Genomic DNA, 72,089 nt, shown 5'->3' with positions numbered 1-72,089 from the left:
AATTTGTATTTGGTAGCATTGCCTTCAAATTGTTTTACTTGGGTCAAATGTTTCGGGTAGCCTTCCACAATAATTTGGGTGAATTTTGGCCCATTCCTCCTGACAGAGCTGGTGTAACTGAGTCAGGTTTGTAGGCCTCCTTGCTCGCACATGCTTTTTCAGTTGTGCCCAAACATGTTCTATAAGATTGAGGTCAGGGCTTTGTAATGGCCACTCCAATACCTTGACTTTGTTGTCCTTAAGCCATTTTACCACAACTATGGAAGTATGCTTGGGGTTAATATCAATTTGGAAGACCCATTTGCGACCAAGCGTTAACTTCCTGATTGATGTCTTGAGGTGATACTTCAATATATCCACATAATTTTTCTTCCTCATGATGCCATCTATGTTGTGAAGTGTACAAGTCCCTCCTGCAGCAAAGCACCTCAACAACATGATGCTGCCACCCCCGTGCTTCACGGTTGGGATGGTGTTCTTTGGCTTGCAAGCATGCCCCTTTTTCCTCCAAACATAACGATGGTCATTATGGCCAAACAGTTCTATTTTTGTTTCATCAGACCAGAGGACATTTCTCCAAAAAGTACGATATTTCTCCCCATGTGCAGTTTCAAACCGTAGTCTGGCTTTTTTATGGTTGTTTTGGAGCGGTGGCTTCTTCCTTGCTGAGCGGCCTTTCAGGTTATGTCGATATAGGACTCGTTTTACTGTGGATATAGATACTTTTGTACCTGTTTCCTCCAGCATCTTCACAGGGTCCTTTGCTGTTGTTCTGAGATTGATTTGCATTTTTCGCACCAAAGTACGTTCATCTCTAGGAGACAGAACGTGTCTCCTTCCTAAGCGGTATGATGGCTGTGTGGTCCCATGGTGTTTATACTTGGGTACTATTGTTTGTACAGATGAACGTGGTACCTTTAGGCGTTTGGATATTGCTTCCAAGGATAAACCAGACTTGTGGAGGTCTACATTTTTTTCTCTGAGGTCTTGGCTGATTTATTTAGATTTTCCCATAATGTCAAGCAAAGAGGCGCTGAGTTTGAAGGTAGGCCTTGAAATACATCCACAGGTACACCTCTAATTGACTCAAATTATGTCAATTAGCCTATCAGAAGCTTCTAAAGCAATAAAGCCATTTTCTGGAATTTTCCAAGCTGTTTAAAGGCACAGTCAACTTAGTGTTTGTAAACTTCTGGAATTGTGATACAGTGAATTATTAGTGAAATAATCTGTCTGTAAACAATTCTTGGAAAAATTTACTTGTGTCATGCACAAAGTAGATGTTCTAACCGACTTGCCAAAACTATAGTTTGTACATGTCTTGGTTGCTCTGCCTCTCTTGAAGTTGGTTCCACATATGGCACAGGCAACCCGACATTAAACTTTTTTTAATGGCATACTTTCATGCTTTGCCACACATGCACTGAGGTTTGGCAAACTTTACGGGCCATATATTTCCGATGCAATTTGTTTTCAGAGCAAAAGCGACATCGCTATAATGTTTGCAGGTTGAAAGCCCATAAAGCGTTCGCCTTGCATTACTGCCCATATGTCCTGACTTGTGTGCCCCCGTGTCCAATTCCCATATATCCCCGCTGCTGGAAATACAATCATAATCATACACACATTGCACAAGTCCCAAAAGCTTGCATTTCCTTTTGGGGCTATGGAAAATGAGATGGGTGTTAACAACACCTGATCACCGGTGCACAGCCAGTCAGCGTTGGACAAAAGGGGCTGAGGAACAGATAAGGGTTTTATGATCTTTGACTGAAGAGACGAGAGGAAGAAAGCAGGCTATGATGACAGTTTTCACATTGGGTTTTGTTTACAAAAGGTTTACAACATTTTGACTGCAGATCACTTGGTTCAGGCTTGACTCAGTGGTATCGCTCACATGGGGGCTGTTCAGAGAACACATGACACAGGTTAAACTTACAAAGAACATGTACCATGCTCCAAAATACTTCTCAGAAACTCTACTACTGATTCAACAACGGAGCTCTGAAAAAAAGGTGTGGCTGGTTCTCTATTGAACATACATTTTTTTCTTACAACATTTTTATGACATTATACTTGAATTCTAACATTCTTATGAACAAACTCAATGCATTTACCCGTACCATTTTACCCAGTAAAGCAACTGATCCTCAACATTTATCTTCATTACAAAACGTAACACCATAAAACAGGCCATTAGCCTTCAACTACGACCCAGTTCCTGAAGTCACAAACATACAGCGCATTCAGAAAGTATTCAGACCCCTTGACTTTTTCCACATTTTGTTACGTTACAGCCTTATTTTAAAATTGATATTTAAAAAAATCCCTCATCGATCTACACACAATACCCCATAATGACAAAGCAAAAACAGGTTTTTAGAAATGTTTACAAATTTAAAAAACACGGAAATATCACATTTACAAGTATTCAGACTCTTTACTAAGTACTTTGTTGATGGACATTTGGCAGCGATTACAGCCTCGAGTCTTCTTGGGTAAGGCGCTACAAACTTGGCACACCTGTATTTGGGGAGTTTCTCCCATTCTTCTCTGCAGATCCTCTCAAGCTCTGTCAGGTTGGATAGGGAGCATCGCTGCACAGCTATTTTCAGGTCTCTCCAGAGATATTAGATCGGGTTCAAGTCCAGGCTCTGGCTGGGCCACTCAAGGACATTCAGAGACTTGTCCCAAAACCACTCCTGTGTTGTCTTGGCTGTATGCTTAGGGGTTGTTGTCCTGTTGGAAGGTGAACCTTCACCCCAGTCTGAGGTCCTGAGTGCTCTGGAGCAGGTTTTCATGAAGGATCTCTCTGTACTTTCCTCTCTTCATCTTTCCCTTGATCCTGACTAGTCTCCCAGGCCCTGCTGCTGAAAAACATCCCCACAGCCTGATGCTGCCACTACCATGCTTCACCGTAGGGAAAGTGCCAGGGTTCCTCCAGTGTGACGCTTGGCATTCAGGCCATCAGATCAGATAATCATGTTTATCACTGTCTGAGAGTCTTTAGGTGAATTTAGGCAAACTCCAAGGGGTCTGTCATGTGCCTTTTACTGAGGAGTGACTTCCATCTTGCCACTCTACCATAAAGGCCTGATTGGTGGAGTGCTGCAGAGATGGTTGTCCTTCTGAAAGGTTCTGCCATCTCACAGGGGAACGCAGGAGCTCTGTCAGTGACCATCGGTTCACCTCCCTGACCAAGGCCATTCCCCCCAATTGCTCAGTTTGGCCGGACGACCAGCTCTATGAAGAATCTTGTTGGTTGCAAACTTCTTCAATTAAAAAATTATGGAGGCCACTGTGTTCTTGGGGACCTTCAATACTGCAGACATTTTATGTTACCTTTCCCAAGATCTGTGCCTCGACACAATCCTGTCTCTGAGCTCTACGGACAATTCCTTAAACCTCAATGCTTGGTTTTTGCTATGACATGCACTGTCAACTGTGGGACATTATACAGACAGGTGGGTGCCTTTCCAAATCATGTCCAATCAATTGAATTTACACAGGTGGACTCCAATCAAATTGTAGAAACCTCTCAAGGATGCACCTGAGCTCAAATTCAAACAAAATAGCAAAAGGTCTGAATACTTGTGGAAATACGTTTTTTTATTATGGGGTATTGTGTGTAGATTGAGGACATTTTTTTCTTAATCCATTTTAGAATAAGGCTGTAACGTAACAAAATATGGAAAATTCAAGGGGTCTGAATACTTTCCAAATGCACTGTACACTTCACATACAAGTCAAATGTCCTCTTGGTTACATGGAAGACTGCAGGGAACAGAATAATCCAATGGGCTTTGCTCAGCCGCCAACTGAGATGGATCCATTAGCATTTGAAATAAGGTCTGACAAAGAGGGAATGATAGGTATGTTGGGATGAGTATAGAGGATATGGAGGGGGGGGGGGGGGGTAGAAGGAATGATAGGTATGTTGGGATGAGTATAGAGGATATGGAGGGGGGGGGTAGAATGAATGATAGGTATGTTGGGATGAGTATAGAGGATATGGAGGGGGGGGGGTAGAAGGAATGATAGGTATGTTGGGATGAGTATAGAGGATATGGAGGGGGGGGGGTAGAAGGAATGATAGGTATGTTGGGATGAGTATAGAGGATATGGAGGGGGGGTAGAAGGAATGATAGGTATGTTGGAATGAGTATAGACGATATGGAGGGGGGGGGTAGAAGGAATGATAGGTATGTTGGGATGAGTATAGAGGATATGGAGGGGGGGGGTATAAGGAATGATAGGTATGTTGGGATGAGTATAGAGGATATGGAGGGGGGGGTAGAAGGAATGATAGGTATGTTGGGATGAGTATAGAGGATATGGAGGGGGGGGGGGTAGAAGGAATGATAGGTATGTTGGAATGAGTACAGAGGATATGGAGGGGGGGTAGAAGGAATGATAGGTATGTTGGGATGAGTATAGAGGATATGGAGGGGGGGGTAGAAGGAATGATAGGTATGTTGGGTTGAGTATAGAGGATATGGAGGGGGAGGGTAGAAGGAATGATAGGTATGTTGGGATGAGTATAGAGGATATGGAGGGGGGGGGGTAGAAGGAATGATAGGTATGTTGGGATGAGTATAGAGGATATGGAGGGGGGGTATAAGGAATGATAGGTATGTTGGGATGAGTAAAGAGGATATGGAGGGGGGGGGTATAAGGAATGATAGGTATGTTGGGATGAGTATAGAGGATATGGAGGGGGGTTTATAAGGAATGTCAGTGGAGGAATTGGGCTGTCATCGTCAGGAAGTGGGAGTTGGTGGAGGAGGGCTGCTGTGGAGAATGCAGAGCGCTTCCTGCTTACCACCCTGGCCCTTCAGACATACCGCACATGCTGAGGTCGAGCTTTCCCAGATGTGCTTCCAAGAAGTGGCTGTCATGAACATGGGGTAACGCTTTTTTAACGCACCTATAGATGCTTGGCAAGCTGTTAACTGTGAACACATTTTCATCTTCAGGTGTGAATATCCAAGCGTTTCACCACCAACAAAACAATTCAGGTGTGAAGTGTATGAGAACTTTGACTCTGTACCAGAACCCCTTGTATATAGCCTCGCTATTGTTATTTACTGCTGCTCTTTAATTATTTGTTACTTCATTTATTTTATTTTTTTAGGTATTTGTCTTCAAATTGCATTGTTGGTTAAGGGCTTGTAAGTAAGCATTTCACTGTAAGATTTACACCAGTTGTATTTGGCGCATGTGACAAATACAATTATTAGGAATGGGAAAGGTTTTGTGTGCATTTGACAGATGGAGCATATGGAGCATCCAATATCTGTGGAGATAGCATGGCCAGGGTCCAAAATACACCCGTTCCTTTACCCACCATCTGGGGAACACGAGCAGAATACCTTCTCCCTTGTGTTTCAACTGGGAATAAAATAAAATACATTTTTGGTTGTAATTTTCTATAGGACAATATCTGATACTTTCGATGAAACTGAGCAATTAGAGATGGAAGTAGAAGAGATGAAAGGAGCAGAGAGAGTCCTAAGAATTCAAAGCTCTCCAGTACAGTCTTAGACAAAAAGTTGCTATCTTGAACCAAAAAGTGTTCTTCAGCTGTCCCCATAGAAGAGCCCTTTGAAGAACCCCTTTTGGTTCCATGTAGAACCTTTTTTCCACAGAATGTTCTACATGGATCCCAAAACAGTTCAACTTGGAACCAAGACGAGTTCTCCTATGGGGACAGCTGTAGAACCCTTTTGGAAATCTTTTTTTCCAAGAGTGTAGTGTTTTGGAATGGAGCCTTACTCGCGTTTAATAGGAACCATCTGGTTCATTTGAGAGGTTGATCTGGTTGTGTCTGATAGGGACTGTGGAGGAGGTGGTTGGGAACTGAAAGCACTTTGGGAGTCTTTCACTAGCTCTGTCAGGAGACCACATTCCGCATGCATGTCAATTTCTCCAATTATATTTCAGTCAAACACCAACATATCCACATTTACTAAAGAACAGTTTTATCATTTTTTTGTATCATCATAAATGCTTACCTTACTAGCTGCATACCTTACTAGCTCTGTGCCTGTTGCTAGGAACTCTTTTTTTCTTATTTTTTCTTTCTTGGCATGATTATGGCACTTATTGTAAGTCACTTCATATAAGAGGGTCTGCTAAATAACCAAAATGTTCAAAAATAAAATATATTATTTTAATTGGCTACAAATTGGTTTTATGAGAAACAGACATAAGACAGGTACTATCGCTATGTCCGTTCAAATTCTGGGAAATACAATTACACAAGGCCATGACCTCTGTGGACAAAAACAATGTTTTCAAATATCCTGCTTGGAGTGGCCTTGGGTCTGTGCAGCTAGTGAAAGATTGGTCTCTGTCTGGTTAGCAGCTGGTGGGGATCAGACGCTGGCAAGGATCAGACGCTGGCAAACTGTCTGTGCAGGGCCAAGCAAAGCACACGATGAGCCCCAGCAGTGTTGAGACAAAGGTGCTAGGGTCCTTTATAGCTTAGTTGGTAGAGCATGGTGCTTATAACACCAGGGTAGAGCGTTCGATTCCCGCGACCACCCATACGTGAAATGTATGCAAGTGTGACTAAGTCGCTTTGGATAAAAGTGTTTGCTAAATTACATGTATAATTATATTACAACACTTTCTCGCTCCGATCCCCATCATCAATTCCCATCCACAGTTCCGTCAGCCTGCCTGGAATGGCTGGGTGCTCTCTCACACTTGCCCTCTCTTTCTCTTCTCTCCCTCTTCTCTCCAGCCTGCATGGTTCATCTCCTGAGATTTATAGTCACAAACGTTTGGAGCAGGTGGCGCATAGTACGGGATCTCTTCCTCTTTCTCTCTCGTTCTTTCCCTCTATCCGCTTCCTCTCTGCTGATCGAGCTGGACCCGGCTGGGCTAATTAGAAAAAAAAAGAGAGGTAGGAGTCTACTGAGACGTGAATGCTGGGCGCAGCTGCAGAATGGCATTTCATTGGGATCTGTCAGCTAGGCTCTGATTGGCCTGACACTGCTAATCCTGCCAGATGTTCCGCATTAACTGATGAGTGCGTGACTGTGTCGTGTGAGGGGAAGCGGGGGACAGCCACGGCCGGGAACTCTGGGTAAACAAGGCCTCTCAGGGACCACTGTTCATGGGATTTGGGGGGATTTGAGGGATAGGATCATCCGGCATCCGGGAATTAGATGGCACAGAGCATGGATTGTGTCAATAGTTTGGGAAAAGAGGCTTTGCTTGCTACATTTTTGCTCGTAGGACATGTTGTGGCCATCAAAGAATTGCAATACGCTATGGAGGTATGTAGCTAAGAAGGTATTGTCATTGACACAATTTTAGCGTTAACTCGTTTTAGGCGCCTGCATGCATTACTTGTCCCCATTATGTGGCATATAGGCTGTAAGTCAACCAGGGTATTTTCCCTGTGCTGGGGAAACAGGTTTCATATGGCCCTCCCCACTGAACACATTTCTTTCTCTAAAATGGACGAGCAGAGCGAGAGCAGCTGCAGACGAGACCTCTGAGACCCCTGCCGAAGCCAAACTATCAAATGCCTTCAGACCGAAGATGGATTTGTTTAATGTGTGAAAGCCGCACTGTATTCACAGAGTTGTTTTGTCTCTATGGCCGGACATGTTACTACATCTTTTTAGATATTTTTTTCTCCACACTGGTCAGAGTTATTGAGGGGAAATGCCAGGTTAGAATAAATCCACAAGTCCTTGGCACTGCTAATGAGTAGGGGGGGGGGTACACATTTCCAAAAGAGTACCCTAGTGTGCTTCCGCCCTGGCCTGAGATCCCGCCACAGTTATTCTATTAGCATGCGCAGCTGTGTCTCTGTTCTTCTTTATCCGAGCAACTTATCACAACTGACAAGGCAGATGAGGCCGTCAGAAAGGGCCTGTCAGAGCCCCATTGTGTCCTGCAGAACATGGGGATACTTACCAGCTCCCTCTCTCCCCCCTTTGACACTCAGCCGTGGACTGGAGCCAGGGAAAGCCAGAGGCAGCTAGGGAGCAGAGGGTTTACTTGTCGCACCTATTCTGATTGACAAGGGCACTGGCAAAGAGGTTAAGGCCGCATCCCAAAAGGCACCCTATACCGTATGTAGTGCACTAAGTAGTGCAGTATGTAGGGAATAGGGTGTCATTTGAGACACAGCCTAAATGTGGGTGAACACAACAGAAAGCTGTACAGCAGTGGCAGAATTATGTGGCCATAGGAAGGACTGTACAACAATCACCATTTCCTTGTGTTCTGCCTGCCTTCTCACCAAAAAGCCCTAATATGTGTTCAACAATGTGTTCGAGGTTCATGTTAAAAGTGTGATTTTGGACATTGCATGTACAGCAACCATTTTAGGTCACATGACATGGGCATTCAAACACTTCAACACGGTCAATTTGCATTTGTACCAGGGAAATCGAAACGAGAACAGGACGCCTTCTACATTGTTTGTGTTCACTTGAACATTTCATGCTGGTACCTGGCATTCTGTTCTTCGTATAACCACTCCCTTTTCACAGCTCACTAAGGCTTAGACAGTGGATGTTGTTTGTTGATGTGTCATGAATTATATGCATTCTACCTACTTTCTACCTACTTTCGTCACCAGATATTCTTCATGAAACGCAAGTCGAACATTGTCACAGCAATACGTGTTGTTCTAGTGGTTGAACTTGTACTGAGTTGACGGTGTAGCAAGCCATTATGCCAACGCAGTCTAGTGAGTTCAAATGCTATTTTACTACGCATGTGGACAACACTGTACTGTATATCAATGTTCACAGGATTTCCAGCACGTATATTCACACAGCTATCTGCTCTACATACAACCAACCCCTCAACCTATCACGTGCAGAGCCTAATAAGAACACATGCGCTCTCTGTGGCTTGATTCAATAACCCACAAAACAAACAGAATCCTGTCTTAAAGACAAGACGAACATATTCCCCCGCCACATATTATTGTTTCAAGCAGTTTTATCTGACTTGTTGCCCAAGACCTTGTCTCAACACAGTAGGAAATACCACTGACAACATGAAAGCCCTGAGGAAGAAACCATACACCAAGACGCACCACTGAGACTACCCCAGTAAGCTTCTTTACCTCGAGGAATAATGGAGCAGTGCATGATACAACTTGAACATGTTCAGGCCTCGGAGACACCAGGCTGCCAGGCAACTATAGGCTCTGCTGCTTTCAATGAGACATTAATTCCTTATGGCAAGAGTGTGACTGGATTTTTGTGATGTAATTTCCCAAATGAGTAGGTCATAATCAAGGTTTTGAAATGAGATGCCCCCGTTTGCTTCTATATTTATGTTTACCATGTCGAGAAATACAAATAGGACACAGTAGCGAGTGCGCAGTACCTCCTGTCTGTTTTACCAGTGTTTGCGTTTTCGTTCATGATCAAAATAACATGTGTTTTAATTGAACCAACAATTGAAACACCTGGCACCCTATGAGTTCTAACAGAGCTGTGGACAGATTATTCGTACAAGATCTATCATTGATGTTTGTGTTTTCAATCCAGTGGTGGCCTTTGAATGACTTCAATGCTCCATTTAACTGCTTACATCATTTGTTGAGGCTAGGTAAAGTTTAAAAGTTGAGCTGGAATTTGAGCAATCCTAACATGCACAATATTTCATTAATGTGACAAGATGATAAAACACCAAGGGCGCGCACTAAGCTGACAAGTAACACTCGTTCCATCGGCATAAATTACGCTGTGGACTAGAGACTGTTTGGACTGCATTGCAGTTCAGCCGGTTTCTCTCAAGCCACAATATGGCATGTGAAGCGCTATCATCACCTAGCTAAGTACAACCTCTAGACTCTAGCTCAAAAATAAATAACATGGTTGTCTTTCCTCATTGCAGGGCCAAACACGCTGGTTTTGGAAATGGTACAAATCGGCTTTGATTCCCGATAAAAATGGACAAGTGAAACAAAATCACAATTTACAGCTCTGACAGCCGGCAGTTTTTTTTCCACTCTTAAAAAAAAAGAAAAAAACGTTTACGCTCCCCAAGCTAGTAAAAAGTTCTCATTGGGGTTTCAAGATCCTCAAAGTATGGCAAGTGTCAGGTACGTCAAACTGGCTCCTACCGGTTACATTTGTTACCTGAAGCGATGTAACAAGTTTACTAATGGAAGCAGAGGTCTGAAAAAAGGAGTTGTGCAGCTGTCCCTAACCTCTAACACACACACACACACACACACACACACACACACACACACACACACACACACACACACACACACACACACACACACACACACACACACACACACACACACACACACACACACACACACACACATTGAGGTTAACTGGTTGACCTCAGTGTTGCAGCTCTACCACCAGGATAGTGTATTTATGTAAGCCAATGTTGTACACTTGTGTTCTCAAACAGGCTTAATGATAAAGAGGGAAATGTGGAGCCAAACCGATAAGTACAGCTTGCTGGCAGCTCATAGAGATGGGCAGGAATACCCTTTATTTACCTGTCATTACTCTCTGAATATCATGCTGTTGATCATGGCCTCAGTGACACTACATGAAAAAAAGGCAACAGACAACGTTCAATGGGTATCGCATATCGTATATTTCAGCATGCTTAGAGATGACATTTTATATCACCGTGTAGGTCACGTGCTCCAATTTCAAACAATATCAGACACGTGCTCCAATCTAGCCACTCGCTCTGATCTCTAACAAGACCAGACATGTGCTCCAATCTCTAACAAGACAAGACACTCGCTCTAATCTCTAACAAGACCAGACATGTGCTCCAATCTCTAACAAGACCAGACACGTGCTCCAATCTCTAACAAGACCAGACACGTGCTCCAATCTCTAACAAGACCAGACACGTGCTCCAATCTCTAACAAGACCAGACACGTGCTCCAATCTCTAACAAGACCAGACACGTGCTCTAATCTCTAACAAGACCAGACACGTGCTCCAATCTCTAACAAGACCAGACATTTGCTCCAATCTCTAACCAGACCAGGTCTACAGCACACTGCCAGTGGATTGACAGAAGTGTTCTATTGCATTAGCCAGTGGCTATTGTTCCGAAACTCATATTGCAAGACTATAAAAAGGCCTAGGGGGCAGACACGCACAAAAGCTATACTGGAGGTAGAACCCCTGCAGGCAGCTCTGGATGAAAGCAGAGTTTGGTTTAGGTCACAAGAGAACTGCCGATCTGTAAGTGATGGCACATTCTGGAAGGGATCAGCTGTCACACCCAGCATCCCAGCTGCTCTCTCGGCACTAAATATCCCATATTATACCAGGAAAGAAACATACAGATTAGAGACGAAATGGGTACTGCCATACCTATGTGTTGGTTCTAGACTTGTGTAATAAGCCATTTTGGGGTAACAGAGTTCTATGGCAATAACGGTACCCTCATCATGCAGGGTAGAATAGGAGATGGACCAGTCCTCATCATGCAGGATAAAGTTGTGGAAGGACCAGCCCCTCATCATGCAGGGTAGAGTAGGAGAAGGACCAGTCCTTCCCTCAACATTGCATGCTCCCTCGATGTGAGACATCTGTGGCATTGTGTCGTGACACCATTTTAGAGTGTCCTTTTATTGTCCCCAGCAGAAGGTGCACCTGTGTAATGATCATGCTGTTTAATCAGCTTATTGATATGCCACACCTCACTAATAGGGATGTAAATACATTTTTGCCAATTGTTTTTGAGAAATAAGCTTTTTGTGCGAATGGAACATTTCTGGGATCTTTTATTTCAACTCATGAAACATGGGACCAACAATTTACCAGTTGCGTTTTAAATGTTTGGTTCAGTGTATAACAGGAAACACATTACATACAACATTGAAAAAAGTGACATTGAAAGTTGAACCATAAATCCCAATGTACAGTGTAAGAAGTCATGAGATTTACCGTATGAACAAAAACACTTCAGTAATGATTTGATCTGACTAGGGTCCCACATCAGTGGGTGACGTCTTTCCAGACGGAAAGCTCGGGGGCACCTGTGGGTTTTCCCCTTGTTTCCACTGTCAGTTGGAAGGCATCAAATAAACATGCTGGACTGTTATCTCCATCCCACCAAGGAGCAGTCTGAGAAAGGAGGATGTGGTTAAAGTGGTGTAAATATGCCTCTGACTGACTGAATTCCTAGACACACACATATACGCACACACGCACACACACACACACACACACACACACACACACACACACACACACACACACACACACACACACACACACACACACAGAGAGATTTGCGGCTGCCCCATCCATAGAGGATAGGGGCTCACACAGTGATAGGGAACAATATGCTGATTTGTAACCCTGTTTCCTGTGCGTGCACAGAACACTACCCTCCGTCTTATCTTACACAGAAGCCACCTGCCTCCAACCTGTCTGCAACCAGGTAAGCACGGTGCATTGTGACATGGGAGTATTCATTATCTTTTTGCACATCGCATGGACTACCTCCAATTCCTGAATGGATTGTGTCCCCCGGGGGGAAGCGATAGAGTGGGCGATAATGAGAGCATAGAAAAAACAAATGGAGAAGCCATAATCTGGAGTTCTCCTCTGCAGACTCAAGTTCAACATCAATCAACGTAACTGTATATCAACTTTCACTGCCATGTTTTATCTCTTTTGTAAAGGAGTGAAATTTAGTTTTTTGTGTTAGTTTCCTGTTGGCAGTCAACACCAAATACTCTATCAAATCGCCAACTGTGCTATTTAGAGTGACCAAGTGACACAGGTGTCTGTTATAAGGCCTCCAATGTACCTTATACCCATTTGATCCCCCAGAAGAGACTAACTTGGCATTGTTGTATATAATATTTTTATGGAAACTTTGTTTAACCTCTCACGGATTGGTGGTTCCCCTGCAGGCTGTTGAGCTAACGTAGGCTAATGCGATTAGCAAAAGGTTGTAAGTAACAAGAACATTTCCCAGGACATAGACATATCTGTGGTTGGCAGAAAGAGTCAATTATTGTTAATCTAACTGCACTGTCCAATTTACAGTAGCTATTACAGTGAAATAATACCATGCTATTGTTTGAGGAGAGTGGACAGTTATGAACTTGAAAAGTTAATAAAACAATTAGGCACATATGGGCAGTCTTGATACAACATTTTGAACAGAAATGCAATGGTTCATTGGATCAGCATAAAACGGTGCACATACATTGCTGCCATCTAGTGGCCAAAATCTAAATTGAGCCTGTGCTGGAAAAATACATAATGGCCTAATACACATTTTTTTTTGTATTATCTTTTACTAGATCTAATGTGTTATATTCTCCTACATTCATTTCACATTTCCACAAACATCAAAGTGTTTCCTTTCAAATGGTATCAAGAATATGCACATCCTTGCTTCAGGTCCGGAGCTACAGGCAGTTAGATTTGGGCAATTTTTTTTTTTTAAAAGGTCAGATCCTTAAGAGGTTTAAACTCCGTTGTCTGTATTCTGCCTCTAAATGTTTATCATGTTTAGCACCATCTCACTGAGTATGTGTAAATGTGCTTGGTGAATAAAGGTGTTTCTGATTGTAAGGTACTGACTGCCAATAGCATCAGCGGAGATGATGTGTAAGGGGATTGTCCACAGACACTAATTGTTCCTAACTTTTATCATTCACACAAAGAGTCCGGAATGTGTAAAGAGCCAAGGACACAAAAGCGTTTTGCTGATCAAAAGAATCACTAGGGGTGACTTGTTCCGCTGAGCCTTTGTCCACATGTTTCATGAAGTATCTCTCTTGCTGGGGGAAAAAAAGGGATCTGGATTTCTCAAATTATAGCGTTCTCCGATTTCCTTACCACATTCCACTTGTCCTGTTTTTTCGATTCCATGAGAAGTTAGTGTGCCGAAGATATTTCCAAAGTCAACTTAAAAAACAGGGCCAAAGCCACGAGGATAATGACCATGACAGTTGTCTGACAGTTTCCCCCATCCCTGCGCCCCCGCCCCTCCAACCCCCTTTTTAAGCTGTTGTTTAAGGTTCGGCTTCAGGAACCCACTTTGAACCCTCAGATTGTTCCCTAGGAGCTCAGCTCCACAGTCCTTTATCTGTGCCCTGATGCACCAGAGCAGATTGTCCCTGTAGCCAGCCAGAGCCACAGCTGTGTGACTTGGTCATTGTCTGCTTTATACACCCTTCCCTAGGCCCCAGCCATTCTATCCTTAAGGTTCTCCACATGATGTAATCGATAGCAGGCCTGAAAATATTGTCTCCCAGGACCCAGACCTTTTCCTACTGTGATAATCCTCATTTGGTTTCAGGCTAGGGATCAAAGTTGTGGGCACTGGTGCTAAGAAATACACCAGATGTATGGGTATTTCCATTCATTTTGAGAAAACTTCCAGACTACATTGCCATAAAAACTCATATGTCTGCAAAGATGTCGTGAACACCTCTTCCCTTTCAGGAGGCAGAACATTTTTGGCATGGGCCCTCAGCTCCTCAACATTCTACAGCTGCATCATCGAGAGCATCTTGACTCGCTGCATCAACGCTTGGTATGGCAAATGCATTCCCCTCAACCGCAAAGTGCTACAGAGGGTGGTGCGGACAGCCCAGTACATCACTAGGGCAGAGCTCCCTCTCATCCAGGGCCTCTATATCAGGCGGTGTCAGTGGAAGGCCTGAGAAATTGCTAAGACTTCAGCCACCCAAGCCATAGACTGTTCACTCTGCTACCGTCCGGTAAATGGAACCGGAGCATCGGCACTCGGACCAACAGGCTCCGAGACAGCTTCTACCCCCAAACCATAGATGCTAAATACTTCATTAAGGGTACCCAAACTATCTCTACTTGCACTGACTCTATACAAACTCACAAGACTATCTATACACAAACACTCACTCACACTCCCCCCCCCCTCAAATCAAGTTTAATTGTTCACATGTGTGAGATGCTTACTTACAAGCCCTTAACAAACAATGCAGTTCAAGAAATAGAGTTAAGAAAATATTTACTACTTAAACTAGTAAATAATACATAAATTAGAATCAAAAAGTAACACATAAAAGTACATAAAAATAACGAGGGTATGTACAGGGGGTACCGGTACCGAGTCAATGTGCGGGGGTACAGGTTAGTTGAGGTAATTTGTGAAGTGACTATGCAAACATAATAGACAGCGATTAGCAGCAGTGTAAAAACAAAGGGGGGGGGGGGGGGGGGGGGGGGTCAATGTAAATAGTCAGGGTGGCCATTTGATTAATTGTTCAGCAGTCTTATGGCTTGGGGGTAGAAGCTGTTAAGGAGCCATTTGGTCCTAGAAGTGACACTTCGGTACTGCTTGCCGTGCGGTAGCAGAGAGAACAGTCTATGACTAGGGAGTCTGACTGGAGTCTTTGACCATTTTTTGGGCCTTCCTCTGACAGAATAGAATATAGGTCTTGGATGTCAGAAAGCTTGGCCCCAGTGATGTACCTCTGTAGCGCCTTTACGGTTAGATGCCGAGCAGTTTCCATACCAGGCGGTGATGCTCTCGATGGTGCAGCAGTATAACTTTTTGAGGATCTGGGGACCCATGCTAAATCTTTTCAGTCTCCTGAGGGGAGAAAAGGTGTTATCATGCCCTCTCCACAACTGTCTTGGTGTGTTTTGACCATGATAGTTCGTTGGTGATGTGGACACCAATGAACTTGAAACTCTCGACCCGATCCACTTCAACGCCGTCAATGTTAATGGGGGCCTGTTCAGCCCTCCTTTTCCTATAGTCCACGATCAGCTCCTTTCTCTTTCTCACATTGAGAGAGAGGTTGTTGTTCTGCCACCACAATGACAGGTCTCTGACCTCTCTATAGGCCGTCTCATCATTGTCAGTGATCAGGCCTACCACTATTTTGTCAAATCAAATCAAAGTTTATTTGTCACATGTGCCGAATACAACAGGTGTAGACTGTACAGTGAAATGCTTACTTACAGGCTCTAACCAATAGTGCAAAAAAGGTATTAGGTGAACAGTAGGTAAGTAAAGAAATAAAACAACAGTAAAAAGACAGGCTATATAAGTAGCGAGGCTATAAAAGTAGCGAGGCTACATACAGACACCGGTTAGTCAGGCTGATTGAGGTAGTATGAACATGTAGATATGGTTAAAGTGACTCTGCATTTATGATGAACAGAGAGTAGCAGTAGCGTAAAAGAGGGGTTGGCGGGTGGTGGGTGGCAGATAGCCTGGTTAGCCAATGTGCGGGAGCACTGTTTGGTCAGCCCAATTGAGGTAGTATGTACATGAATGTATAGTTAAAGTGACTATGCATATATGATAAACAGAGAGTAGCAGTGGCGTAAAAGAGGGGTTGGGGGGGGCACACAATGCAAATAGTCTTGGTAGCCATTTGATTACCTGTTCAGAAGTCTTATGGCTTGGGGGTAAAAGCTGTTGAGAAGCCTTTTTGTCCTAGACTTGGCACTCCGGATTTGATTGCCATGCGGTAGCAGAGAGAACAGTCTATGACTGGCTGGGGTCTTTAACAATTTTTACGGCCTTCCTCTGACACCGCCTGGTGTAGAGGTCCTGGATGGCAGGCAGCTTAGTCCCAGTGATGTACTGGGCCGTAAGCACTACCCTTTGTAGTGCCTTGCGATCAGAGGCTGAGCAATTGCCGTACCAGGCAGTGATGCAACCATGCTCTTGATGTTGCAGCTGTAGAACCTTTTGAGGATCTCAGGACCCATGCCAAATCTTTTTCATTTCCTGAGGGGGAATAGGCTTTGTCGTGCCCTCTTCACGACTGTCTTGGTGTGTTGGACCATTCTAGTTTGTTGTTGATGTGGACACCAAGGAACTTGAAGCTCTCAACCTGCTCCACTACAGCCCTGTCGACGAGAATGGGGGCGTGCTCGGTCCTCATTATCCTGTAGTCCACAATCATCTCCTTAGTCTTGGTTACGTTGCGGGATAGGTTGTTATTCTGGCACCACCCAGCCAGGTCTCTGGCCTCCTCCCTATAGGCTGTCTAGTCGTTGTCGGTGATCAGGCTTACCACTTTTGTGTCGTCTGCAAACTTAATGATGGTTTTGGAGTCGTGCCTGGCCATGCAGTCGTGGGTGAACAGGGAGTACAGGAGGGGACTGAGCAGGCAGTCCAGGATCCAGTTGCAGAGGGAGGTGTTTAGTCCCAGGGTCCTTAACTTAGTGATGAGCTTTGAGGGTACTATGGTGTTGAACGCTGAGCTGTAGTAAATGAATAGCATTCTCACATTAGTGTTTCTTTGGTCCAGGTGGGAAATGGCAGTGTGGAGTGCAATAGAGATTGCATCATCTGTGCATCTGTTTTGGCGGTATGCAAATTGGAGTGGGTCTAGGGTTTCTAGGATGATGGTGTTGATGTGAGCCATTACCAGCCTGTCAAAGCACTTCATGGCTACCGACGTGAGTGCTACGGGGCGGTAATCATTTAGAAAGGTTACCTTCGCTGTCTTGGGCACAGGGACTATGGTGGTCTGTTTGAAACGTAGGTATTACAGACTCGGTCAGGGAGAGATTGAAAATGTCAGTGAAGACACTTGCCAGTTGGTCCGTGCATGCTCTGAGCACACATCCTGGAAATCTTCCTGGTCCCGTGGCTTTGTGAAAGTTGACCTGTTCAAAGGTCTTGCTCACATTGGCTACAGAGAGAGTGATCATACAGTTGTCCGGAAAAGCTGGTGCTCTCATGCATGCTTCAGTGTTGCTTGACTCGAAGCGAGCATAAAAGGCATTTAGGTCATCTGGTAGGCTTGCGTCACTGGGCAGCTCGAAGCTGGGTTTCCCTTTGTAGTGCGTAGTAGTTTTCAAGCCCTGCCACATCTGACGATTGTCAGAGCCGGTGTAGTAGGATTCAAACTTTGTCTTGGAATTCTTAGAAGCATCTGGATTTGCGTCCCACTCCTTGAAAGCGGCAGCTCTAGCTTTTAGCTCGGTGCGGATGTTGCCTGTAATCCATGGCTTCTGGTTGGGAAATGTACAGTATGTACGGTCACTGTGGGGACGACGTCGTCGATGCACTTATTGATGAAGCCGGTGACTGATGTGGTATACTCCTGAATGTTTTTGGAATAATCCCAGAACATATTCCAGTCTGTGCTACAGAACAGTCCTGCAGCGTAGCATCCACATCATCTGACCACTTCCTTATTGCACGTGTCACTGGTACTTCCTGCTTTAGTTCCTGCTTGTAAGCAGGAATCAGGAGGATAGCATTATGGTCAGATTTGGCAAATGGTGGGCGAGGGAATGCTTTGTACGCATCTCTGTGTGTGGAGTAAGAGTGGTCTAGAGTTTGTTTTTTGTTTTTTTCCTCTGGCTGCTCATGTGACATGCTGGTAGAAATGAGGTAAAACGGATTTAAGTTTGTGTGCATTAAAGTCCCCGGCCACTAGGTGCGCCGCTTCTGGATGAGCAATTCCCTGTATGCTTATGGCCTTATACAGCTCTTTGAGTGCAGTCTTAGTGACATTATCAGTTTGTGGTGGTAAAAAGACGGCTAGGAGTAATACAGATGAGAACTCTCTTGGTAGATTGTGTGCTCAACAGCTTTTCATTAGGTATTCTACCTCAGGTGACCAATACCTCAAGACTTCTTTAATATTAGACATTGCGCACCAGCAGTTATTGACAAATAGACACATGCACCCGCCCCTCGTCTTACCAGACGTAGCTGCTCTGTCCTGCCGATGCACGGAGAAGCCAGCCAGCTCTATAGTATCCGTGTGTTCGTTCAGCCACGTCTGGGTGAAACATGAGTTATTACAGTTTTTAATGTCCTGTTGGTAGGATACATTAAATCCTAGATCGTTTGTTTTCCATCTACCTCAAATACCTCGTACCTCTGCACATTGATCTGGTACTGGTACTCCCTGTATATAGCTCCACATTGATCTGGTACTGGTACTCGCTGTATATAGCTCCACATTGATCTGGTACTGGTACTCGCTGTATATAGCTCCACATTGATCTGGTACTGGTACTCGCTGTATATAGCTCCACATTGATCTGGTACTGGTACTCGCTGTATATAGCTCCACATTGATCTGGTACTGGTACTCGCTGTATATAGCTCCACATTGATCTGGTACTGGTACTCCCTGTATATAGCTCCACATTGATCTGGTACTGGTACTCGCTGTATATAGCTCCACATTGATCTGGTACTGGTACTCGCTGTATGTAGCTCCACATTGATCTGGTACTGGTACTCCCTGTATATAGCTCCACATTGATCTGGTACTGGTACTCGCTGTATATAGCTCCACATTGATCTGGTACTGGTACTCCCTGTATATAGCTCCACATTGATCTGGTACTGGAACTCCCTGTATATAGCTCCACATTGATCTGGTACTGGTACTCGCTGTATATAGCTCCACATTGATCTGGTACTGGAACTCCCTGTATATAGCTCCACATTGATCTGGTACTGGTACTCCCTGTATATAGCTCCACATTGATCTGGTACTGGAACTCCCTGTATATAGCTCCACATTGATCTGGTACTGGTACTCCCTGTATATAGCTCCACATTGATCTGGTACTGGAACTCCCTGTAAATACAGTAGCTCCATTATTGTGTATTGTATTCCTCTGTGTTCCAATTTTATCGATTTAAGATAATGTTTATCACCACATTGTTGGCAAGGGGTCGTAAGCAAGCATTTTAGGGTAAAGTCTACACCCGTTGTATTAGTCGGATGTGAAGTAACATTTTGATTTAGATGGCATTTATAAAAGTTGTTATAAGCAGCCATGGGTTGTTATGAATGTTTATAACACGTCTCACCATGCATTATGGGCGTGATAGAAACCACCATAACCCAAACAGGTAGGGTCATAGTGTTACAGACATCTTATAGGCCTAGGTCATTGTAAGGATAAGATTGCGACTTGGCAGAACAATCAACTCTCAGCCTTCTTAGAATTCCGAGCAGTCTATCTGAAGTCAATCTACAACAGCGCGCAGTACAAATACAACACTGACTCATCCTGTAATTATTGTAGAACATAGGAGAAAGGAAATCCCCTGCATAGCTGCATCTACTCATGTAACAATTTGCTATAATTGTGATTGTGGTTGAATGAAAATTGTGGTTAGGGCAAACAAGATGTTTTTATGACTCTGCCATGCATTGCCTTTGAGAGACAAGGAACTTTCTGTGGCAGGTTTCTTTGATGGTAGGAGTAAACAGGAATTAAATTGCTTCCGTGATTGATTGAGTTGTGTGTAGGAGTTCTGCACTTTTATGTATTTTGTCCATTTATTTCAATGCCCTGATTGTCTTAAAATGGGTTACTCCATTTGAGGTATATAGCCCATGGGAGCTGTTCTGTCTACACTTGGAGTAGTGGATCTAGGCAGAATTAACATGAGGCCATGCCACACACACACTGTCAGTAGTTATACATTCATTGCATGTCCCACTGCTGTGACATTCCCGGCATTACATAATCATTCCTGAGTAATCAACACACTCCTTCCTGATTTTGCAGTTTGGAGGGGAACACAGAACTCCAAAGGAATTTACTCAGTGGCACTTTATGAAAAGGGCTGCGAATCACATTTTCCCGGGACTTCCTGTCTGTATCCAAGACATTTCCCGCCTGTTATGCATACAGACGTGTAAATACAATCGGGCTGAAAGAGAGTGCAGAGAAGCGGGGCAGCCGCAGCGCATTCAGAATGGGACTGCTGGGATCTGAGTGGATTAGAGCTGTCACTATCAATCAAAGCCGGTCAAAGGGTAGCTTTTCAGGTGGCACAAACAGACTCTGTTTGGCTGGGCAGGGTTTTTCTGGGAGGGAGCTTTGTATCTTTTCAACGGAGGGGACCAAGAAAGACGTGCTGTAAACAGGGCCCTCTCAGCTAATGCTGAATTCGGAGGAGTGTGAAGTGATGTGTTTTTGTGGTTTAATGCATATTCTGTTGGCTACTTTTTTGTTGTTGTTGTTGTGTATTCTACTTTATTTTATTTTTTTAAATGGCATTAAAAGCATCTTGCGCCACAACAAATTGTCATAGCAGGCAAAAGGTGCGTTGCGATAGTGTCTACACAGGGTTTACAGAGACTAGATGTCACGCTTGTTTTAGAGATAGTAAACATTTATCGTAGTCATGACGACTTGCTGAAAGGGTTGAGCAGCCCCTAAAATTCAAAAACATCTGCAGTTCCTGGAATGTCCATTAGATTATGCTAGTCTTTTTTTCCTTCACCGAGTCATTTCCTGTCTTCAGGAAAATCTGAGATACAGTAAGAATGTACTCCCTCAATCAAGTAATTCTAGACACAAAGCTAGCATAATTTCACTTCCATGTCCACAAAAGTACACAGTGACTGATAGCAGCTCACAAATAAACAATTGCTATCCTAGCGATGGTTGAGATTCATGAGTCTCAAGATGTCACGTGAATTCTGAGGGAACTTTGTGACCCGCCACAATGCGAGGTTGAAATGAACAAACCAATAGAATTTGAATGATCCTTTATATAAAACATGACACTCTATTGCAACTTCAATAAAAAAAGATACCTGAAGATATCTTAGGGAAATCATTTTCTTGTCTTTTTCTAGATGGACTGTAGATGTGATAAACAGAAGGTAACGTTTTGAAGGGAAATGTTTTTGGAGAGCGTTATCCCTGACGTCAGAACCTATGGTCAGGTTGTGGTCATTTTCAATTACATGGAAGTCAGTTCATGCAGGTTCATACCCAGATTGTCATCATACCTATTCCTGGAGTGACATATAACTCACCTCAATCATTCCTTTTTAAATGTATTTATTTATTTATTTTCAAATTTATTTAACCAGGATGGCAAGTTGAGAAGAAGTTCTCATTTAGAACTGCGACCTGGCCAAGATAAAGCAAAGCAGTTCGACACATATAACAACACAGAGTTACACATGGAGTAAAACAAACATACAGTCAATAATACAGTAGAAAAACAAGTCTATATACAATGTGAGCAAATGAGGTGAGATAAGGGAGGTAAAGGCAATAAATAGGCCATGGTGGTGAAGTAAATACAATATAGCAATTAAAACACTGGAATGGTAGATTTCACAGTAGATGAGTGTGCAAAGTAGAAATACTGGGGTGCAAAGGAGAAAAATAAATAAATACAGTAGGGGAAGAGGTACGTAGTTGTTTGGGCTATTTATAGATGGGCTACGTATAGGTGAAGTGATCTGTGAGTTGCTCTAACAGATGGTGCTTAAAGCTAGTGAGGGAGATAAGGGTTTCCAGTTTCAGAGATTTTTGTAGTTCGTTCCAGTCATTGGCAGCAGAGAACTGGAAGGAGAGGCAGCTAAAGGAGTAATTGGCTTTAGGGGTGACAAGTGAGATATACCTGCTGGAACACGTGCTACGGGTTGGTGCAGCTATGGTGACCAGTGAGCAGAGATAAGGTGGGACTTTACCTAGCAGGGTCTTGTAGATGACCTGGAGCCAGTGGGTTTGGCGACGAGTATGAAGTGAGGGCCAGCCAACGAGAGTGTACAGGTCGCAGTGGTGGGTAGTATATGGGTCTTTGGTGACAAAACGGATGGGACTGTGATAGACTGCATCCAATTTGTTGAGTAGGGTGTTGGAGGCTATTTTGTAAATGACATCGTCGAGGATCGGTAAGATGGTCAGATTTACAAGGGTATGTTTGGCAGCATGAGTAAAGGATGCTTTGTTGCGAAAAAGGAAGCCAATTCTAGATTTAACTTTGGATTGGAGATGTTTTATGTGAGTCTGGAAGGAGAGTTTACAGTCTAACCAGACACCTAGGTATTTGTAGCTGTCCACATATTCTAAGTCAGAACCGTCCAGAGTAGTGATGCTGGATGGGCGGGCAGGTGCAGGCAGCGATCGGTTGAAGAGCATGCATTTAGTTTTACTTGTATTTAAGAGCAGTTGGAGGCCACGGAAGGAGAGTTGTATGGCATTGAAGCTCGTCTGGAGGGTTGTTAACAAAGTGTCCAAAGAAGGGCCAGAAGTATACAGAATGGTGTCATCTGCATAGAGGTGGATCAGAGACTCACGAGCAGCAAGAACGACATCATTGATATATACAGAGAAGAGAGTCAGCCCAAGAATTGAACCCTGTGGCACACCCATAGAGACTGCCAGAGGTCCGGACAACAGGCCCTCTGATTTGACACACTGAACTCTGTCGGAGAAGTAGTTGGTGAACCAGGAGAGGCAATCATTTGAGAAACCAAGGCTGTTGAGTCTGCCGATTTGGATGTAGTGATTGACAGAGTCGAAAGCCTTGGCCAGGTCAATGAATACAGCTGCACAGTATTGTTTCTTATCAATGGCGGTTAAGATATTGTTTAGAACCTTGAGCGTGGCTGAGGTGCACCCTTGACCAGCTCTGAAACCAGATTGCATAGCGGAGAAGGTACAGTGGCAATCGAAATGGTCTTTGATCTGTTTGTTAACTTGGCTTTCGAAGACCTTAGAAAGGCAGGGTAGGATAAATATAGGTTTATAGCAGTTTGGGTCAAGAGTTCCCCCCCCCCCCCCCTTTGAAGAGGGGGATGACCGCAGCTGCTTTCCAATCTTTGGGAATCTCAGACGACATGAAAGAGAGATTGAACAGGCTAGCAATAGGGGTTGCAACAATTTCGGCAGATAATTTTAGAAAGAAGGGGTCCAGATTGTCTAGCCCGGCTGATTTGTGGGGGTCCAGATTTTGCAGCTCTTTCAGAACATCAGCTGACTGGATTTGGGAGAAGGAGAAATGGGGAAGGCTTGGGTTGCTGTGGGGGGTGCAGTGCTGTTGACCAGGGTAGGGGTGGCCAGGTGGAAAGCATGGCCAGCCGTAGAAAAATGCTTATTGAAATTCTCAATTCTAGTGGATTTATCAGTGGTGACAGTTTCCTATCCTCAGTGCAGTGGGCAGCTGAGAGGAGGTGCTCTTATTCTCCATGGACTTTACAATATCCTAGAACTTTTTTGAGTTTGTGTTGCAGGAAGCAAATTTCTGCTTTTCTAACTGCCTGTGTATATTGGTTTCTAACTTCCCTAAAAAGTTGCATTTCACGATGGCTGTTCGATGCTAATGCAGTACGCCACAGGATGTTTTGTGTTGGTTAAGGGCAGTCAGGTCTGGAGAGAACCAAGGGCTATATCTGCCCCTTGAATCGAAATTTCTGCCCCTTGAATGGGGCATGCTTATTTAAGATGGTGAGGAAGGCATTTAAAAAAAACAGGCATCCTCTACTGACGGGATGAGGTCGATATCCTTCCAGGATACCAGGACCAGGTCGATTAGAAAGGCCTGCTCGCTGAAGTGTTTCAGGGAGCGTTTGATAGTGATGAGTGGAGGTCGCTTGACCGCTGACCCATTACGGATGCAGGCAATGAGGCAGTGATCGCTGAGATCTTGGTAGAAAACAGCAGAGGTGTATTTAGAGGGCAAGTTGGTTAGGATGATACAGTGCCTTGCGAAAGTATTCGGCCCCCTTGAACTTTGCGACCTTTTGCCACATTTCAGGCTTCAAACATAAAGATATAAAACTGTATTTTTTTGTGAAGAATCAACAACAAGTGGGACACAATCATGAAGTGGAACGACATTTATTGGATATTTCAAACTTTTTTAACAAATCAAAAACTGAAAAATTGGGCGTGCAAAATTATTCAGCCCCCTTAAGTTAATACTTTGTAGCGCCACCTTTTGCTGCGATTACAGCTGTAAGTCGCTTGGGGTATGTCTCTATCAGTTTTGCACATCGAGAGACTGACATTTTTTCCCATTCCTCCTTGCAAAACAGCTCGAGCTCAGTGAGGTTGGATGGAGAGCATTTGTGAACAGCAGTTTTCAGTTCTTTCCACAGATTCTCGATTGGATTCAGGTCTGGAATTTGACTTGGCCATTCTAACACCTGGATATGTTTATTTTTGAACCATTCCATTGTAGATTTTGCTTTATGTTTTGGATCATTGTCTTGTTGGAAGACAAATCTCCATCCCAGTCTCAGGTCTTTTGCAGACTCCATCAGGTTTTCTTCCAGAATGGTCCTGTATTTGGCTCCATCCATCTTCCCATCCATTTTAACCATCTTCCCTGTCCCTGCTGAAGAAAAGCAGGCCCAAACCATGATGCTGCCACCACCATGTTTGACAGTGGGGATGGTGTGTTCAGGGTGATGAGCTGTGTTGCTTTTACCCCAAACATAACGTTTTGCATTGTTGCCAAAAAGTTCAATTTTGGTTTCATCTGACCAGAGCACCTTCTTCCACATGTTTGGTGTGTCTCCCAGGTGGCTTGTGGCAAACTTTAAACAACACTTTTTATGGATATCTTTAAGAAATGGCTTTCTTCTTGCCACTCTTCCATAAAGGCCAGATTTGTGCAATATACGACTGACTGATTGTTGTCCTATGGACAGAGTCTCCCACCTCAGCTGTAGATCTCTGCAGTTCATCCAGAGTGATCATGGGCCTCTTGGCTGCATCTCTGATCAGTCTTCTCCTTGTATGAGCTGAAAGTTTAGAGGGACGGCCAGGTCTTGGTAGATTTGCAGTGGTCTGATACTCCTTCCATTTCAATATTATCGCTTGCACAGTGCTCCTTGGGATGTTTAAAGCTTGGGAAATCTTTTTGTATCCAAATCCGGCTTTAAACTTCTTCACAACAGTATCTCGGACCTGCCTGGTGTGTTCCTTGTTTTTCATGATGCTCTCTGCGCTTTTAACGGACCTCTGAGACTATCACAGTGCAGGTGCATTTATACGGAGACTTGATTACACACAGGTGGATTGTATTTATCATCATTAGTCATTTAGGTCAACATTGGATCATTCAGAGATCCTCACTGATCTTCTGGAGAGAGTTTGCTGCACTGAAAGTAAAGGGGCTGAATCATTTTGCACGCCCAATTTTTCAGTTTTTGATTTGTTAAAAAAGTTTGAAATATCCAATAAATGTCGTTCCACTTCATGATTGTGTCCCACTTGTTGTTGATTCTTCACAAAAAAATACAGTTTTATATCTTTATGTTTGAAGCCTGAAATGTGGCAAAAGGTCGCAAAGTTCAAGGGGGCCGAATACTTTCGCAAGGCACTGTATCTATGAGGGTGCCCGTGTTTACGGCTTTGGGGTTGTACCTGGTAGGTTCATCGATAATTTGTGTGAGATTGGGGGCATCAAGCTTAGATTGTAGGATAGTCGGGGTGTTAAACATGTCACAGTTTAGGTCACCTAGCAGAATGAGCTCTGAAGATAGATGGGGGGCAATAAGTTCACATATGGTATCCAGAGCACAGCTGGGGGCAGAGGGTGGTCTGTAGCAGGCGGCAACGGTGAGAGACTTGTTTTTAGAGAGGTGGATTTTTAAAAGTAGAAGTTCAAATTGTTTGGGTACAGACCTGGATAGTAGGACAGAACTCTGCAGGCTATCTCTGCAGTAGATTGCAACACCGCCCCCTTTGGCCGTTCTATCTTGTCTGAAAATGTAGTTAGGGATGGAGATTTCAGAGTTATTTGTGGTCTTCCTATGCCAGGATTCAGACACAGCTAAGACATCTGGGTTGGCAGTGTGCTAAAGCAGTGAATAAAACAAACTTAGGGAGGAGGCTTCTAATGTTAACATGCATGAATCCAAGGCTTTTACAGTTACAGAAGTCAACAAAAGAGAGCGCCTGGGGAATAGGAGTGGAGCTAGGCACTGCAGGGCCTGGATTCACCTCTACATCGCCAGAGGAACAGAGGAGGAGAAGGATAAGGGTACGGCTAAAAGCCATGGGAATTGGACGTCTAGGACGTCCGGAACAGAGAGTAAAAGGAGCAGGATTCTAGGGGGAGTTAAAATAGATTCAAGGTATAATGTACAGACAAAGGTATGGAAGGATGTGAATACAGTGGAGGTAAACCTAGGCATTGAGTGAAGATGAAAGAGACATTGTCTCTAGAAACATCATTGAAACCAGGTCATGTCATCGCATGTGTGGGTGGTGGTACTGAAGGGTTGGATAAGGTATAATGAGCAGGGCTAGAGGCTCTACAGTGAAATAAGCCAATAAACACTAACCAGAACAGCAATGGACAAGGCATATTGACATTAAGGAGAGGCATGCTTAGCCGAGTGATCATAAGGATCCAGTGAGTAGCGAGGTTGGTTGGGGTCACGGCGATTCAGACAGCTAGCCGAGCAATGGGTAGCAAGCAAGCAGAAGATGGAGGTCTGTTTTTACCCACCCCGTAGTTTCCTTCAGCAGATTAGTAGGTTCCGTGTGGTAGAAGGGACCAATCCAACTGTCAAAATAGTTATAGTTATAGTGGCCCAAGAAGATTGTTCGATAGACCTGTTCAGAGGGCAGCTGATATGCTCAAGACAGCTAACGTTAGCAGATGGGCGTTCAGATGGAGGGGCCAGTTGAATAACTCCCTCGGGCAGATAACGTCGGTATTCCAGTCGTGAAGGCCCCGTGGGGCTCCACATCGGCAGTAAAACGTGTCCGGATAGGTGATTGTAGCCCAGGAGTGGCTGATGGAACTCTTCAGCTGGCTAGCTCCGGGATAATTGGTGTTTGCTCCAGAATCGAAGTTAGCCAATAGTCACTCGAATAGCTAGTTAGCTAGCTGCAAGATCCAGGTGTATATGTCCAGAGCTTGCGGTAGAAATCCGGGCATATGGAGAGAAAATAGGTCCGGTATGCTCTGGTCTAAGCCGCGTTGTACAAAACTGCCAATAGCTTTCCGAGCTAAAGGATAGCTCATGACCGCTAGCCGTGGTTAGCTGAATACTAACGTTAGCAAGTGAGCTGGCTAACTTCTGGCTAGTTTCTGTTGTGGATTTCAGATACGAGGTGAATAATACTTTTGAAAAGGAAAAAAAAAAGATCCGCACCACATTTGGTGAGGCGGGTTGCAGGAGAGTGTTTTGAAGTTGAGTTTTTAGAAAAAATATAGAAAAAGATATGCGAAGAAAAAGACAAAAAGACCAAACATATATACACGGGACAAGATGAGGACAAAGGACGTCTGACTGCTACGCCATCTTGGAAACCTTGAAGAAGCTATAGAAATAGAATATAAACGCAATAGAAGCGTTGTTTCGTGTACTATTGTCTCTTGTGTATTTAGAGGACTGTTTCACTTTGATGTCCTTTTTCTTCTGTCCTTATTGTGTCTTTCTTTTCTTCTGTTAACTAGATATTCTTTGTTAGCTAGCTAGCTACTTCCAGGAGAGTCCCTAGCAACTGCTTAGCAACTGGTAAACAATTCAGCTAGCTGAGATAACTGTACAATTTTATGAAAAATAGTTACTTTTTCCAAAATCTTTCTTCTTTGTTTGTTGCTTGTTTTGTCTCCAATTAAGTATTGCAGTTTTCTTTTGCTTTTTTCCAATGTACTTCACTCTAAAAATGATGTAAATTTCAATATTTGTAGGAGCTCATTTGTTTTTTCAGCAGCTGCTGCTCAATCTGGAATCCGGAATATATTATGAGGTAGTGTCTCTTGCTTGCCTTTATTTTTTCTATTGCATGTAATTATAAATCAAACCTCCAGTAGGCATTTAACAGTAACCCTTTGAAGTAATCAGGAATCCTATTTGTCCAATTTAAGAGTAGGACTATCATGGAACCTGTTGTCTATTAGTGTGGCTGTAGGTATGAAAATGTGCATGCATGCATACTCTTGCGTGTGGCTGTGAGCTTTATGTGTACTTTGATCTATTTATAGAGTTGGTGTGTTTGCGTAGTACTTCCAGATTCCCACCTCTCGGCATGAAGACTGACAGTTACAGTTGTGTGTTATTCTAAAGTGGCGGAGATTGTTGGTACTTGAAAGAGCTTGTGGACGCTTGAATTTGATTTATGTTCTGTGTGTTTGATATCAATCATAAAAACGACAACACAGCTGTAGGAAGGAAAACTCATCTCCTGTTTAGAACGTCCTTTGATGTCGAAGTTGAAAGGAACAATGGAATAAGGTGCCATGTCTTTTTTTCTTCTCATGGTCGGTTCATCTTTTTCTAATTTATTATCCATATTTCCCATTAAATAAACTGTAAATCAAGATACTTCTGACAAGTGAAGAGAAAAAAACACAGCGATTTGTGATTGTATCACGTTATTTTTCTCCCCAGCCATATAGCAGTGCAGTGATGAAATATGTCAAATGAAAAGTCCTTTGGATTTGTTTTTATCTGCTCTTGGCTGCTGTTGGCCTTTAATGTTGTACATTTCTCGCCAAATGCAGATTAAACATTGTATGAGAGAAGTGTGGAACGGTTGCATAAAGTTAAGGGCCTCAACATAAGTTCTCACTTGACATTTTTTGGACAATGAGTGTAATGTGGTAACAACTTTGATCACGTGTGACTGAACACATACATAGTATTTATGTGTGAACAACAATGACTCCACTGACACTCTACTGCCCTCTACTGGCTCTCGCTTACACTTCTCTGGGATTGGATGAAAAAAAAAAGTTGAAGTTTTAAACACTGATCTAGAATCAGATCACTCTACCCCAACCATAACCTTGACTAATATCTGACCCCATAGCAGTAATGGTTACAGTAGTAGAAGTAATTTACACTCAGAATTGTTTTAAATAATATAAACTGGAAAATGTAATTTGCCATTGCAGAGTGAATTTTTATGCTTTGGCAATACATCAATAATGAAAAAAGGTGAAATATGACATGCGCCAAAAAATACCAGAACTCATACATAGTGCTTCTAAAATGCTTAACAGTGTTTATTCATGTGGGGACCAACTGGTATCATCGACATGTGCCCAGTGTCACAAATCCTTCTCTGCCTCTACACACTCTCTCTCTCTGCATCTCCGCAATCTCTCTCTCTCTCTCTGTCTCTCCGCACTCTCTCCCTTTATGCTTCTCCGCACTCTCTCTCTCTCTCTCTGGCTATCCACATGCTCTCTCTCTCTGCCTATCCGCACTCTCTCTCTCTGCCTCTCCGCAATCTCTCTCTCTCTCTGCTTCTCCGCACTCTCACTCTGCCTATCCACACGCTCTCTCTGCCTCTCCGCACACTCGCTCTCTCTGCTTCTCCGCACTCTCTCTCTCTGCCTATCCACACGCTCTCTCTCTGCCTATCCACACACTCTCTATCTGCTTCTCAGCACTCTCTCTCTCTCTGCCTCTCCGCATTCTCTCTCTCTGCCTCTCCACATGATCTCTCTCTTCCTCTCCACACGATCTCTCGCTGCCTCTCCACACGCTCTCTCTCTGCCTCTCCACATGCTATTTCTCTGCTCTTTCTCTGCCTATCCACACGCTCTCTATCTCTGCCTCTCCACATACTCTCTCTCTGCCTCTCCACATGCTCTCTCTCTGCCTCTCCACATGCTCTCTCTCTGCCTATCCACACTCTCTCCCGCTGCCTCTCTTCATTCTCTCTCACTGCTTCTCCGCATTCTCTCTCTGTCTCTCCACACGCTCTCTCTCTCTGCCTCTCCACACGTTCCGTCTCTGACTCTCCAGACGCTATCTCTCTCTCTCTCCACACGCTCTCTCTCTTCCTCTCCACACGCTCCCTCTCTTCCTCTCCACACGCTCCCTGCCTCTCCACACGTTCCCTTTCTGCCTCTCCACACGCTCTCTCTCTACCTCTCCACATTCTTTCTATCTCTGCCTCTCCACACGCTCCCTCTCTACCTCTCCACAATCTTTCTCTCTCTGCCTCTCCACACGCTCTCTCACTACCTCTCCATGCACTCTCTCTCTGCCTCTCAACACTCACTCTCAAACTCTCAACACCCTCTCTCTCTGCCTCTCCACACGCTCTCTCTCTGCCTCTCCACAATCTCTCTCTCTCCATATGCTCTCTCTCTGCCTCTCCACACGCTCTCTCTGCCTCTCCACACGCTCTCTCTCTGCCTCTCAACACTCTCTCTCAACCTCTCAACACACACTCTCTCTGCCTCTCCATCAGTAGTTACCGCTCTCTAAAATCCCAACAAAAATCGGAGGAATTTTTCTTCCTCTCCTTCCAGGGAACCTGCCCAGTGAGAGCTTTGACTCAGGGATTTTGCAGCTTTCATCTTGTCTCACTGTGTACTACTATCTTTGCTCATTCTGCAGAAATGGCAATTAACACCCTCCATAAATCTGGCAGTAAGGGGAGGGAGCAGTCAGCTTCGATTTCCCATCTACCGTGGCAGGGCCTTGTGAGCCCAACTGTGTGTGTTGCCAAGATCTATTTGTGTGCAGGTGTTGCACCACGACTGTAATAAAACAGTCCATAGACAAGTATCAACAACATACAATGATGTTAACAACCAGTTATAATACTGTAGCATGATAACACATACTTGCCTCAAATATTCAATGTTGAAATTCACACTTATCCTCCCCAGTCACTTAATGGCATATATCTGTTAGATAGGAAGTCTCTCTTTCTACAGGGCAGATTTACAGTTGGAGACAGACCAGCTAAAGCTCCTGTGGTTATGGGCATATTCTTCACATGTAGATGACTAGTCACACAGTCCTAGTTCCACTCTTGAATTGAGTTGGTTGATATGGTGTCCATAACTAACCATCTAGAACCCCCTTGGGTTTTTACTTTCCTTGGCTTGTAACTGAGGTGCCCTTGGTCATTTCCATGAAAAATGACCTATGAGTACCAACGTGAAGTTCTTAGGAGCATATTCATTTTAAAATACTTGAGGCATCAGAAATGCATCAGAAATATTGCCTTGTGCCTTGTATTTCTGTTACCAAACACCCACATACAGTGGGGAGAACAAGTATTTGATACACTGACGATTTTGCAGGTTTTCCTACTTACAAAGCATGTAGAGGTCTGTCATTTTTTTATCATAGGTACACTTCAACTGTGAGAGACGGAATCTAAAACCAAAATCCAGATAATCACATTGTATGATGATCAGAACTTAATATTTGATACAGAAACCTTTGTTTGCAATTACAGAGATCATACGTTTCCTGTAGTTCTTGACCAGGTTTACACACACTGCAGCAGGGATTTTGGCCCACTCCTCCATACAGACCTTCTCCAGATCCTTCAGGTTTCGGGGCTGTCGCTGGGCAATATGGACTTTCAGCTCCCTCCAAAGATTTTCTATTGGGTTCAGGTCTGGAGACTGGCTAGGCCACTCCAGGACCTTGAGATGCTTCTTACGGAGCCACTCCTTAGTAGCCCTGGCTGTGTGTTTCGGGTCGTTGTCATGCTGGAAGACCCAGCCACAACTCATCTTCAATGCTCTTACTGAGGGAAGGAGGTTGTTGGCCGAGATCTCGCGATACATGACCCCATCCATCCGCCCCTCAATACGGTGCAGTCGTCCTGTCCCCTTTGCAGAAAAGCATCCCCAAAGAATGATGATCCCACCTCCATGCTTCACGGTTGGGATGGTGTTCTTGGGGTTGTACTCATCCTTCTTCTTCCTCCAAACACGGCGAGTGGAGTTTAGACCAAAAAGCTCTATTTTTGTCTCATCAGACCACATGACCTTCTCCAATTCCTCCTCTGGATCATCCAGATGGTCATCGGCAAACTTCAGACGGGCCTGGACATGCGCTGGCTTGAGCAGGGGGACCTTGCGTGCGCTGCAGGATTTTAATCCATGACGGCGTAGTGTGTTACTAATGGTTTTCTTTGAGACTGTGGTCCCAGCTCTCTTCAGGTCATTGACCAGGTCCTGCCGTGTAGTTCTGGGCTGATCCCTCAGCCCAATGATGCCCCACGAGGTGAGATCTTGCATGGAGCCCCAGACTGAGGGTGATTGACCGTCATCTTGAACTTCTTCCATTTTCTAATAATTGCACCAACAGTTGTTGCCATCTCACCAAGCTGCTTGCCTATTGTCCTGTAGCCCATCCCAGCCTTGTGCACATCTACAACTTTATCCCTGATGTCCTTACACAGCTCTCTGGTCTTGGCCATTGTGGAGAGGCTGGAGTCTGTTTGATTGAGTGTGTGGACAGGTGTCTTTTATACAGGTAACGAGTTCAAACAGGTGCAGTTAATACAGGTAATGAGTGGAGAACAGCAGGGCTTCTTAAAGAAAAACTAACAAGTCTGTGAGAGCCGGAATTCTTACTGGTTGGTAGGTGATCAAATACTTATGTCATGCAATAAAATGCTAATTAATTACTTAAAAATCATACAATGTGATTTTCTGGATTTTTGTTTTAGATTACGTCTCTCACAGTTGAAGTGTACCTATGATAAAAATTACAGACCTCTACATGCTTTGTAAGTAGGAAAATCTGCAAAATCGGCAGTGTATGAAATACTTGTTCTCCCCACTGTATCTCCTTTATGAGGACAGAGGGTAATACAAGTTCAGAAGTAATAAGTAATGGTAGACCAACCAATTAGTTAGAGTGATTTTACTGATATCAAATTAGTTCATGCATTATTAAGTGATTTAAAACTCGTTATTCTGTCACCAAATTGGTAACGGAGATACCATAAAAATCAGTAACGGAATTGCCTAGAGTGGGAAATTCAAATCCTAATTCTTTATCTTCGTTTTCAGGCAGTCAAGCAGACTGTTAAATCTCTCTCTCTCTCTCTCTCTCTCTCTCTCTCTCTCTCTCTCTCTCTCTCGCTCTCTCTCTCGCTCTCTCTCGCTCTCTTGCTCGCTCTCTCGCTCTCGCGCTCTCTCTCTCGCTCTCTCTCACGCTCTCTCGCTCGCTCTCGCTCTCTCGCTCTCTCTCGCGCTCTCTCTCTGCCTCTCTCTCTGCCTCTCTCTCTGCCTCTCTCTCCTACTCAGGAGTTAAAGTCACCTCTCCCAGCTCTACAATGACACACTTAGTTATCTACCCACCTCGTTCCTTTCTTTAAGCAGGTGCACATAATAAGTACACCATCATGCTTTCGGAATACATTTCTTTTCAGATTTCACAATGATTCTTCAGTTGTGGACAATGCATCACCACACGCACTCTCTTGGTCCTCGTCATTGTAAATCACATTGATTTGGAACCTGTGTGTTTTATCAGGTTCTTTATGAAAGTATTTAGCGTACTCCATGACAGGAGCTATAGCAAGGGGCTATAGACGAACACAAGTAGATTACAGCAAGGGGCTATAGCAGAACACATGTAGATTATAGCAAGAGGCTATAGACGAACACAAGTAGATTACAGCAAGGGGCTATAGACGAACACAAGTAGATTATAGCAAGGGGCTATAGACGAACACAAGTAGATTACAGCAAGGGGCTATAGACGAACACAAGTAGATTACAGCAAGGGGCTATAGACGAACACAAGTAGATTACAGCAAGGGGCTATAGCAGAACACATGTAGATTATAGCAAGGGGCTATAGACGAACACAAGTAGATTACAGCAAGGGGCTATAGACGAACACAAGTAGATTACAGTAAGGGGCTATAGACGAACACAAGTAGATTACAGCAAGGGGCTGTAGACGAACACAAGTAGATTACAGCAAGGGGCTATAGACGAACACAAGTAGATTACAGCAAGGGGCTATAGACGAACACAAGTAGATTACAGCAAGGGGCTATAGACGAACACAAGTAGATTACAGCAAGGGGCTATAGCAGAACACAAGTAGATTATAGCAAGGGGCTATAGACGAACACAAGTAGATTACAGCAAGGGGCTATAGACGAACACAAGTAGATTACAGTAAGGGGCTATAGACGAACACAAGTAGATTACAGCAAGGGGCTCTAGACGAACACAAGTAGATTACAGCAAGGGGCTATAGACGAACACAAGTAGATTACAGCAAGGGGCTATAGACGAACACAAATAGATTATATCAAGGGACTATAGACGAACACAAGTAGATTAAAGCAAGGTGCTATAGCAGAACACATGTAGATTACAGCAAGGGGCTATAGACGAACACAAGTAGATTACAGCAAGGGGCTATAGACGAACACAAGTAGATTACAGCAAGGGGCTATAGCAGAACACAAGTAGATTACAGCAAGGGGCTATAGACGAACACAAGTAGATTACAGCAAGGGACTATAGACGAACACAAGTAGATTACAGCAAGGGGCTATAGACGAACACAAATAGATTATAGCAAGGGGCTATAGACGAACACAAGTAGATTACAGCAAGGTGCTATAGCAGAACACAAGTAGATTATAGCAAGGGACTATAGCAGAACACAAGTAGATTACAGCAAGGGGCTATAGCAGCACACAAGTAGACTACAGCAAGGGAATATAGACGAACACAAGTAGACTACAGCAAGGGACTATAGACGAACACAAGTAGATTACAGCGAGGGACTATAGACGAACACAAGTAGATTACAGCAAGGGGCTATAGATGAACACAAGTAGATTACAGCAAGGGGCTATAGCAGAACACAAGTAGACTACAGCAAGGAGCTATAGACTGTAGACTACAGCAATGGGTTATAGCAGAACACAAGTAGACTACAGCAAGGGGCTATAGCAGAACACAAGTAGACTACAGCAAGGTACTATAGCAGAACACAAGTAGACTACATCAAGGGACTATAGCAGAACACAAGTAGACTAAAGCAAGGGATTATAGCAGAACACAAGTAGATTACAGCAAGACCCTATAGCAGACCACAAGTAGATTATAGCAAGGGACTATATCAGAACACAAGTAGACTACAGCAAGGGGCTATAGCAGAACACAAGTAGACTACAGCAAGGGGCTATAGCAGAACACAAGTAGACTACAGCAAGGGGCTATAGCAGAACACAAGTAGACTACAGCAAGGGGCTATAGACAAACACAAGTAGATTACAGCAAGGGACTATAGACAAACACAAGTAGATTACAGCAAGGGGCTATAGACGAACACAAGTAGATTACAGCAAGGGACTATAGCAGAACACAAGTAGATTACAGCAAGGGGCTATAGCAGCACACAAGTAGACTACAGCAAGGGAATATAGACGAACACAAGTAGACTAAAGCAAGGGATTATAGCAGAACACAAGTAGATTACAGCAAGACCCTATAGCAGACCACAAGTAGATTATAGCAAGGGACTATATCAGAACACAAGTAGACTACAGCAAGGGGCTATAGCATAACACAAGTAGACTACAGCAAGGGGCTATAGCAGAACACAAGTAGACTACAGCAAGGGGCTGTAGCAGAACACAAGTAGACTACAGCAAGGGGCTATAGACAAACACAAGTAGATTACAGCAAGGGACTATAGACAAACACAAGTAGATTACAGCAAGGGGCTATAGACGAACACAAGGAGATTACAGCAAGGGACTATAGCAGAACACAAGTAGATTACAGCAAGGGGCTATAGCAGCACACAAGTAGACTACAGCAAGGGAATATAGACGAACACAAGTAGACTACAGCAAGGGGCTATAGACGAACACAAGTAGATTACAGCAAGGGACTATAGACGAACACAAGTAGACTACAGCAAGGGGCTATAGATGAACACAAGTAGATTACAGCAAGGGGCTATAGCAGAACACAAGTAGACTACAGCAAGGGGCTATAGACGAACACAAGTAGATTCCAGCAAGGGGCTATAGACAAACACAAGTAGATTACAGCAAGGGACTATAGACGAACACAAGTAGATTACAGCAAGGGGCTATAGACGAACACAAGTAGATTACAGCAAGGGGCTATAGCAGAACACAAGTAGACTACAGCAAGGGGCTATAGACGAACACAAGTAGATTACAGCAAGGGGCTATAGACGAACACAAGTAGACTACAGCAAGGGGCTATAGATGAACACAAGTAGATTACAGCAAGGGGCTATAGCAGAACACAAGTAGACTACAGCAAGGGGCTATAGACGAACACAAGTAGATTCCAGCAAGGGACTATAGACGAACACAAGTAGATTACAGCAAGGGGCTATAGCAGAACACAAGTAGACTACAGCAAGGGGCTATAGACGAACACAAGTAGATTACAGCAAGGGGCTATAGACGAACACAAGTAGATTACAGCAAGGGACTATAGACGAACACAAGTAGATTACAGCAAGGGGCTATAGATGAACACAAGTAGAATACAGCAAGGGACTATAGCAGAACACAAGTAGACTACAGCAAGGAGCTATAGACTGTAGACTACAGCAATGGGTTATAGCAGAACACAAGTAGACTACAGCAAGGGGCTATAGCAGAACACAAGTAGACTACAGCAAGGGACTATAGCAGAACACAAGTAGACTACATCAAGGAGCTATAGACTGTAGACTACAGCAATGGGTTATAGCAGAACACAAGTAGACTACAGCAAGGGGCTATAGCAGAACACAAGTAGACTACAGCAAGGGACTATAGCAGAACACAAGTAGACTACATCAAGGGACTATAGCAGAACACAAGTAGACTACAGCAAGGGACTATAGCAGAACACAAGTAGATTACAGCAAGACCCTATAGCAGACCACAAGTAGATTATAGCAAGGGACTATATCAGAACACAAGTAGACTACAGCAAGGGGCTATAGCAGAACACAAGTAGATTACAGCAAGGGGCTATAGACGAACACAAGTAGATTACAGCAAGGGACTATAGACGAACACAAGTAGATTACAGCAAGGGGCTATAGACGAACACAAATAGATTATAGCAAGGGGCTATAGACGAACACAAGTAGATTACAGCAAGGTGCTATAGCAGAACACAAGTAGATTATAGCAAGGGACTATAGCAGAACACAAGTAGATTACAGCAAGGGGCTATAGCAGCACACAAGTAGACTACAGTAAGGGAATATAGACGAACACAAGTAGACTACAGCAAGGGGCTATAGACGAATACAAGTAGATTACAGCGAGGGACTATAGACGAACACAAGTAGATTACAGCAAGGGGCTATAGATGAACACAAGTAGATTACAGCAAGGGGCTATAGCAGAACACAAGTAGACTACAGCAAGGAGCTATAGACTGTAGACTACAGCAATGGGTTATAGCAGAACACAAGTAGACTACAGCAAGGGGCTATAGCAGAACACAAGTAGACTACAGCAAGGTACTATAGCAGAACACAAGTAGACTACATCAAGGGACTATAGCAGAACACAAGTAGACTAAAGCAAGGGATTATAGCAGAACACAAGTAGATTACAGCAAGACCCTATAGCAGACCACAAGTAGATTATAGCAAGGGACTATATCAGAACACAAGTAGACTACAGCAAGGGGCTATAGCAGAACACAAGTAGACTACAGCAAGGGGCTATAGCAGAACACAAGTAGACTACAGCAAGGGGCTATAGCAGAACACAAGTAGACTACAGCAAGGGGCTATAGACAAACACAAGTAGATTACAGCAAGGGACTATAGACAAACACAAGTAGATTACAGCAAGGGGCTATAGACGAACACAAGTAGATTACAGCAAGGGACTATAGCAGAACACAAGTAGATTACAGCAAGGGGCTATAGCAGCACACAAGTAGACTACAGCAAGGGAATATAGACGAACACAAGTAGACTAAAGCAAGGGATTATAGCAGAACACAAGTAGATTACAGCAAGACCCTATAGCAGACCACAAGTAGATTATAGCAAGGGACTATATCAGAACACAAGTAGACTACAGCAAGGGGCTATAGCATAACACAAGTAGACTACAGCAAGGGGCTATAGCAGAACACAAGTAGACTACAGCAAGGGGCTATAGCAGAACACAAGTAGACTACAGCAAGGGGCTATAGACAAACACAAGTAGATTACAGCAAGGGACTATAGACAAACACAAGTAGATTACAGCAAGGGGCTAAAGACGAACACAAGTAGATTACAGCAAGGGACTATAGCAGAACACAAGTAGATTACAGCAAGGGGCTATAGCAGCACACAAGTAGACTACAGCAAGGGAATATAGACGAACACAAGTAGACTACAGCAAGGGGCTATAGACGAACACAAGTAGATTACAGCAAGGGACTATAGACGAACACAAGTAGACTACAGCAAGGGGCTATAGATGAACACAAGTAGATTACAGCAAGGGGCTATAGCAGAACACAAGTAGACTACAGCAAGGGGCTATAGACGAACACAAGTAGATTCCAGCAAGGGGCTATAGACAAACACAAGTAGATTACAGCAAGGGACTATAGACGAACACAAGTAGATTACAGCAAGGGGCTATAGACGAACACAAGTAGATTACAGCAAGGGGTCATAGCAGAACACAAGTAGACTACAGCAAGGGGCTATAGACGAACACAAGTAGATTACAGCAAGGGGCTATAGACGAACACAAGTAGACTACAGCAAGGGGCTATAGATGAACACAAGTAGATTACAGCAAGGGGCTATAGCAGAACACAAGTAGACTACAGCAAGGGGCTATAGACGAACACAAGTAGATTCCAGCAAGGGACTATAGACGAACACAAGTAGATTACAGCAAGGGGCTATAGCAGAACACAAGTAGACTACAGCAAGGGGCTATAGACGAACACAAGTAGATTACAGCAAGGGGCTATAGACGAACACAAGTAGATTACAGCAAGGGACTATAGACGAACACAAGTAGATTACAGCAAGGGGCTATAGATGAACACAAGTAGATTACAGCAAGGGACTATAGCAGAACACAAGTAGACTACAGCAAGGAGCTATAGACTGTAGACTACAGCAATGGGTTATAGCAGAACACAAGTAGACTACAGCAAGGGGCTATAGCAGAACACAAGTAGACTACAGCAAGGGACTATAGCAGAACACAAGTAGACTACATCAAGGAGCTATAGACTGTAGACTACAGCAATGGGTTATAGCAGAACACAAGTAGACTACAGCAAGGGGCTATAGCAGAACACAAGTAGACTACAGCAAGGGACTATAGCAGAACACAAGTAGACTACATCAAGGGACTATAGCAGAACACAAGTAGACTACAGCAAGGGACTATAGCAGAACACAAGTAGATTACAGCAAGACCCTATAGCAGACCACAAGTAGATTATAGCAAGGGACTATATCAGAACACAAGTAGACTACAGCAAGGGGCTATAGCAGAACACAAGTAGACTACAGCAAGGGGCTATAGACAAACACAAGTAGATTACAGCAAGGGGCTATAGACGAACACAAGTAGATTACAGCAACGGACTATAGACGAACACAAGTAGACTACAGCAAGGGACTATAGCAGAACACAAGTAGATTACAGCAAGACCCTATAGCAGACCACAAGTAGATTATAGCAAGGGACTATATCAGAACACAAGTAGACTACAGCAAGGGGCTATAGCAGAACACAAGTAGATTACAGCAAGGGGCTATAGACGAACACAAGTAGATTACAGCAAGGGACTATAGACGAACACAAGTAGATTACAGCAAGGGGCTATAGACGAACACAAATAGATTATAGCAAGGGGCTATAGACGAACACAAGTAGATTACAGCAAGGTGCTATAGCAGAACACAAGTAGATTATAGCAAGGGACTATAGCAGAACACAAGTAGATTACAGCAAGGGGCTATAGCAGCACACAAGTAGACTACAGTAAGGGAATATAGACGAACACAAGTAGACTACAGCAAGGGGCTATAGACGAATACAAGTAGATTACAGCGAGGGACTATAGACGAACACAAGTAGATTACAGCAAGGGGCTATAGATGAACACAAGTAGATTACAGCAAGGGGCTATAGCAGAACACAAGTAGACTACAGCAAGGAGCTATAGACTGTAGACTACAGCAATGGGTTATAGCAGAACACAAGTAGACTACAGCAAGGGGCTATAGCAGAACACAAGTAGACTACAGCAAGGTACTATAGCAGAACACAAGTAGACTACATCAAGGGACTATAGCAGAACACAAGTAGACTAAAGCAAGGGATTATAGCAGAACACAAGTAGATTACAGCAAGACCCTATAGCAGACCACAAGTAGATTATAGCAAGGGACTATATCAGAACACAAGTAGACTACAGCAAGGGGCTATAGCAGAACACAAGTAGACTACAGCAAGGGGCTATAGCAGAACACAAGTAGACTACAGCAAGGGGCTATAGCAGAACACAAGTAGACTACAGCAAGGGGCTATAGACAAACACAAGTAGATTACAGCAAGGGACTATAGACAAACACAAGTAGATTACAGCAAGGGGCTATAGACGAACACAAGTAGATTACAGCAAGGGACTATAGCAGAACACAAGTAGATTACAGCAAGGGGCTATAGCAGCACACAAGTAGACTACAGCAAGGGAATATAGACGAACACAAGTAGACTAAAGCAAGGGATTATAGCAGAACACAAGTAGATTACAGCAAGACCCTATAGCAGACCACAAGTAGATTATAGCAAGGGACTATATCAGAACACAAGTAGACTACAGCAAGGGGCTATAGCATAACACAAGTAGACTACAGCAAGGGGCTATAGCAGAACACAAGTAGACTACAGCAAGGGGCTATAGCAGAACACAAGTAGACTACAGCAAGGGGCTATAGACAAACACAAGTAGATTACAGCAAGGGACTATAGACAAACACAAGTAGATTACAGCAAGGGGCTATAGACGAACACAAGTAGATTACAGCAAGGGACTATAGCAGAACACAAGTAGATTACAGCAAGGGGCTATAGCAGCACACAAGTAGACTACAGCAAGGGAATATAGACGAACACAAGTAGACTACAGCAAGGGGCTATAGACGAACACAAGTAGATTACAGCAAGGGACTATAGACGAACACAAGTAGACTACAGCAAGGGGCTATAGATGAACACAAGTAGATTACAGCAAGGGGCTATAGCAGAACACAAGTAGACTACAGCAAGGGGCTATAGACGAACACAAGTAGATTCCAGCAAGGGGCTATAGACAAACACAAGTAGATTACAGCAAGGGACTATAGACGAACACAAGTAGATTACAGCAAGGGGCTATAGACGAACACAAGTAAATTACAGCAAGGGGTCATAGCAGAACACAAGTAGACTACAGCAAGGGGCTATAGACGAACACAAGTAGATTACAGCAAGGGGCTATAGACGAACACAAGTAGACTACAGCAAGGGGCTATAGATGAACACAAGTAGATTACAGCAAGGGGCTATAGCAGAACACAAGTAGACTACAGCAAGGGGCTATAGACGAACACAAGTAGATTCCAGCAAGGGACTATAGACGAACACAAGTAGATTACAGCAAGGGGCTATAGCAGAACACAAGTAGACTACAGCAAGGGGCTATAGACGAACACAAGTAGATTACAGCAAGGGGCTATAGACGAACACAAGTAGATTACAGCAAGGGACTATAGACGAACACAAGTAGATTACAGCAAGGGGCTATAGATGAACACAAGTAGATTACAGCAAGGGACTATAGCAGAACACAAGTAGACTACAGCAAGGAGCTATAGACTGTAGACTACAGCAATGGGTTATAGCAGAACACAAGTAGACTACAGCAAGGGGCTATAGCAGAACACAAGTAGACTACAGCAAGGGACTATAGCAGAACACAAGTAGACTACATCAAGGGACTATAGCAGAACACAAGTAGACTACAGCAAGGGACTATAGCAGAACACAAGTAGATTACAGCAAGACCCTATAGCAGACCACAAGTAGATTATAGCAAGGGACTATATCAGAACACAAGTAGACTACAGCAAGGGGCTATAGCAGAACACAAGTAGACTACAGCAAGGGGCTATAGCAGAACACAAGTAGACTACAGCAAGGGGCTATAGCAGAACACAAGTAGACTACAGCAAGGGGCTATAGACAAACACAAGTAAATTACAGCAAGGGACTATAGACGAACACAAGTAGATTACAGCAAGGGGCTATAGACGAACACAAGTAGATTACAGCAAGGGACTATAGCAGCACACAAGTAGACTACTGCAAGGGAATATAGACGAACACAAGTAGATTACAGCAAGGGGCTATAGACGAACACAAGTAGATTACAGCAACGGACTATAGACGAACACAAGTAGATTACAGCAAGGGGCTATAGATGAACACAAGTAGATTACAGCAAGGGGCTATAGCAGAACACAAGTAGACTACAGCAAGGAGCTATAGACTGTAGACTACAGCAATGGGTTATAGCAGAACACAAGTAGACTACAGCAAGGGGCTATAGCAGAACACAAGTAGACTACAGCAAGGGACTATAGCAGAACACAAGTAGACTACATCAAGGGACTATAGCAGAACACAAGTAGACTAAAGCAAGGGACTATAGCAGAACACAAGTAGATTACAGCAAGACCCTATAGCAGACCACAAGTAGATTATAGCAAGGGACTATATCAGAACACAAGTAGACTACAGCAAGGGGCTATAGCAGAACACAAGTAGACTACAGCAAGGGGCTATAGCAGAACACAAGTAGACTACAGCAAGGGGCTATAGCAGAACACAAGTAGACTACAGCAAGGGGCTATAGACAAACACAAGTAGATTACAGCAAGGGACTATAGACGAACACAAGTAGATTACAGCAAGGGGCTATAGACGAACACAAGTAGATTACAGCAAGGGACTATAGTAGAACACAAGTAGATTACAGCAAGGGGCTATAGCAGTACACAAGTAGACTACAGCAAGGGAATATAGACGAACACAAGTAGACTACAGCAAGGGGCTATAGACGAACACAAGTAGATTACAGCAAGGGACTATAGACGAACACAAGTAGACTACAGCAAGGGGCTATAGATGAACACAAGTAGATTACAGCAAGGGGCTATAGCAGAACACAAGTAGACTACAGCAAGGGGCTATAGACGAATACAAGTAGATTCCAGCAAGGGGCTATAGACAAACACAAGTAGATTACAGCAAGGGACTATAGACGAACACAAGTAGATAACAGCAAGGGGCTATAGACGAACACAAGTAGATTACAGCAAGGGGCTATAGCAGAACACAAGTAGACTACAGCAAGGGGCTATAGACGAACACAAGTAGATTACAGCAAGGGGCTATAGACGAACACAAGTAGACTACAGCAAGGGGCTATAGCATAACACAAGTAGACTACAGCAAGGGGCTATAGACGAACACAAGTAGATTGCAGCAAGGGGCTATAGCAGCACACAAGTAGACTACAGCAAGGGGCTATAGACGAACACAAGTAGATTACAGCAAGGGACTATAGACGAACACAAGTAGATTACATTAAGGGGCTATAGACGAACACAAGTAGATCACAGCAAGGGGCTATAGCAGAACACAAGTAGACTACATCAAGGGACTATAGCAGAACACAAGTAGACTAAAGCAAGGGACTATAGCAGAACACAAGTAGATTACAGCAAGACCCTATAGCAGACCACAAGTAGATTATAGCAAGGGACTATATCAGAACACAAGTAGACTACAGCAAGGGGCTATAGCAGAACACAAGTAGACTACAGCAAGGGGCTATAGCAGAACACAAGTAGACTACAGCAAGGGGCTATAGCAGAACACAAGTAGACTACAGCAAGGGGCTATAGACAAACACAAGTAGATTACAGCAAGGGACTATAGACGAACACAAGTAGATTACAGCAAGGGGCTATAGACGAACACAAGTAGATTACAGCAAGGGACTATAGTAGAACACAAGTAGATTACAGCAAGGGGCTATAGCAGTACACAAGTAGACTACAGCAAGGGAATATAGACGAACACAAGTAGACTACAGCAAGGGGCTATAGACGAACACAAGTAGATTACAGCAAGGGACTATAGACGAACACAAGTAGACTACAGCAAGGGGCTATAGATGAACACAAGTAGATTACAGCAAGGGGCTATAGCAGAACACAAGTAGACTACAGCAAGGGGCTATAGACGAATACAAGTAGATTGCAGCAAGGGGCTATAGACAAACACAAGTAGATTACAGCAAGGGACTATAGACGAACACAAGTAGATAACAGCAAGGGGCTATAGACGAACACAAGTAGATTACAGCAAGGGGCTATAGCAGAACACAAGTAGACTACAGCAAGGGGCTATAGACGAACACAAGTAGATTACAGCAAGGGGCTATAGACGAACACAAGTAGACTACAGCAAGGGGCTATAGCATAACACAAGTAGACTACAGCAAGGGGCTATAGACGAACACAAGTAGATTACAGCAAGGGGCTATAGCAGCACACAAGTAGACTACAGCAAGGGGCTATAGACGAACACAAGTAGATTACAGCAAGGGACTATAGACGAACACAAGTAGATTACATTAAGGGGCTATAGACGAACACAAGTAGATCACAGCAAGGGGCTATAGCAGCACACAAGTAGACTACAGCAAGGGACTATAGATGAACACAAGTAGACTACAGCAAGGGGCTATAGACGAACACAAGTAGATTACAGCAAGGGACTATAGACGAACACAAGTAGATTACAGCAAGGGGCTATAGACGAACACAAGTAGATTACAGCAAGGGGCTATAGACGAACACAAGTAGATTACAGCAAGGGGCTATAGACGAACACAAGTAGATTACAGCAAGGGGCTATAGACGAACACAAGTAGATTACAGCAAGGGACTATAGCAGAACACAAGTAGATTACAGCAAGGGGCTATAGCAGCACACAAGTAGACTACAGCAAGGGACTACAGACGAACACAAGTAGATTACAGCAAGGGACTATAGACGAACACAAGGAGACTACAGCAAGGGGCTATAGACGAACACAAGTAGATTACAGCAAGGGGCTATAGCAGAACACAAGTAGATTACAGCAAGGGACTATAGCAGCGCACAAGTAGACTACAGCAAAGGACTATAGACGAACACAAGTAGACTACAGCAAGGGGCTATAGACGAACACAAGTAGATTACAGCAAGGGACTATAGACGAACACAAGTAGACTACAGCAAGGGGCTATAGATGAACACAAGTAGATTACAGCAAGGGGCTATAGCAGAACACAAGTAGACTACAGCAAGGGGCTATAGACGAACACAAGTAGATTACAGCAAGGGGCTATAGACGAACACAAGTAGATTACAGCAAGGGACTATAGACGAACACAAGTAGACTACAGCAAGGGGCTATAGACGAACACAAGTAGATTACAGCAAGGGACTATAGACGAACACAAGTAGATTACAGCAAGGGGCTATAGACGAACACAAGTAGATTACAGCAAGGGGCTATAGCAGAACACAAGTAGATTACAGCAAGGGACTATAGCAGAACACCAGTAGATTACAGCAAGGGACTATAGCAGAACACAAGTAGATTACAGATGCAAACCCTGAGCTCATGAAGTGAACACTACTGGATTGGAATTGGAGAGGTTGAGAAGGCCCCGGCTCTGCTCACATACTCTGACTCTACTCTACTCTACTGCTCTGTGCTGTCCAAACTTGTGAAACATTACATTTACATTCATATCCAGAATTATACATTTACGTACGGGGTACTAAATCCACTTCACTTATATATTTTTTCGAACTCAAGATGTGATGTCATAGCTGGCACCCCATTCTTTCTGCAGACATCTTTGAATTTTGAAAAAAGTGGTCACATGAAAACCTGCGGGAGAATTTACCATAATTATGTTACAAAAGTTTGCATCTGCACAATTCGTTTTTGTAAAATATTCTGTGGAAATTGTTAAAAGCTGTCCTTAAAGTTGGTTTAAAGTTGGTTTAGTTAAACTTTGAAATCATTACTATGCCATACATTTTAAAGTGACAAACCGAGTCGAAGAATAATTATGTTACTGTGGAATTACCCCCTTGTTCAGGACACACTTTACTCTACACTAAAGGTGCATTGGTCTTTAGGCGTGAAAGGTTTCTGTTTTGTATACTGTATAAAAAGACAACATTGACAATGCTTCCCCTCATGCCGCTATTCTCTGTTCTCTTGTCTATCCTTAAGTCACATTACAGTCCGTTAAGCATCATCTGCTCTCTGCAGTCTCAACAAAGTCAAAGTTTACCATCAAACACTGATAGCACTGTACATGAAAGTCACTTTAATGATCAAGGCTGCAGCAACCACTCTCACCCACTGTCTGTGAGGTAAAGAATGTTGGAGTCAGGGAAAGGGCTGATGATATTTGCCTGTGACCGCCCACTACCGCACATCAAGCCCAGGGGCTAATAGTCAGTTTTGACTGACGGGTGAATGCGGGCCTGCCGTGCGTGACACCCCACGCAGTGGGAAACCTGTAATTACGTCTGGGAGCGAACCAAGGGCATCCCCCCACCGGCTACCATGCCGCCATAAATCTGCCAGCTCAATTAATCAAGGCTGTACCCCTGGGAGGCTGCTGGAGCCAGCCGCTAGCCGCTAACCGCTAACGTGTCCGTCCCCGCTGAGGAACATTCTCACAGAGCATTAGTGCCACCCTGTTAGCGCAGGTCCACTCAGATGACAGTGGGAGGAAGGAGCCCCAGTATAAATGTTTAACTGTGAGTCCTCATTGACTGGCTGCTACTGTTCCATAAGAGAGAGCTCACATAAGACCTTTTTCTATCATGTATTATTCATATGCAGTGGCCATTTTAGCATATAAATCTTGTCTGTCAGCGAAAAATGTAATTCTGCCTCATTTACTGCCTTTTTAAAAAACATAGCTGATATGGCTGACTTGCTTAAACAAATGTGGTTTCTGATGACAATTTAGATGTACAAACTATGGCATAAGGGGACGACGAGCTGATAAGAGGCAATCCATAGATTCTATAAATTCTCTATTTAACCTTTTTTAACTAGGCAAGTCAGTTAAGAACAAATTCTTATTTACAATGATGGCCTACACCAGCCAAAACCTGACGATGCTGGGCAAATTCTTCCCTGCTCTACAGTGTGGGACTCCCAATCATGGCTGGTTTTGATACATCTTGGATTCAAACCAGGGTGTCTGTGGTGACACCTCAAGCACTGAGATGCAGAGCAATAGACCCCCGCGCCATTCAGAAGCCCCAATGTATTATGACATTAATGAGAGAGCTAGGACGGACGTAGTCAAAATAACTATCTGTTCAGCACTTTTGACATGTACAGCAGACATAATTCAGAACATGGGCCGTTCTAACAGTATTTTCCTTATAGGCTACATGTGCACCACCAAGTCAGAACAGTAGGCTAAATTATGAGGGGGAAAAGGGACCAAATTATTAGGGCTATTAACAGCTTTCTACACAACATACACTTAGTATTACTTTCTTAGCTACAGTAGACATATCTCCCTGGCATATTACATCATTTATGCAGCAGCATACAAGACATTTGGACTCACCTTGTTGTGCTGTGATCACTTTAACCTCTCTGGGACCGTTCGTGACATGAGCGTCCCACCTCTCAACAGCCAGCGAAACTGCAGGGCACCAAATTCAAAACAACAGAAATCCCATAATTAAATTCCCTCCTTTTATAGATAAACATCTCGTTAATCCAACCACAGTGTCCGATTTCAAAAAACGCTTTTCGGCAAAAGCACAACATATCATTATGTTAGGTCAGCAACTAGTCACTGAAAGCATTCAGCCATTTTCCAACCAAAGAGAGGAGTCACAAAAATCAGAACTATAGATAAAATTAATCACTAACCTTTGATGATCTTCATCAGATGACACTCATAGGACTTCATGTTACACAATACATGTATGTTTTGTTCAGTAAAGTTCATATTTATATCCAAAAATCTGAGTTTACATTGGCGCATTACGTTCAGTAGTTCCAAAAACATCCGGTGACTTTGCAGAGAGCCACATCAATTTTACAGAAATACTCATAATAAACAGTGTTATGCATGGAATTTTAGATCCACTTCTCCTTAATGGAACCGCTGTGTCAGATTTTTCTTTTCTTTAAAGCACACCATGCTATAATCTGAGTAGAGCGCTCAGTCCACATACTCCATGTTGTGGAGTCAACATTAGTCAGAATAGCATTATAAATATTCACTTACCTTTGATGTTCTTCATCAGAATGCACTCACAGGAATCCCAGTTCCACAATAAATGTTTGTTTTGTTCGATAATGTCCATCATTTATGTCAAAATAGCTCCTTTTGTTGGCGCGTTCAGTCCAGTAATCCACATTCATAAAGCGCATTCAGTAGTTTCAGACAAAAAGTCAAAAAAGCTAATTTACAGTTCGTAGAAACATGTCAAACGATGTATAGAATCAATCTTTAGGATGTTTTTAACATTAATCTTCAATTATGTTCCAACTGGACAATTCCTTTGTCTTCAGAAATGACGTCGAACGTAGCTACCTTTCACGTGAGCGCGCGAGACTGAGCCTGTGGCACTATGCCAGACCACTCACTCAAAGAGCTCTTATGAGCCCCTCCTTTAGAGTAGAAGCATCAAACAAGTTTCTAAAGACTGTTGACATCTAGTGGAAGTTCTGTTATACTCAAAGACATCCTTCAAACAGTTTTAGAAACTTCAGAGTGTTTTCTATCCAAATCTACTAATTATATGCAAGTTCTAGCTTTTATGGCTGAGTAGCAGGCAGCTTAATTTGGGCACGCTTTTCATCCAAAATTCCCAATACTGAGATCTTCAGTTTCTTGATAATTTCCATGGAATAGCCTTCATTTCTCAGAACAAGCATAGACTGACGAGTTTCAGAAGAAAGGTCTTTGTTTCTGGCCATTTTGAGCCTGTAATTGAACCCACAAATGCTGATGCTCCAGATACTCAACTAATCTAAAAAAATGCCTGTTTTATCGCTCCTTTAATCAGGACCACAGTTTTCAACTGTGCTAACATAATTTCAACAGGGTTTTCTAATGATAAATTTGCTTTTCCATATGATAAACTTGAATTAGCTAACACAACGTGCCATTGTAACACAGGAGTGATGGTTGCTACAATAGTCGTTTACAACATTAACCAAGTGTACACTGCATTTCTGATCCATTTGATGTTATTTTAATGAACAAAAAAAAAGCTTTTCTTTCAAAAACAAGGACATTTCTAAGTGACCCCAATCTTTTGAACGATAGTGTATACATTTATTTTTTTGTTTGTTTGCAAACTGATGTGTCAAAATAACATGTGGCTAAACAGGCTCTCTCCCACCTGCCCTAATTGATGGGTTGCCACTGATCATGTGTCAATGTGTCATTGTCGTTGCTCTCGCCTCTGTGTCCCCACCTCTATTTCAACCGCACTCTTTTTAGTGTTTATTGACTAACTACTGTAGATGTTTGAGGGAAAGCTGTTCAAACCACAGAACAGGAAGCAAAGTTTGAACCAAACATGTAATCCAGTCAAGGCCAGGCATCAAAGTACTCCTCTGACATCTAGTGGACATAAGCAGACACAGCACTTGCAGGTCTAATGGCCTATCAACCTAGTTTAGGAGTAGGAACAGACTGGCCCAATATCTGGCACCACCCTACCCCCTTTAATGTTGTATCTCAACTCTTCAACCCAGCCCACAACCCAACCTATTAAATTATCCCTCTGTTGAAATTAGAAAGTAAGGAAATGTTCACTCAAGAATGGAAAGATTCCACTCTGGCAAAAACACATTTACTGGAAGAACTGTGCAGATGCAAAGTAAGGTAACTGAATTTCGGTCAAATCTACCTCAGTGTGTCTACCTCCTTTTTGTGTCTACGTTTTCCAAAAACTCTGAAATACCTGCTCAAAATTAAGATTCAACGATGTCGGCAGTGGATTTACACCCGCAACGGAATTTCATCATGGGTCCCTGATCTGTACTGTACAGAAATGCATAACTATGGATATGAATGTCATTCTCTACATGGTGATGTATCCTAAATACCGTAGGTACACAAAGGTAAAAATATGCAACATCTTCCTTTGCAGACTTTCCTTTGCAGGCTATTATTTTACACACTGGCTATTATTTTAATGCTCTACCCCCAAAGATGACCAAATTTGGTTGGTCCGGGTCAAATCTGAACCAATCATAGACTTCTGTTTCACAAGTTTGGACATCAAAGTAGAGCTCAGTAACCTACAGCACAGCACAAAACATTACAGTGCAATTAGAAAAGGTCTTAGAGACTGGCTGAACGACGACGCTGATAATATAGAGCTGGCTGGCTTCTCCGTGTTTCGGCAGGACAGAGCAGCTTCGTCTGGTAAGATGAGGGGCGGGCTGTGTGTCTATTTGTAAACTGCTGGTGCGAGATATCTAATATTAAAGAAGTGTTGAGGTATTTCTTGCCTGAGGTAGAATATCTCATGATAAGCTGTAGACCACACTATCTACCAAGATCTCGTTTATATCATTCATAGCCGTTTATTTACCACGGCAAATCGATGCTGGCACTAAGACGGCACTCAACGATCTGTATAAGGCCAGAAGCAAACAAGAAAATGCTCATCCAAAAATACGCTCCCAGTGGACTTTAATGCAGGAAAACTTAAATCCATTTTACCTCATTTCTACCAGCATGTCAAATGTGCAACCAGAGAAAAAAAAACTCTAGACCACCTTTACACCACACACACAGAGATGCATACAAAGCTCTCCCTCGCCCTCCATTTTGCAAATCTGACCATAATTTTCCTGATCTTCCTGATTCCTGCTTACAAGCAGAAACTAAAGCAGGGAGTACCAGTGGTCAGATATTGTGGATGCTAAGCTACAGGACTGCTTTGGTAGCACACTCTGGAATATGTTCTGGGATTTATCCAATGGCATTGAGGAGTATACTACCTCAGTCACTGGCTTCATCAATAAGTGCATCGACAACGTCGTCCCCACAGCGACCGTATGTACATTTCTCAATCAGAAGCCATGGATCACAGGCAACATCTGCACCGAGCTAAAGGCTAGAGCTGCGCTTTCAAGGAGTGGGACACTAACCCGGACACTTGTAAGAAATCCAGCTACGCCCTCAGACGAACCATCAAACAGGCAAAGTGTCAATGCAGGACTAAGATTGAATCCTACTACACCGGCTCTGATGCTCGTCGGATGTGGCAGGGCTTGAAAACTATTACAGACTACAAAAGGAAACCCAGCCGTGAGCTGCCCAGTGATGCAAGCCTACCAGACGAGCTAAATGCCTTTTATGCTCACTTCGAGGCAAGCAACACTGAAGCATGTATGACAGCACCAGCTGTTCTGAACAACTGTGTGATAGCGCTCTCTGTAGCCGATGTGAGCAAGACCTTTAAACAGGTCATCATTCCCAAAGCCGCAGGGCCAGATGGTTTAGCAGGACGTGTACTCAAAGCATGCGTGGACCAACTGGCAAGTGTATTCACTGACATTTTCAACCTCACCCTGGCCGAGTCTGTGATACTGCCACACTCATCCTCAATATGGGGCCCCTCAGGGGTGCGTGCTTAGTCCACTCCTGTACTCCCTGTTCACCCACAACTGTATGGCCAAGCATGAGTCCTACACCATCATTAAGTTTGCTGACAACACAACAGTAGTAGGCCTGATCACCAAAAATGATGAGACAGCCTATAGGGAGGTCGTCAGAGAACTGGCAGTGTGGTGCCAGGACAACGACCTCGCTCTCCATGTGAGCAAGAAAAAGGAGTTGATCGTGGACTATAGGAAAAAGAAATCCGAACAGGCCCCCATTAAAATCGTCAGGACTGAAGTGAAGCGGGTCGAGAGTTTCAAGTTCCTTGGTGTCCGCATCACCAACAAACTATCATGCTCCAAACACACCAATACAGTTGTGAAGAGGGTACGACAACACCTTTTCCCCCCTTAGGAGACTGAAAAGATTTGGCATGTGTCCCCATAAACTCAAAAAGTTATACTGCTGCACCATCGAGAGCATCCTGACCGGTTGCATCACCACCTGATATGGCAACTGCTCTGCATCTGACCGTAAAGCGTTACAGATGGTAGTGCCTACTGCCCAGTACATCACTGGGGCCAAGCTTCCTGACATCCAGGACCTATATACTAGACGCTGTCAGAGGAAGGCCCAAAAGATTGTCAAAGACTCCAGTCACCCAAGTCGTAGACTGTTCTCTCTGCTTTTGCTAAATCACAGCAAGTGGTACCGGAGCGCCAAGTCTAGGACCAAAAGGCTCCTTAAAACTTCTTATGGCTGCAGGGGCAGTATTGAGTAGCTTAGATGAAAGGTGCCCAGAGGTGCAGATAGTAAACAGCCTGCTCCTCAGTCCCAGTTACTAATATATGCAAAGTATTATTAGTATTGGATAGAAAACACTCTGAAGTTTCTAAAACGGTTTGAATTATGTCTGTGAGTATAACAGAACTCATATGGCAGGCAAAAACCTGAGAAGAAATCCAAACAGGAAGTGGGAAATCTGAGGTTGGTCGATTTTCAACACAGCCCCTATTGAATACACAGTGGGATATTGCTTATGTTGCACTTCCTAAGGATTCCACTAGATGTCAACCGTCTTTAGAAACTTAAATGAGGCTCCTACTGTGATCGTAACGGGTGTAGTCTTCTGAAGAAGAGGAATCGGACCAAAGCGCAGCGTGGTAAGTGTTCATGCTTTTTATTGAAATGGAACACTATAACAAAATATCAAAGAGAATAACCGAAACGGTCCTGTCAGGTGCAAAACACTAAACAGAAAATAACTACCCACAAAAACCATGTGGTAAAAAGTATGGTTCCCAATCAGAGACAACGATAGACAGCTGTCCCTGATTGAGAACCATTTCCGGCCGAATCAAAGAAATACAAAATCATAGAAAAAAGAACATAGAATGCCCACCCAAATCACACCCTGACCAAACCAAAATAGAGACATAAAAAGCTCTCTAAGGTCAGGGCGTGACAGTGATGTGGGGCCAGATGAGAGCTCTTTGAGTCAGTGGTCTGATAGAGAGCCAGGTCCTGGTCATGCGCATTTCACATGATAGCGACCTGCGTTCCATGGCTTTTCTACAGACAATGGAATTCTCCGGTTGGAACGTTATTGAAGATTTATGATAACAACATACTAATGATTGATTCTATACTTAGTTTGAAATGTTTTTACGGCCTGTGATATAACTTTTTGAAGTTTTCGTCCGAAGTTTGGCTGGACCTGCACAAGCGTTTGGATTTGTGTACTAAACGCCCTAACAAAAGTAGCTACTTGGACATAAATAATGAACACTATCGAATGTCCATTATTATGTCCATTATTATTTTAACAACAAGATTATTTTAAAAACGGTATAAGATACATGTATGTTTGAGGAATTTTAATTATGAGATTTCTGTTGTTTTGAATTTGGCGCCCTGCACTGGCTGTTGTCATATCGATCCCGTTAACGGGATTGCAGCCCTAAGAAGTTGTTAACAGCTTCTACCCCCAAGCCATAAGACCGATGAACAACAAATCAAATGGCCACCTGGACTATCTCCAATAACTCCCCTCCCCCCTAGTTTTTACATTGCTGCTTTCTTGCTGTTTATTATCTATGCATAGTCACTTTACAAATTACCTCGACCCTCCTGTTCCCCTGCACATTGACTGGGTAACGGTACCCCCTGTATATAGACTTACTATTGTTATTTACATTTCTTGTAACTTTTTCATTGATTAGATTTTTTTTACTTTAGCATATTTAGGAAATATTTCATCAACTATATTTATTGAACTGCGTTTTGGTTAAGGGCTTGTAAGTAAGCATATCATGGTAAGGTCGACACCTGATGTTTTCGGCGCATATGACAAATAAAATGAGATTGAATTTTGTTTTGACATGTGGGTTTTTGGTAACATAATTTCAAGGCACAAGGCAATGTTTCTTAACCCCTGACAAGGGTTTGAGTGAGGGGACTAACTGGTGTCTCCAAGTGGACACACACCTCTCCAAAGTGTGCACAGTTACTAAGCCATTTCAATGTACTTTTATGACTTGAAGAGTCTTTAACTATAAGGTGATTTTTGTCTGTGCTGTTGAGGAACTAGAGCAAGCACAATTGTAGTTGTTTTGTTTGGAATACAACCCTACATCCCCCACTTTTACACAATTACTGTTGTTTACACAATCCAAAAAATTGTCCTTTTAGAAATTGCAATCTGGGTTATGTCGGCATAATTTGAAAGCTTGTTCTATTGCCAACATGACAAGCTAAATTATAAAATACAAGCTTAGTGTTAGACTTTCACGAAGCAATTCAGGGAAGCAGATTGTAATTTTGGTGTGCATAGAATGTAGTCATGATTGCCATCAGTGGCAACTTTTCTTTTCATTGCAACAAACATGGGTTCCTTCTATTCAGAATAACTCAGGGTATGATTGTCACGCCCTGGCCATAGAGAGGCTTTTTATTCTCAATTTTGGTTAGGCCAGGGTGTGACTAGGGTGGGCGTTCTATGTTCTTTTTTCTATGTTTTTGTATTTCTTTGTTTTTGGCCAGGTATGGTTCTCAATCAGGGACAACTGTCTGTCGTTGTCTCTGATTGAGAACCATACTTAGGTAGCTCTTGCCCACATGGGTTTTGTGATTCTGCAACTGACAGGACTGTTTCGTTTTCGTTCATTCTCTTGTTATTTTGTTTTGTGTTCAGTTGAAATAAAAAATAACATGAACACTTACCACGCTGCGCATTGGTCCGATCCTTCATACTCCTCGTCAGAAGAGGAGGAAAATCATTACAATGATGCCATGTCATCTTGTAACTGTACAAGCAAACATGGTGATCATCAATGTTTATACTGTATATTACATTAGTTTTATGATATGGAAATGTGAAGCGCACATTTTGACTCACGTTTTTTTTTTTAGCTTGCATGACATCAAAGCCGTATTTATTATAGCCCTCCACGTTTCATCTTTCGAAATACATAATCCTCATAATTTACTGTGAGCGCGATGCTCAAGTTCAGAAATTCTGTCAGTCAAAACCCATACAGCGCTGTGAAGCACAGAGCCCCGGAGCTCTGACATAATGTATAGCATGCTACTGTACAGCCACTGTGTTCCAATTTAGGTGTTATATAGACAGATGTGTGCCTTTCCAAATCATTCCCAATCAATTGAATACAGTTGTAGAAACACCTCAGGGATGATCAACGCAAACAGGATGCACCTGAGCTCAATTTTGAGTCTCAGAGCAAAATGTCTGAATACTTATGTAAATTAGTTATTTCTGTTTTTTTTTATTTTGAATACATTTGCAAGAATTTCTAAACCTGTTTTCGCTTAGTCATTATGCGGTATTGTGTGTAGGTTGAAAACTGAAGGGTTCTGAATACTTTCCGAATGCACTGTATATACAGTGCCTTGCGAAAGTATTCGGCCCCCTTGAACTTTGCGACCTTTTGCCACATTTCAGGCTTCAAACATAAAGATATAAAACTGTATTTTTTTGTGAAGAATCAACAACAAGTAGGACACAATCATGAAGTGGAACGACATTTATTGGATATTTCAAACTTTTTTAACAAATCAAAAACTGAAAAATTGGGCATGCAAAATTATTCAGCCCCTTTACTTTCAGTGCAGCAAACTCTCTCCAGAAGTTCAGTGAGGATCTCTGAATGATCCAATGTTGACCTAAATGACTAATGATGATAAATACAATCCACCTGTGTGTAATCAAGTCTCCGTATAAATGCACCTGCACTGTGATAGTCTCAGAGGTCCGTTAAAAGCGCAGAGAGCATCATGAAGAACAAGGAACACACCAGGCAGGTCCGAGATACTGTTGTGAAGAAGTTTAAAGCCGGATTTGGATACAAAAAGATTTCCCAAGCTTTAAACATCCCAAGGAGCACTGTGCAAGCGATAATATTGAAATGGAAGGAGTATCAGACCACTGCAAATCTACCAAGACCTGGCCGTCCCTCTAAACTTTCAGCTCATACAAGGAGAAGACTGATCAGAGATGCAGCCAATAGGCCCATGATCACTCTGGATGAACTGCAGAGATCTACAGCTGAGGTGGGAGACTCTGTCCATAGGACAACAATCAGTCGTATATTGCACAAATCTGGCCTTTATGGAAGAGTGGCAAGAAGAAAGACATTTCTTAAAGATATCCATAAAAAGTGTTGTTTAAAGTTTGCCACAAACCACCTGGGAGACACAACAAACATGTGGAAGGAGGTGCTCTGGTCAGATGAAACCAAAATTTAACTTTTTGGCAACAATGCAAAACGTTATGTTTGGCGTAAAAGCAACACAGCTGAACACACCATCCCTACTGTCAAACATGGTGGTGGCAGCATCATGGTTTGGGCCTGCTTTTCTTCAGCAGGGACAGGGAAGATGGTTAAAATTGATGGGAAGATGGATGGAGCCAAATACAGGACCATTCTGGAAGAAAACCTGATGGAGTCTGCAAAAGACCTGAGACTGGGACGGAGATTTGTCTTCCAACAAGACAATGATCCAAAACATAAAGCAAAATCTACAATGGAATGGTTCAAAAATAAACATACCCAGGTGTTAGAATGGCCAAGTCAAAGTCCAGACCTGAATCCAATCGAGAATCTGTGGAAAGAACTGAAAACTGCTGTTCACAAATGCTCTCCATCCAACCTCACTGAGCTCGAGCTGTTTTGCAAGGGGGAATGGGAAAAAATTTCAGTCTCTCGATGTGCAAAACTGATAGACATACCCCAAGCGACTTACAGCTGTAATCGCAGCAAAAGGTGGCGCTACAAAGTATTAACTTAAGGGGGCTGAATAATTTTGCACGCCCAATTTTTCAGTTTTTGATTTGTTAAAAAAGTTTGAAATATCCAATAAATGTCATTCCACTTCATGATTGTGTCCCACTTGTTGTTGATTCTTCACAAAAAAATACAGTTTTATATCTTTATGTTTGAATTCTGAAATGTGGCAAAAGGTCGCAAAGTTCAAGGGGGCCGAATACTTTCGCAAGGCACTGTATATGCCTTCATTTCTCAAACATATAGACTCTTGGTTTTCATTTGACACACAATTTTACATGCTCCAATGAACTTCATGATGGTGTTCATGGGTCCTTTTACATGGAAATTACCAATGGATGAGTCTAAGGTCTACTAATTCAGTTTAAATAGCTTATTGAGCCACGGAAAGTAACTTGATCGAAGATGGATTGAAGAATTGTTATTTTGTCCCACTACTTCCAAAGTCCATTTGCGATATTACAACAACAAAGACTACTTCAAAAAATGAACACTGTTTTTTTTCCCCCTGGGACATCATTGCACACGTGATAGTACATACTTTTCTGTTCTATGTTTCAAAAACGTTTAAAAAACAATAACGAATGTGCCTGGGGCAACCAGTGGTGCTGTTTGTTTCACCTTATGAGGATCTCAGTTTTACATGCGAACTTTAGCTTGAACTTAACACTAGTCATAAATGTTAAGACATACCCGGAAGCCTATTTAGTTAGTTTGACCGCAACAGTTGAGATGGAGTCAGAGGATCCAGTGCAAAAATGTGTGTGGTAGCCTATTTATTTACGGAGTGGCTGCAGATCCAACCTCTCTAGACCCCTCTTCCCGTCAGCCAAAGGTCTGAAGCTTCTATGCATATGTGGCATTCTCTACTTTACGTCCGCTCTGCTCTACTTGTTTGGCGACTGCCCAGAGAACAGGCTAATGGTGTTTGAACATGATGCATGAATAATGCCAATATCGGTCCCATGACTTGAATGGGATTTGTGCCACAAATGCTAAAAGATTTGCATGTGGAAACAGTGCCGGGGAAACTAAACCAAAGCATTGATTGCTGTCATAATCTTCCGTAGACTGCTTATAAGGTAAGGAAACCACTGTCATTTTCTAATGTAACACCATCTGCTCTAAAATTAGCTCAATGTACATCATTTTAACCAACAGTGTTGGCTACTTGGAAACAACAACGTACAGTGACTCAAGAAGATCTAAACGCATGTCCCCATCAAACTGATTGAGATCAAATGGTTGGCATCCAGCTGCTGCATGGACGTTTCACCAGTAAAACTTGAAGAATTATCATTTACGATTGACAGTGAGAAATGTATGCTTAAAGTTGAGGTAAAGAAACACACGCTCAGAACCTCAAATCCTCTGCCCTTTATTTAACAGTGCAGTTGTTGATGGTAACCTCTGGATCCAGTTAATCAAAATATATGCTGAGTGTACTAAACATTAAGGAGACCTGCTCTTTCCATGACCTAGACTGACCAGGTGAAAGCTATGATCCTTATTGATGTCACTTGTTAAATCCACTTCAAATCAGTGTAGCTGAAGGGGAGGAGACAGGTTAAAGAAGGATTTTTAAGCCTTGAGACAATTGAGAAATGGATTGTACATGTGTGCCTTTCAGCAGGTGAATGGGCAAGGTAAAATATTTAAGTGCCTTTGAGTGGGGTTTGGTAACAGGTGCCAGGCACACCGGTCTGTGTTAAGAACTGAAATGCTGCTGGGTTTTTCATGCTCAACAGTTTCCTGTGTGTATCAAGAATGGCCCACCACCCAAGGGCATCCAGCCAACTTGACACAACTGTGGGAAGCATTGTAGTCAACATGGGCCAGCATCCCTGTGGAACTCTTTCAAAACCTTGTAGAGTCCATGCCCTGACGAATTGAGGCTGTTCAGAGGGTAAACTGTGGGTGCAACTCAATATTAGAAAGGTGACCATAATGTACGCTTACACTGGAGCCATGCAAGTCAGTTCACAGCGGAGGCAACTGGCAAGTAGCCTCGATAGAATACGTTGGCGATAGCCAACAAAGGTTACAATGCTAAACATTTGTAAAAAATACATATAATAATAAAATATATGATAAAGAGACTGTGGTGTGTTCATATGTAATACAAAGCATGACATTTGATGGGATTAGCCAAAGCATAGTCAGGTTAGCAATACATGTTTGTAGGCTACTAAACAATCAGGCCCTGTGTGTGGGGAGAAATGGAGGGGAATGTCCCGACATGGCAATAAGATAGCTCACAGGCACATCGTCACAGTTACTATACTACCAAGGTGCAAATGCATTAGAATCTATGCAAAAAGTTGTGAATTACTTAAACATGAAGTCTATTTATGGGAGTGAGAGGTGAAGACTGGGTGCCAGACCACATGGTGGTCTAAGCTAACATACCATAGCTTGCTAGCAATATGGCTAAAAGTCTGGACACCAGGCTAGCTGAAAACCTCATCACCTTGGTATGCTATTAAGCACATAACTTGGCTGATTCAGGGCCGGCATAGCTTTCTGAGTCCTACCGTAAGTTTGGCCAAATGCACATCTCTCTGTGTTAGTTACTCAAATGTAAGTATGTAGAATATTGACCTCCTTATCAAGTTGATGCTATGAAAAAAAATAAAATAATTGGTATACCGATCCAACTGGAGCTCATTTATTAATATTTTCCGACGTGTAGATTTTAGAATCTACTATGAAGAGCGTGTAATTCAACACTGTCTTGTCCCTCAGAAAGAGCAGAGTAATATGTGTAGGAATACTAGGAATGCACCAATGTTGTCTATACACCTTGAACCTTCACATGTCTATCCATTCCACTGGCATACCATCCCTACACTACGACTCAGGGACTTATTTGTGTTGGCTATCTCCAAAAAGTTCCTTTCTCAATCCTCGCCCAAACTGTCATTCCGAGGTTACATTGTTTTACCTCTGGTGGTGTGGTGGATTCATGTTAAAGGAATGTATATTCACAGGAAATAACGGCTGATTTATGAGGTGTACATGAAGTGACACTGAACTCTGCTTAGGGCTGTTGCGGTCACAAAATTGTGTCAGCCGGGGATTATCAAGCAAATAACTGTCAGTCTTACGGATAACATAAACACATTTACAGTGGCATCTCCTTTCACTGCCTACAAGCCACTGATGCAGACATTTGGAACATCTACAGTACCAGTCAAGTTTGGACACACCAACTCCTTGAAGGGTTTAAAAAAAAAACTATTTTCTACATTCCACATCAAAGCTATGAAATAACACATATGGAATCATGTAGTAACCAAAAAAGTGTTAAACACATCAAAATATATTTTAGATTCTTCAAAGTATCCACCCCTTTGCCTTGATGACAGCTTTGCACACTCTTGGCACTCTCTCAACCAGCTTCATGAGGCAGTCAACTGGAATGCATTTCAATTAACAGGTGTGCCTTGTTAAAAGTTAATTTGTGGAATTTCTTTCCTTCTTAATGCGTTTGAGCCAGTCAGTTGTGTTGTGACAAGGTAGGGGTGATATACAAAATATATACCTATTTGGTAAAAGACCAAGTCCATATTATGGCAAGAACAGCTCAAATAAGCAATTGGACAATGACCCAACACACCTCCAGGCTGTGTAAGGGCCATTTGACCAAGAAGGAGAGTGACGGAGTGCTGCATCAGATAACCTGGCCTCCACAATCCCCCGACCTCAACCCAAATGAGATGGTTTGGGATGAGTTGGACCGCAGAGTGAAGGAAAAGCAGACAACAAGTGCTCAGCGTATGTGGCAACTCCTTCAAGACTGTTCGAAAAGCATTCCTCATGATGCTGGTTGAGAGAATGCTAAGAGTGTGCAAACTGGCATCAAGGCAAAGGGTGGCTACTTTGAAGAATCTCAAATATATTTTAATTTGTTGGTTAAAACTTCTTAGGGCTGAAATCCTGTTAACGGGAATGATATGACAACAGCCAGTGAAAGTGGAAACAGAAATCTCATAATTAAAATTCCTCAAACAGACATGTATCTTATACCATTTTAAAGGTAATCTTGTTGTTAATCCCACCAAAGTGTCCGATTTCAAATAGACTTTACAGCAAAAGCACCACAAACGATTATGTTAAATCATAGCCAAGCCACAGAAAAACACAGCCATTTTTCCAACCAAAGAGATGAGTCACAAAAAGCAGAAATAAAGAGAGAATGAATCACTAACCTTTTATGATCTTCATCAGATGACACTCGTAGGACTACTTGTTACACAATACATGTATGTTTTGTTCGATAAAGTGCATATTTATTAAAAAAATCTCAGTATACATTGGCACGTTATGTTCACTAGTTCCACAAATATCCGGTGATATTGCAGAGAGCCACATCATTTTACAGAAAAACTCATTATAAATGTTGATGAAAATACAATTGTTAGACCTGGAAATATAGATACACTTCCCCTTAATGCAACCGCTGTGTCAGATTTCAAAAAAGCTTTACGGAAAAATAAAACCATGCAATAATCTGAGTACAACTTTCAGACAACAAAGCAGCCAAAAAGATATCCGCCATATTGGAAAGTCAACATTAGTCATAAATAGCATTATAAATATTAACTTACCTTTGATGATCTTCATCAGAATGTACTCTCAGGAATCCCAGTTCCACATTAAATGTTTGATTTGTTCGATAATGTCCATCATTTTTGTCCAAAGAGCTACTTTTGTTAGCCCGTTTGGTAAACAAAGTCATGAAGCGCGTTCTCTAGTTGCAGACGAGTTTTTAGCTATTAGACAGGTCTAAAGAAACATGATATGAAGAAAATGTTGTCTATTTCAGAAGAACAGAATAGCATACTCTGAGTTGTCCTTATGTTAGGTCCTGATCTGGCTATGCCAAATGACTGTGGGCTACACTAGTTCATTAGCAGGCAAGATTTGCTTAGAATTCGGTGGCATTATTTTATAGTATGAAGAATACAATTGAACAAAGCTGAATAGAATATAAATTATATTTTGTCCAAATTATTTGAGGAAGTGCTCACATGTGGCTATTCTGTGTTGAGCAGTTAACAAATTAATGTGTATTCCTTTATGCTTAATTTAGAGTTATTAATGTAACTTTAGTTGTTCTACACACATTGGGCTATATGTTTAGATTTTTAATACATTGTAAGGTCTTTCTCACAGGCTACAGGTGAAGACAGACACATCAGGGACGCAACTGTGATCTTCCTCATCCAATTACAAGGTGCATATTGAAGATATTGAAAGAACTGTCCACATTTACTTTTCATCAGCCAACAAGATGAGTAGGCCCAACGAACAGCAAAAGCACTAGCCTATGTCAATCTACTATCCCCCATAGTACAAAGGTCGACCTATTCTATTATGTGCGAGAAATAAATATTCCAAACATAGTCTGGGACAGCTGTGGGATCCGATAGATCCCGAATTCATGCAACCACTTGCATTAAAAAACATGTTTTACACAATGTGGCTGACGCAACAGATCAGAACGTTTAGCTTAAAATGTTGATAATCTACTAGGTTATTTCTCCATATTATAAGCGCAGCAATGTGCACATGATAGTAGGCTACAAGCGCAAACGTTCCATTAGTGGAAAACAACATTATCGAAAGTGACCGCAAATACAAATATCCATGTAATGCTGTTATTATAAAGGTGCATTTTTATGGGGGAAATGATCTTCCATAAACTTGAAAGTCACGCGTTGCGTATGTATGCCAGTTAGGCTCTACATCCCTTGTAAAGCAGATGAATGTGTTTAACTTGAAGAAGTTCTTTGGCCACTTTAGTTGTGATACAAACCTTATTAAAACATATAGGCCTATGGGCTAGGCTACATGAGGTGTGCGACTATGATTAGAAAAAGTCACACAAAAAGGCATGATTTCTTATGACGGGCATCATTCACAACTGATAAGTGACAGGCTAATATTGTCACCCATCAAACTATTCTTGATTTTAATCTACATATACTAAATAATATATGTGTTAAATTGGTTTTGATTTAGAATGGACCATTATCATGCACCTGTCTCAAAACAGGTGCAGCGGGCAAAAAGACGTCATCTATGCACTTAAATAGCAAACGGAGGACACTTGTCCCATGGTTCAATTTCATGCCAGCAAGGTAGGCTATACTCCTGTTGTAAATATAAGCAATGTGCTTAATATTAGGAAAGTTGAGAAATAAATATAGTGGGCCTAGCCTATAGAAATCTGATGGGATCCTCCTCTTTTTAGTAGAGGCCATGACTCTGTTTTCTTGCACAATTGCACAGCCTATAGAAATGTTGCCTAACATGAGCTCTTGGGCTCTCATGAAGTGTTTGATTAGATTTTCAATTACATTTGCATTGATGTTTAAGCGTGTTAACCCTCGCAAGGCTGCCAGCCCAGACGACATCCCTAGCCGTGTCCTCAGAGCATGGGCAAACCAGCTGGCTGGGACATATTCAATCTCTCCCTATCCCAGTCTGCAGTCCCCACTTGCTTGAAGATGTCCACTATTGTTCCTGTACCCAAGAAACAAAGGTAACTGAACTAAATGACTATCGTCCGTAGCATTCACTTCTGTCAACATGAAGTGCTTTGAGAGGCTAGTTAAGGATCATATCACCTCTACTTTACCGGACAACCTAGACCCACTTCAATTTGCTTACTGCTCCAATAGATCCACATATGATGCAATCGCCATCGTACTGCCCTATCCCATCTGGACAAGAGGAATACCTATGTAAGAATGCTATTCATTGACTAAAGCTCAGCTTTCAACACCGTAGTACTCTCCAAGCTCATCATTAAACTTAGGGCCCTGGGTCTGAACCCCGCCCTGTGCAACTGGGTCCTGGACTTCCTGATGGGCCTCCCCCAGGTGTTGAAGGTATGAAACAACACCTCCACTTCACTGATCCTCAAAACAGGGGCCCCACAAGGGTGCGTGCTCAGCCCCCTCCTATACTCCCTGTTCGCCCATGACTGTATGCCCACGCACACCTCCAACTCAATTAGGTTTGCAGACAACACAACAGTAGTTGGCCTGATTATCAACAATGATAAGACAGTCTACAGGGAGGAGGTGAGAGCCCTGGGAGAGTGATGTCAGGAAAATAACCTCTCACTCAATGTCAACAAAACAAAGAAGCTGATTGTGGACTTCAGGAAACAGCAGAGGGAGCAAGCACCCATCCACATCGAAGGGACCGCAGTGGAGAAGGTGGTAAGCTTTAAGTTCCTCGGCGTCCACATCACTGATGATCTGAAATGGTCCACCCAAAAATGAAATGGTTCCCCCACCCAGTGTGGGGGAAAACAACGCATCACCAGGGGCTAACTACCTGCCTTCCAGGACACCTATAGCACCCGATGTCACAGGAAGGCCAAAAAAGATCATCAAAGACATCAACCACCCGAGCTACGGTCTGTTCACCTCGCTATCATCCAGAAGGCGAGGTCAGTACAGGTGCATCAAAGCTGGGACCGAGAGACTGAAAACAGCTTCTATCTCAAGGCCATCAGATTGTTAAATAGCCATCACTAGCCGGCTTCCACTCGGTTACGCAACCCTGCACTTTAGAGTCTGCTGCCCTGTATAAATAGAGTTGGCCACTTTAATAATGGAAAACTAGTCATTTTAATCATGTTTAAATAATGTTTACATACTGCTTTACTCATCTCATATGTATTTTAGTGAATGCCACTCTGACATAGCTCAATCTAATATTTAATTCCATTCCTTAATTCCATTCTTTTACTTTTAGATTCGTGTGTATTGTTGTAAATCATTTTTAGATATTACTGCACTGTTGGAGCTAGGAACACAAGCATTTCGCTACACCCGCAATAACATCTGCTAAATATGTGTATGTGACCAATAACATTTGATTTGATTTTTGATTTCATGTCAGAGTGATTAGAGGGACAATAGAGTGCTGAGTACCAGGCAGTTAGCAAGTTTGGTAGGCTACTAATGACTAGCAGCAGCAACACAGCTTGGAGAAGCCTAATCACAGTGACTAAATGGTCACGTGCAATTTGACTGCCTTCATGACTCGTGACCACCAGTGTTGCGGTGATAAGGTGATAAGGTCACCGCAACAGCCCTAACCCTGCTTCCAACAAAGACCCTGGGAGAGGAGAGAAGATGTATTACCTTCTGGATAGGTTACAGCTTCCAGCATTCCGAGCTAGAGTGGCAGAACTGCAGCTTGGTAAACGGAAGGTTACAGAGAAGTGAGTAGAGAGAAAATGAATAGACCAATTCTGAGGCGTAATGGGACTGGTTCTGCCAGCAAACAATGGTGTTAATTAGTGAGAAAGCACACTCTGATTACATGGCCGTTTATCTAGTAGATTGTGACACGAGGAGGCATCCCACCTGCCACTGTGCCAAACCTTGTAAAGGCATCAATGCTAATTCAGAACATTGTTGAAGCTGCCTGTGTTAAGATTACACCGTGGCTTTGGCACATACTGCTAAAAGTCTACAGGCAATAAAGGATTAATCAGGTGGCACATATAACACAAAATACAATTAACTGATAGTGTTCCATAAATTGTTTTTCCTATCTAAAACTATAAAGTTGCTTTTTTTATTGGCTAGTAGCTATTTTCTTCCTGTTTTCACGATTTGTTCTCTGAAAATGTTTTCATGTACATCGTAAAAGTCCATTTCTTTAGTGCACCACCTATGCAATCAGAATATTTGAATGTCCATGGTGGGGCATGTCACTTAACCTTTTCTCTTGGTGTTTGATTTCGGGTGGCTCTTCACTTATTTGGCCGACACTCTGGCTCTGGAGGGCGCCATTTGCCTTTCAATAATAAGTCTGTACTTGATTTGTACCAAATCACAGTCATACACCCCCATGCTACATAAGGATCTATATCTTTTCATATATTCTCTATTTCTGGCCACAATAGAATATTGATTGAATTATTAGCACATAAAAATACAATCTGTTGATTCAAATAATTTATAATTTATACAAATATTTGTTGGCCTTTTTGACCTCTAAGTCTTTGACCTAGAATTCCCTTTTATTATTTATCATGTTGCCCGCTAGACCCTTTGTCTTCATCATGAAATCTCATGCAGCTTTATAACTAATTTATTAACATGGCACATGAGGTTTGATTGAATATAAAATGTGATTGCGTCCTACACGCATGTGTTGCCAACGGTCATATTAATGGTAGAAATGTATGTGTAGTTCCACATAAGCCACAGTGTCTCATAAAATCCCTTCTTCTGAGAAGGTGATTCTCCATTATTTTCATGGCATGTGCAACTTTTACAACCTCAAGTGTTCAGTTGCAGTTTGATGTCTTGACCAGCAGGTGGTGTACCTCCTGAGTTGTGCAGAGTTGCTTGTGATGGAGAATCTGAAACGACTGGGCATCTTGCCTGCCAGCAGGCATCATCTCATTCTCCTCCTCAAAATAGGTCTGTCACTGAGCTAGGGAAGGACTGAAGCTTCTCCTGCCAAACTGTGAAATGACATACCGTTGGTCAGGGAAAGAGGAATTTGTCTCTAGTATGATTGGGATAACCATAAAGAATTTGCTGAGGGACAATCTTTGCCGTGGCAATTAGAAAGTCCAATTCTGCCTCAATTGCGGCTATTTTAATGCTCACGAAGGTAATGCTAGACTTGATGTTTCCAAACTAAACAATCATTTAGACAGCAGATAAACAAGAGAGATACATCAAATAAATTAAAAAAGGTCATGAAAGAAAATGAGGCCACAGCAGTGCTCTGCTCCAGTCTGCCAGCTCTGATGTGAAGGGATATGTCATATGACATCAGGAACATTGACATCTCTGAGGAGCTGGGTGACCTGCAGTGCATCAACAAAAGGCTGTGCTACGTGCAGGATCAGGGCAACCTTTCAGCTTTAGCTCCCACTCAGTCAGAGCACCCTGAACTTTTCTAACCAGTCATGTGAGCTTTGACTCCTCAGATTCATTTCTGAGGGCCATATTGCATCCTGTTGACAAGCCACAACAATCATGGTTATGTCATTGCTTCGTTTGAGGAAGTTGTAACTCTATGCCTAACACAGAAAATCGGTTGTTTTCTCTAGTAGCCGAACATTTGTAGACTGATATTTGTTGGACTTCAACTTGGGGTAATGCTCACCTCTGTGAAAAGTTTTTAAAAAAAGTTAATGTAGCCCTTTTAATAAACTGATGAGACTTAAGCCTAGAAAACAATTAAAAATATTACAACATTTTGATTCTGCATCCTATGTCGTAATCTAAAGCAATCGCTGAAAACCTTTTTGCTAGGCATGTATGCAAATGTATAGACCGTTTGGGAAGACACTCACATTGACGAGTCGGCCTACTTAGTCTTCTAATGGAATATTGTTGAGCTAAATCCCTCGTTCATAGAAAGTGCAATCGTAAAACACTGTCTTCCTAGCAATTCACTTTGAAAATTGCCCACTTATATGAGGCCAATCCATAATTGGGCGTCATTACCAACCACCATCTTGAATAGTTTGCAATAGAGGAGAGGGAATCTGGTATCCAGGCTGTGTATCTGGACAGCATTTGGATCAGGACAGCATTTGGATCTGGACAGCATTTGCAACCTGAGCTGGCAGTAAATACGCCATTTTATCGGCAACAACTGAGCGGGCTCTGCATCGTTTCAAATGATGGAATTTAATAGGGTGTCATTGATACAGAACATTGTCATGAGCACATATGGTTTAAGGCTAATGTCTGGACTCACTGACCATGCTCAGTGACTGCAAGAAATCACTGTCATGACTGACGACATTGAGAAAATGCTGCAACCCCATGAGCAAGTACGCAGTCTCCCCAGACCCTGCACTCCAATCATAGATCAAATCAACCTCCGAGCCACACCCTTTGACCTCCCAACTATAATAGCCATAATTATACAATACAGTCTGACTCCTGACATCAGCAATGTAACCATTTCTCAAATGAAGTTGTTATGTGTCAAGATTTGAGTTATACACTTTTGTGGCTGGGCGTTTATCATATTACCTTGTACTTTGGCTTTATTATGCTCCCGAGGACAAAGGTGTTCCCAAAACCACTGTTAAGTATTTTCCTTTACTCTCACCTGTCTTCTATGTCTTCCTAATGGCTATTGCTCAGGGTATGAACCCAGTTCTCTTTACTGGCACTTTGTCCACCAGGTGAAAGCCATTAAGCTAAGAGCGATGTGGCACATTGTTTGAGATTACAGGGCAATACACTGACCTCATTTTCTGCAAGCACCAATGATAATGTGGCGATAAGTTAAGCACTGGCGTGAGAAGTTTAAGGAGTTTGTTGTTTACTCAGGTCCCGTGTGGCTCAGTTGGAAGAGCATGGTGCTTGCAACGTCAGGGTTGTGGGTTTGATTCCCATGGGGGACCAGTATGAAAATGGATGCCCCTGCTACTGTAAATCGCTGTGGATACACGCATTTGCTGAATGACAAATTAATTGCTGTTGAGGCAACATTGTGGGTATGTGGACATTTTTCTTGGGGAGAAACCTCTTCCATACCAACACTAGGTCAGCCAGTGGCCATCAAATTAGTATTTGACCCATAAGAGGCTTTCGAGGATCCTTTACAAAACTCTGGCTCTGCATAAATCCTGCTATTAAAATGAACTTAAGCGTACATAATACATTCAGTCCAGCTCAGGGGATCACCAGCCTGCAAGTAATCGATGCAAATAGCAAAGATGATATGTTGACATTACTAAAACAACGTTATCTGTAGAGCGAGAAATTATAAAGATTTAGATCCGTAGGCTTAAGACCAAAAAAAAACGTTGACAGGATGTACTGTTATAGAATTTGTGGTTGGTTACAATGCTTAATTTGTACATTTTCATATGAATGGCGGTTTAACCTTTCGGTTATCTAGAGTTTCTTCCTGAACGCTTCTTTTAGCACTGCCATCATGATGCAGGATTTATTGTGTCTGCTGGTGACCAGACTGATGACGCCTCGCGAGGTGAGGTGCTGCTGTCGCACTCTCACTGTGACCTCCGTCGGGGGGCGCTGAGCATGAGCCGACCTGCCATTTCACAGCAGACACCTGTCGTTGTGTCCAACTTGGAAATCTCACCACGTTCACACCGCTGACCATCTGCAAAATGGCTCACGGAATAGAGGGGAAAAGTCATTTCAGGCCTTGGAATTGGATTTCTTTGATGGAATTTGTAAGTATAGAGTACCAACTTGTATCTCTATGCGATTTTGGATTCCTCAGCGTACTGGTTTTGGAATGTTTGTTTAATATTATGTTAATTGGATCTGTGGGTGATGGTGACAGGGATGTTTTGCTTAGTCTTGAGGATGCATTTTGAGTTTGTCTGCTTCGGAATAAGAAAACAATCTTTTGTATTGAATTTAACTTGTGGTACAAATTTACACTCCTATAAAGATGGGTCATGAGGAGTTTTTATTTTGTCTCACAAAAATCACCTTTTTCAGGGATTGAAGACGGAAACCTGTTCCTTGACACAGGGTCTAATCTATTGACGCCTCTCTGAATTTTGGCCCAAATTCCCATGACCATAATGTACTTCCTCTAGGCTAAAGACAAACCCTGATGCACTGCTGTTATATATTCCTTGAAGGACGAATTGACTGAGAAGAGAAACTGATCCACTCATAGTGCTGGGTGCCTTGCTCAGCAGTGTGTGTGGTCACCAACTCCCTGCACTTTAGGGCAATACTCTAGAATTACTCACCTGATCATCAGAAAATACATCTGCAAGCAAAAGTTAAGGTTGTATGTTATTCTTCCAAAGACATACGATGGTTACAGATCTTTTAATCCAGGCATTTTCCAGTTTCTGTGTGACTGAACTAGAGCCCATATCTGTTCGCTATATATTCAACACATCGCTTCATTCAAATATTTATTGAAAGTTGAACTGCTCCCTGAGGCTTGATATCCCTTTCACAATGACAGTGTCTTGGTCATAGTGAAACGCCTGCCATAATCATATTCATTTCACTACATTTGACATCATGCCACGTTCCCTTCTTTGTCTCAACACCCTTCTAATATCCGTCACTGAAATGGCTCTTCACTGAGGGAGATGCTCTAGGGGGTCTAATAACTGGTCTCCAGCCTCTCTCTGCCATGCTAGAGCAGGCCCATGGCTATACCAGTGTTACTGGTGTCAGCGTTCATTAGTATCCTCCGCTAGTGTGTGCCTAGCAAAGCGCAAAGGGACACCCGTCTCCTGTCTCTCGCTGATGCTGCATGAAAGGGTGTGAAGGAAACATGTCCTGGTTGCGGACCGTTTGACAGTCATATCGAGATATATAAAGGACATGTGATACTTGACCAGGGTGTCACTTCTATAGACAAAGGCGATCTGGGCCCTTCGGGACTGGAGATGGGGATTCGCCCGGACTCAGAGGGCTAACTGGAGTTGGTTTACGTTTGATGTGTTCTAAATAACTGAATATGTTAATGAGCTGCATTAGTATGCTCCGGCAGAATTGCAGGCAGAGTTCAAAGATGAAATATAACCTCAAACCATCAGTAGGCATTATCTAATGTTTCCAATTCCAACACAGTTGGCCGGCAGAAACAACATATAGTTTCGTTGGGGATTCAGCATGAACGTTTCATTGCTCCGTAATACCATGAATGTAATCTGAGGGACTTTAACCACATGATCAGAACAAAGGCTCAGCTGTGTCAACATGAACACTGAAGGTCAATTAGTGTTTAGCACCAATTTATAATTAAGTAGTTCTTACTTAGAAGTGCCCGTTCCGATTTGTTTGTCCTTGTCCATCCCCGTTGAAGTGTCTAATTGAAATGGATTGAGGTTGATTGTTTCAATAGTTTGACAAAGTTGTTTGCATATGAAGGTGAACTTGATAACATATCAGGATTATTGAAGTTAAAGACCTGACATTTAGTCCACTTACATAAACTCATGTAGAAACCCTGGTGATGCAACCCTGACATATATTGCGTCTCCCTCATAAATTCATGTAATCCAATTTGGGTGCCTTAATCTAAATCCCAATAGAAATGTATTGGCTGACTTTCCCAGGACTTATTGCTCTCTCTCTCATGTGAATGGCCCATTTCCCCCAATACTTTGCTAAATGGGGGAATAAGATCCCCTCACTGCACTTTTTATCCAGTTGTTAGCTTGTTGAGAAATAGAGAAATAATCACGCTGCCGCTATTGGCTGTGATTGCTTCGCTGTAACTCCACATCTTCCTGGTCCATATTCAGGTGATAGTGTTTATGCTTCTCCAGCCTCATAAACAAAGTCTTCCTTCGGTGGAATGCTCCACATTGCCTTGTAGTCATTTAGGTCAACATTGGATCATTCAGAGATCCTCACTGAACTTCTGGAGGGAGTTTGCTGCACTGAAAGTAAAGGGGCTGAATAATTTTGCACGCCCAATTTTTCAGTTTTTGATTTGTTAAAGTTTGAAATATCCAATAAATGTCGTTCCACTTCATGATTGTGTCCCACTTGTTGTTGATTCTTCACAAAAAAATACAGTTTTATATCTTTATGTTTGAAGCCTGAAATGTGGCAAAAGGTCG

This window comes from Oncorhynchus mykiss, chromosome 14 (genome assembly GCF_057628025.1).
Source record: "Oncorhynchus mykiss isolate SJ-2025 chromosome 14, ASM5762802v1, whole genome shotgun sequence".
Lineage (NCBI taxonomy): Eukaryota > Metazoa > Chordata > Actinopteri > Salmoniformes > Salmonidae > Oncorhynchus > Oncorhynchus mykiss.
Note: the sequence above shows the minus strand (reverse complement) of the source record.